At 37.9% G+C, this 69,512-nt stretch overlaps 5 protein-coding genes across 7 annotated transcripts; 3 read left to right on the top strand and 2 right to left on the bottom strand.

Moving 5' to 3' along the window:
- The first annotated feature begins 8,008 nt into the window (after window positions 1–8,008).
- On the top strand, window positions 8,009–9,572 carry LOC104232905 (LOB domain-containing protein 12). The gene is made up of 2 exons (XM_009786189.2): window positions 8,009–8,264; window positions 8,982–9,572. The coding sequence occupies exons 1-2, from the start codon at window positions 8,106–8,108 to the stop codon at window positions 9,288–9,290; spliced, it is 468 nt and encodes a 155-aa protein (XP_009784491.1). The 5' UTR covers window positions 8,009–8,105; the 3' UTR covers window positions 9,291–9,572.
- A 17,740-nt stretch (window positions 9,573–27,312) lies between these two features.
- On the top strand, window positions 27,313–36,080 carry LOC104232906 (transcription initiation factor TFIID subunit 15b-like). Of its 3 annotated transcripts, XR_011405586.1 has the most exons (8): window positions 27,313–27,988; window positions 28,378–28,483; window positions 31,944–32,604; window positions 32,891–33,041; window positions 33,123–33,204; window positions 34,500–34,702; window positions 34,821–35,547; window positions 35,692–36,080. XR_011405586.1 is itself a non-coding variant. In XM_009786190.2 (6 exons), exons 1-6 carry the CDS (start codon window positions 27,493–27,495, stop codon window positions 34,600–34,602), a joined length of 1,599 nt encoding a protein of 532 aa, XP_009784492.1. In that variant the 5' UTR covers window positions 27,313–27,492; the 3' UTR covers window positions 34,603–36,080. The 3 variants fall into 3 exon arrangements, 1 of the variants encoding a protein (XP_009784492.1); XR_712482.2 differs by having other exon boundaries at window positions 34,821–36,080; XM_009786190.2 differs by having other exon boundaries at window positions 34,500–36,080.
- Window positions 36,081–37,485: 1,405 nt separating this feature from the next.
- LOC104232907 (small ribosomal subunit protein eS4-like) lies at window positions 37,486–40,712 on the bottom strand. The gene is made up of 5 exons (XM_009786191.2): window positions 40,625–40,712; window positions 39,163–39,240; window positions 38,891–39,071; window positions 38,339–38,436; window positions 37,486–38,218 (listed from the first exon to the last, which is right to left on the bottom strand). The coding sequence occupies exons 1-5, from the start codon at window positions 40,625–40,627 to the stop codon at window positions 37,784–37,786; spliced, it is 795 nt and encodes a 264-aa protein (XP_009784493.1). The 5' UTR covers window positions 40,628–40,712; the 3' UTR covers window positions 37,486–37,783.
- A 2,156-nt stretch (window positions 40,713–42,868) lies between these two features.
- Window positions 42,869–43,342, top strand: LOC138886218 (uncharacterized). The gene has a single exon (XM_070167272.1). The coding sequence runs from the start codon at window positions 42,869–42,871 to the stop codon at window positions 43,340–43,342; it is 474 nt and encodes a 157-aa protein (XP_070023373.1).
- A 17,288-nt stretch (window positions 43,343–60,630) lies between these two features.
- Window positions 60,631–61,161, bottom strand: LOC138886217 (uncharacterized). Its single transcript, XM_070167271.1, has one exon. It carries the CDS (start codon window positions 61,159–61,161, stop codon window positions 60,631–60,633), a length of 531 nt encoding a protein of 176 aa, XP_070023372.1.
- Window positions 61,162–69,512: the final 8,351 nt, after the last annotated feature.

The raw sequence follows: 69,512 nt of genomic DNA, 5'->3' as shown, positions 1-69,512 counted from the left end.
AAGGGATGACTCTTTGAACAGGGTAGTAATTTCTTTTGTAGGTAAAATTTTCAAAAAATTTTTTTTTTTCTTTTTCTTGTTCTTTTTCAACTAATAATGGAATATGAAGAACTTGAGTGTCTATATTTTTGACATGGTTTATATCGGGGCTTAGAGGTGGAGCATTTGTGCCGAGTACTTTCTTCTTGATTCTTATGACTATATGCCTTGAGAATATATGTGACTTTCTTTTGACACTTAGGCTCGTCTATTGACGTCTGTTATTACTTCCTATAGTATTTAAATTTTATGATGACTGTGCAAGTTGCTTTAACTTGAGAGACGGGTATGAGCCGTCCTGAGTAAGTCATGTGCATTGTGTGAGATGAGATTTTGGTCGTACTCTGTGTCATCCCTTGTTAGTCTAGAACTTGCCCCGTGTGTTAGTCGAAACGAAATGATTAAGTCTTGTGAGTCTAGGAAATGATATAGTCATTTCTTTGATTGACCCTTGAGCCTATTTGCCTACCAGTGATGACATTATCGGTAGTCAGCCCTTTTAAGCCCGTAGACCTTTTTCTTCGGCACCCACATTACGAGCCAACCCCTATTTTATTTTAAATGATATCTTGTTCACCCTTTACCTCCGAAAGCACTTAAGTTACTGAAATAGTAAAGAAAGAGATTGGGTAGCTTTTGAGTGGAACCATAGAAATGCCAAAAAAGTGCACTTGTGTTTAAAAGCCTTACTAGCCGGAAATACCAAATTAAGGAGAGTGTAAAAAAGAGAAAGAAATATAAAAAATAAATGGCACTCTCATATTTTTATTCGGGCTAGTGAGTATCTATATGTTGATGTGCTTAATGAATAAGGGCTTAAATGTGCATGATTTCAAGGCTAACAACGAATTAGTCATGACAATAAGATACTTAAAAATGAAATGTGGTGTATTAAAGTGCTTAGGAGGATTAGTCACTATTTTCTATATATATCATACCCGTCCCTTAGTCTACATTACAACCTATAAAATCTCACTTGATCCTAGATTTTGCAAGCTTAAATTAGTCGAGTCTTACACTACAGGCAAGTCTATGGTACGAACTTGGGTGGCATATGAGTTTCTTTGCGAGAGTGAGTGAATTCTTTCAACATTTGAGCCCTTAGATTATACTTGAACTTATATTTGAGTGTGTGGACTATTTCTATCTGTGGTTTGTAGGTAAGGGCACATGATTTGCGAAGGATTGTTAAAGTCCTTGGTTTTTGAATTGGCACAAGAAGCAAGTCATAGTATGAAATGTATTAGAGTCAATTTTTTAAGCTAGGATGTTAGAAGAGTCACAAATATTTTAAATAGTCTTGGCATTGGTCTAAAAATGAGGAGAGTATGAAGAGTTCGTATGTCGGGTTCTAAGCGTTGATATAAATCATTTTTATTGATATGATACTTGAGTATGTTTTAAAATTGTGTTACTTGACGATATGCTTAATTTTAAGTTGCTCGAGGACAAGCAAGAGTTTAAGTGTGAGGTAGTGATAAATGATGAAAAATGCATATTTTTGAATATGTTTGCATATAATTTCTTATGTGAGTTGCGGGAGATTACATGTTAATAAACATATAATATGCTCATTACCTGTTTATTGTGTGTAGGAATAAATTTGGATGGAAGTTGACAAGAATTGGATGATTCGATGCAAAAAGAGTAGAGATGCAAGACGTGGGAGCGTGCCACGATTGGTGCATTATATGAAAGTAGGCACGAAATGGCCTAGGGAATTAACAAAAAAAATCGTGCAGTATGGAGGTTGGAACTGAACCTGGCACGCGAAAGAACAAAGAAGAAAAAGGAAATAACTGGGAGCGTACTAGAAGTCGTGCATTGCACCAACTCTAGTACGCGACTCAGCGTGTCCTTTTTGAATTAGGAGAGATCAAGGACGCCCATATCAAATCTAATTGATATAAATACATCATAGAACGTCCTTTTGACGGGGGAGACACTACTTTAGGGCTAGACAATACCCAAGGAGGCAAGAATACGATAGGAGCAAGAAAGAAGATTCAACCACGAGTTTTTCCTTTCTTTTCCCCATTTTCATTGTTGGTTATGACTTTTAGTATTGTAGTTTTACATACTATTATGAGTAGCTAATTTATTATCTAGAGTTTTGATGGAACCTCTTGGAGGATGAATTCATGTTATATTTTAATATAATTTAGGCCAAATACATCGACAACCCCTTAAAGTTGTCCTCGCTTTTTACTTACACACTCTATCTTAAGTCTGTTCTATTTGAACACTTCAAACATATCTCATATGTGCCATTTAAACACAAAAAGTTGACATGGCAAGTCAAGTGTTCCTCACCCTTTTGAAATGGTCCAAAAAAACAAACTTCTCACCCTTTTTTTCTTTTTCTTCTTTTTTCTTTCCTTTTCTTACCTCCTTCTTCGACGGAAAATATGGAATAACCAGCAAAATTTTCCGGTAACTGGTTTCTTCAATAATATCGTTTTTCTCTCTGTATCCCTCTATCTCTCTCACACATACAGAAATCACACTCAAAAAATGCAAACAAAACAAATACAAATCTGTAAAGGAAAGAATTGGAAAAATGTCAAACCCAGGTATTCTACCATCACCATCAATAGTCTGCCTTTCACCGCTCTTTTCAAGAATGAATAAACTCAAACCCAATATGTTTTTCTCTTCAAATTGGCCGAATCCATGGCTGAAAAATAGCATAAAAGAGGCTCAAAACTTGATAGAAAATGGCAGAAATAATTTTTTGGGAAATTGACTAGAAATGAGTGCAAATCTAAAAGAAAAAAGAATGGAGTGGTGTGAGGACAAGGAAGATGATACTGTATCTATGACTTTAAAAATGGCAGAGGAAAGGAATGTGGAAGACAATGATGAAGCAGAACAAACATGGTCGAAGAAATGATTCTGTCGTCAATGAGGTACCGTTAGGGATTATAATGATGGGGTGGGGTAGTTTTTCTCATTGTCATATTCGTCACTCTATATGCATGGCAAAGCTTTGACGGACCTAAGTCCTCAAGTCTCAATCTAATACTTTGACAGACCTCCGGCAAACTCCGACAAACTCCGGCAAAACTTTGACAGACCATCGGCAATTTCTAGATGTGCTTTCTCAGATCAGATCTAGGGAAGAAAATGAAGGAGGTGGAGAGTTTTGCGAAGACAAGGTAGGGGGGGTCATCGGGAAGATGACGGAAGGAGGGGGATCATCGTAGAAGATGACGAAGGGGTAGGGGCTGGTTCTTTTTTTATTTTATTTTTAAATTTATTTAAGTTAAATCCACATGTCCTTGTCTTATTCGTCACTTCTGCGTATGAGTTATACGCATCTTTTGTATTTGAATACCTATTAATTTTGTGTCTAAATGGCACATATAAAATATGGTTGAAGTGTTCAAATGGAACGAACTTAAGATAGAGTGTGTAAGTGAAAAGTGAGAACAACTTTAAGGGGTTGCCGATGTATTTGGCCTATAATTTAACCTTTGGATTTATCTACTTGTTCCACTACGTGCTTATTTCAATTGATTGAATGGTCATCGATTGAATGTGCCTATTTAGTATGTGTTGCTTGAGAAAGAATATATATTTAGGTGATTGTTGAACAACGTCACTCCTAAGGTATATGAGATATCAATACGGCGGGTTTAAAAGCAGGATTAGAGATATATAACAAAGCTTTGACGTGATCTTAATGAGCGGTGAAAAAGTGCGAGCTAGCATAGTTCGAGAGAATATGACTAGTACATTATTGTAGTTTCTTGAGAGAGAATTACGATAAGTCGAGTGCTCGTGATCAGTAGATAATACTTAGATGAAATTGTAGGAGATGGAGCAGGAAGGATTCCAACAATTATTGGAAAAATCATAACTCTAGGCCTCTTTAATCTTGTATCTAACCGTTAGTATCTTTAGTTGCTAATTTACTAATTTAATTTATTAGTTAATTGGTTAGATATAAGAATCATAATCTTTATAACTTAGGAATTTATTCAAGTTTGTCTTCTTAGTGATATGAATAGTTATAGCGAAACATTAGTTCTCTGTGGGATTCGATTCTAGACTCTTAGACCGGATTATATTTGCAGCGACTGCTTATCCTTTTTAGGACTAGAGTTAGGCGTGATCATCAACCTTTAAGGTTTTTTCAAAATTATGGGTCCGCAATCTGTTGCAATTTTGATAAATTTTTATACAAAAAATTTATGCTATGCTCGAAAGTTATGAATTCGGTTGAACTCAATACCTGAAGGTTAGATCCGCCTCTGCTCCGTGAAAGAATCTCCACCATCTCATGCAGCGTACCCACACAGTAGTCATTCTTTTAGCAAATTCAGTATAGTATTAATTTTACGTGTTCAATTCAATGCAACAACTTGATTGTTTCTAAGGTATTACTCACTTAATTTTTTGGCTTATTGTTGCTTCCAAATACATACATAAGTATACGTGGTTAACAAATAATATAATGATGAATAAAGTATCAAATATACATAAACTTATTGTTAGCTACCTACTATTTCAATTAGAATTGTTATCAAGTCAATTCAAGCAATTGGTTGAGTTGTTTATTATTAAATAAGACAAACAATTAGAACGAATAACTAACTAACACAACAAAAAATTGGTTGTTGTTTTTATTTTAAAATAGAGATAAATATTCAGGGATTGTGATCGATTTACCAATCCTATATATTGGATCGTAGTTAATTCCCCTTTAATGCAATATGCTTATGGTTGCTAATTTGCTAAATTGAATATGCTCGTAGTACTCTTTTAAATTACTACGCGCCTGCTCAGGATAGATTAACGCCTATATTTCTATAAAATTAATCTACCAAGAACTTATTAAGATCGTGACATTCAACTAAGCATGCTGACGAGATATAATTCTATCCTAACCACAAATCTGCACTCTAACCTTAGAGATAAGATTATGCTCTCTTCAATTCTTCTCTAATCTAAACGTAGCTTTATCAAGCATAATCCAGATAGTTGATAGAACTTGACCGTTGGCCGGACAATCAAACAATTAAGCATAGAATCGAAGAAATAATCATATAATTATATCAAATTGTATTTAAGGAGAAGTTAACGTAAATAACAATACTCATGGCTAATCACAGCCACAAAATTAATGGTCTTAGCCACTCATGATAATACTAATCAAATTCACAAGTATTTGAGTGATTGAAAATACTAATAAGAATGAGAAAAAAAACTGGTTATGTATAAATATTTTTGTGATATCAACAAATATTCGATAAATTCTAAAATTACTAGTCGGAAAAAAAAAAACACGAAGCCTTGGGAACCCAAGAAAAAAACACGAAGCCTCTTCAAACTCCAAGAATAGAAACTTTCTTTGTCAAAGATTAGATTGCTTTGAATCAAAGAAAGACAAAACATCTATTTTCCCAATAATCAAATCTTCCATATAAAACTCCAAGAATAGAAGCTATGTTGTCAAAGATTAGAATGCTTTGAATCTCCACCATTTTGGAATTTAATTTAAATCCAAAAAAGAAAGAGTAAAACAAGACAAAACATCCAATTTCCCAATAATCGAATCTTCCATATCACAAGGCTCATTTAATGTTTGCATTGGAGTTTTGCATGTTTTTTATTTTCTCTATGACCCTGAAGATGTCTGTTTTTTACGCATACTTTAATTTAATTTAATCATCAGTTATTAAATAAAAACACATTAATTATGGAATAAAAAATGTTTTCAAGGTTCTGATCCTGTCGACTACCACCGTCTCTTCCTCCAAGGAGTGTAGGGTTTGAAAAAATTGGTAACTGGAAATCGAAACAGAAAAGTAACCGTTTTATGAGGTAAAATGTCGGATCGAAATAAGTAGGTGTCATGTATACTAATGTAAACTTTGGACGGTTAAATAAAACAATAAAGAGAAATATATTAAAAAAATATAATAATTTATTATAATTTAGTAGAAATATATAAATATCGAGAAAATAACCTCACAAATTCACTATTAAAGAGGTTTGCACTCTCTTAATAAATAAAACTCTCTTAAGGACTATATTGTACATGTGGTGAAGTGCGAAGGAAGAATCCTATTATAGAAGTCCAAATTTTTTTCCTACAGGTTAAATGTTAAAGCAATTTTTTTTTTTCATTTTAGAAAAATTAAAATCCAATTATAGTAAATGTTTTGCCCTTCTTTCAAAAACAAAGAAAATTCAAAATGCTAAGAAAAATTAGGGCAAACATCTAACATACATATAGTTTTTTTACATAATAATCAGAGTAATAGGGAATATAACGACAGTTAATTGTTTATAACTGGTTAAAATACACTAATAAAAATTCAGAGATGGATTCAAAAATATTTGAACTTTATGGATTCAATTTTTAAATTCTATCATATCACATCAAATATTTGAACTATATTTTTTAGTACGAGTTTTTTAACACATATAGAATAAAGTCAAAGTTATTGAGCTTGACTAGATCCATTGCTTTTTCACTAGATCTGCATGCCCTGATAATATATAGAAAAAATTACTTTATCAATGTATAAAAATTAAATTCTTGTAAAAATAGAGGTACGTTAAATTCTTATTTATCTAAGAAGGAACAGCTAAAACAGAAATTGCAAATATAATATATAGTTAGAGTCTACAAGGGAAAGAGAGTTTCTTTCCTCGGAATAGAAGATTACAAGTTTGGAATCATGTGGAAATCATTTAATGCACAAGAGTGAGAATCAAACTTAGGGCTCCGCAAATTAATAATTTTAATTAAGGAGTATCATTTCAGAAACCTCGTGATACATATACATTTACAATAAGGTGAAGATTAATTTTAAATTTTTCTCTTGAATCCATATACTGCAAGAAACTTTTAATTTTTATGCCAACTTAACGTTATATATTGAAGATATAATTAAATAAATAAATATTGATGATTCGTATTTATAATGACTTAAACTTTGAGATAAGGTAGTCACATTGTTTAATATAAAATAAGTACCGACAATTAATGTTTACGTTCAGAAAATTTCACCATCATTATCAAAAAGAATTTTTACGTATTTTGTCCATTAAAGAACTGCGTTGTCTTATGTGAGAGGTTTAGAAATGGAACCTTTAGATCATACCACAACAACTTTTACTGCCGCGTCAAATGCTCTCATTCACTATATTAGTTGAATGGTAATTTTTTTTGTTGCTTAGATTTTTCATCCAAGTGTTATGACCGTTGATCAAATCAATGATGAGAAAAACATAGTCATTAACCAAGTTTTTGTGTTTAATTCCATGTGAATGTCCGCCAACAAACATTCACGTCGAGTCTATCTTTCTCTCACTTGGGACTAGGGTTTTTGCATCGTGTTAGTCATCATTTTGCTAAACCCTAACCCTAGTTGTTCTCCCATGCATTTATTTCCCTTTGTCTTATTTAGTCTTTAAACAGATCTTCTTGTGGCCTTTAAATAATGGAGTAGATACTTATAATATATAGTGCAAAAAAAGAGTACATTAATAATATAAATTTAGCATGTTGCACTTCTATTTTTCGGATTAATTATCAATTTTCCTTATTATGAACGATTACTTGTCTTTTCTTTTAGTTAACTTGATAGTGTAATTACGCTATATAACCGTGTCTATATATCAATTAAAGTCATAAATCATCAAGTTTAACTTTTATATATATATAAAAGCTTTTACACATCATCCAAAAGGTCTACACGTAACCCTCCATCAAAAGTGAAATTTGTAATCTTGAAAATAAAATAAGTCACTTGCTATATATATATTAAAAAATTAAAAAGCAAAAAAATGGATTAATGTTCTTTCTGGTGTGAAAAGTGTTACTGTAAAACACATTTAGCTACGGTAAAAAATGTACATTATCAATTGTACACACTACTAATAACTCCTTGCAAAAACATTATAAATAGGTGTTCATTCTATTCCAAACTACACACTTTGTCCTAGCTAGCCATAATTGCATAATTACTATATCTCCTCTCTCTTCCTTCTCATTAAAGAGAAGTTTCTCTTTGTTCAAGAGTAATTGCCTATTTTTAGCACAAATTAAAATGGGAGGAGGAACTTCTCCTTGTGCTTCCTGCAAATTATTAAGGCGTCGTTGTGCCAAAGACTGCATATTTGCTCCTTACTTCCCTCCAGATGACCCTCACAAGTTTGCCATTGTTCATAAGGTTTTTGGTGCTAGCAATATTAGCAAGATGATACAGGTTTCATTTTTTTTTTTTCTTAATCTGATTCAAAACTTTGTTTCTAAATATTTTATATTTCAATAGTTTTTTTTTCACGAGAGCGGGTTAATATTCATTTTTACCAGAGTATCAATTAATAATTATCGTAGAGATTATCTATTATTGTACGTTTTATAAGCAGAGGAAGATTCAAAATATAAACTCTATGGGTTCAATAAGTATGGATTTTTAGCGTGAAAATTATATTAAAATTATGGGTTCAGAATTATTTATTATAATCTTAGTAAAATTTATGCTACATGTTGAAAGTACTGACTTTAGATGGACCCGGTTATAAAAGGTTGGGCGTGCCTTTATTTATAAGTAAAATAGATGACCTGATTATGTAAGTATATATTTTCTTGCTGTGAAAATGAATATAACTTAAACTCTAGGCTAAAAGTGGAGTGCCATTAGTTGTTTGTTCATATTATGCAACACCTGTATGATTTAGCTATTTATTTGTCTAGGTTAATGTTATTGGGATCTTTACACATATTTGGTCGGATTTCCTATTTATTTTTTCTAGTCAGTATACATAAATTATACACTGATTATATACATATTATACATACATATATATTGTACATCCATCGGCTAATTTTTAATTCTATAAATCTCATATATAGTTTGTTCATGTTATGCAAATTGACATATGTATATATGATTCATTTTCTTGGTTAATGTTATATTCAGGAACTTCCAGTACAGCAAAGAGCAGATGCAGTAAACAGTTTAGTGTATGAAGCAAATGCAAGAATGAGAGATCCTGTTTATGGTTGTGTTGGTGCCATCTCTTATTTACAAAATCAGGTTTCACAGTTAGAAATGCAACTGGCTATGGCCCAAACAGAGATATTATGCATCCAAATGCAGCAAGAATCTGCTCCTAATTTGCCTGCAATTCAAATGGAACAATATGATGGTTCAACTCCTCAAGCACTGAGTTTTGGCAGCCCTAATTACTTAGTGGCGGAACAAGAATTTAGACGTTGTGGGTTCTGAGTTGAGAAAATAGGTTCTGAAATGTTTATGACTGGATCTTTTGTTTTTGGCACGTATATATATGGTTCAACCTCTCAACTACTGAGTTTTGTCGAACCTGCGAATCCATATTATTGGATCTACCACTTGCCTTACTTGTTCATCTTGTTATAACTAGCACAGCGTTTTGGACTTCTAACTAATTAATGAAGTGTTGTAACACTTTGATTACTTAGCTGAGGAATTTTATAATTTGTCTGGTTTTTTTATAGTGTGGGATAATACTGGATATATTGTTGCTGTTGTCGATCTTTTTTACAAGTTCCGATTTGGATGGTGGTGGTCAAGGCACATGCATCCACTATTTGCTTGTTATAAATCTAGGAAAATAGTTGAATTCAGAATTTAAATCTTGCGAGTTAAAGATTTAGAGTCCATTAGTAATCCAACTACTTTTTTAAAATCATGATGAGTTCATAACGTAAGTATTTAATTTTCATTGGTTTTCATGTATAAATTTATGATTTGACCATTAAAAAAGCTAAAAGACGACATATCTCGAAAAGGAAAAGGAATTAAACAAAAGAAAGAAAATCATAGAAAAAGAGCGACAAATACAGCCTAATTAATGCGGTTATACACAGTCAAACCGTAGCCTATGACATATGTAGAGTAAAAATTAAGTAGGGTTAACATTTACATTTAAATCATGAATATCACTAAATCTTTTGTATCACCACACACGGGGGCGAAACTACATTATCCGAAGGGTGGTCAACCGACCACTCTTCGTCGAAAATTATTATATATATAGATAAAATATTAGGTTTTAGAGGTATATAATATATACTGAACACTCTTTTTGGAGAATTTTTTTTTACTTCTTTCAAGTTTAAACACCCCTGCGAAAATTTCTGACTTTACCACTGACTCCACAATACTATTTCTGGTTTCTAATACGAGTCGCATTAGCAAATTATCTTGATTTCAAAATATTTGAAGTTAGAAAAATAAGAAGTCATTTTGTTACTGTTTCAGTTAGTGAAATGTTAATTATGTGATTGATAGTTTTGTCTATATAACGGGTAGTGGTCCATGAAGATGGAGGAAGAAAATGGATGTTGGGTAGTGTGGAGAGTCAAACTTCTTCCCATTGACCATGAATTTCTACACAGATTTTATATAATGCATATATAAACTACATAAAAAAAAATACTACAAATCAAAATAATTAACAATTCAAAATATTTAAAAAGTACATAAAAAAATCGCGATCAAAGAACAATTTGTATGATCTCAAAATCTGAAAAATATCATTTCTTTTGGGACAAGGGGAGTGTATAGGTCGAAATATATCCCAGTACTTAGTGCAAAATAACATAACGGAAAGAATCAGCCGATGTCGATTAAGAGATAGCGAGGCTCGTGGTCAGGATGCAAACGATGGTCGATATCGAGCACTGCAAAAAGAGTTGTAACGGCTAGTTTATTAGAATAAGATATTGAAGAGAATATTTCATTGGATATTCTCTGCATATGCACTATTAGGATTTATTGGGGGTATGTCTCATATAAATAGAAAAAAGGTCAATGAATGAGGGAGGAGTGTACATGGACCGGGTTAGTTCGGTTTTTATCAAAACCAAGCCAAACCAATTATATCGGTTTGGATTGGTTCGGTTTTGTCGGGTTTTTTTGTTACATACATATTATTTCAATCTTACTTTATTAAAATTATAGATAAAGCTTTGATGAGTGAAAATATGTTTAGTAAATGTGGTAAAAATTGACAAACATATGATCTATTAAAAAATTCTAATGGGAAATTTTTTTTAGTAACACATGATAGTTATTTTCTTAGTCGTCTAACAATAATTTTTCGTTAATTTACACTTTCAAGGTTAATACATGAGAGGATCCCAAATATTTCTACATTTTCTAAAGAAAAATCACTATAAAGTCTTAAAAATATAAATAAAATTTTTATATTTATATGTCGGTTTGGTTCGGTTTTTTTACTCAATACCAAACCAAGTCAAACCAAACCTAATCGGGGTTTTTAATCAGTTTGGTTTGGTTTGGTTTTTCGGTTTGGTGCGGTTTTCCGGCTCGGTTTGAACACCCCTACATGTAATATTCACCGGAGAATAACACTTTTCAAAAGAAGATTCTCTCTCTAGAAAAGATACAAACTTTACTTTTCATCAATATTCTCACTCACATTATTTCATACTTTTTCATCAGCTCCAATAATAGTCTAAACGTTCTAGGATTTATCTATTACTCTTCATTGTGAGGAGGAACAATCATCTAGTTCATTCATTATTGGGTGAATCACTCCTCCTATTTACTTAAATGTCATTTATTATTATTTATTGCTAGTTACTCCTTCATTGCTGCTCATATCCTTTGGAATATTAAATGTATAGTATTATCAATTTTCCACTAACTCGATCCAATGTTATCCGTGCTTTCAAGATCTATATCTAAAGATATTATCATTAACTAGGTCTAACCCTTCATTGCTTAGAATATAATAGTTTAACCGAAGGTTAATATTTTTGGTCAAATAATTTGGCGCCGCATGTGGGAATTTCTTAGTTAAATTTTTAGTTTCCTCTAGATCTACAACTAACACAGACAACAGGATCCCCTTTCTTCATATGCACAGATCTAATATGGTAGGTAACAGAGAAGAAAGAACGAGGATAACGGGCGACCTCACAACCAACCTCTTGAACACCATCATTGAGATTTCTAAAGTAGAGGACGAGGATACAACACTCCATGCCTCCCCCAGGCGAGGCAGATCTTCCTTCCTCACTGTAGCATCACAAAATCTCTCGGTAAAGGAGCTTCTACGTCCGTGGGGGAAGAGATACCACCAGCAGTAAAAAAGCTCCTCGAGGCTATGCTAACAACACGCTAACCAGCATCTTCCATAAGCCCGCTCATGATACGGTTGCAGAAAATGCAAGGACTTGCGTTATACCACCAGCGGACGAGCAGCATGACCCGTTTCCTCCTCCAACGACGGGTTACTCACAACGCCGTTAATAGTGCAGGTAATGACACCCTCGCAACCATTTTGAAAAAGATGGAGGAAATTGGAGAACGAGAACAAAGCGCTTCGGGACCAAATGAGGGAACACCAATAAAGGGTCGATAAGATACCGGGTTCCCCAAAGCTCTTGCCAAAGAGAGATGATGGTCGGTTTGTCGAGCAGCCATACAGCGATGGTGCCGCCCCGCATGCCATACCAAAGACCTTTAAAATGTTGCCCTACCTGAAAATATATGATGGTACGACCGATCCCGAAGACCATGTAACTCACTACGTCACCGTCATAAAAGGCAATAATCTCGCCAAGGAACAAGTATCCTCTATTTTGCTGAAGAAATTCGGCGAAACTCTCACCGGAGGTGCGTTAACATAGTATTCACAACTGCCTGCGGGTTCCATTAAGATCTTCAAAGAAATGGCCGACAAGTTCGTAACGGCCCTTGCTGGGGCCAAAAAGGCCGAAGCGAGAGTAATTGACATATTTGTTATTAAACAGTCTCCGAGAGAGGGATTGAGGGACTTCTTCGCCCGTTTCAATTGAGTAAGGATGACCTTGCCGAACATATCGGAAGGGATGGCGGTTGCAACTTTCCAGAACGGGCTAAGCATAAATGGTTCAAGGGCAACGAGAAAATTCTTAAGTCAGCTTATGAAGTGCCCCCAACTACTTGGGATGAAATATACAATGCATATTGTGCCGAGGTCCAAGCAGACGAGGACTACCTCAATGGGCCAACTTATTGATTGACCTTGGTACAAGCCGAATCCAGGAAAGATAGAAGAAATGATATCAGAAGGGACCTCGTAGCTCCACGACCCAATCAGGAACGGCATCTACCATATGTCAGAAGTGCCATTGCGCCCTTCTCCTACCACGAAGAGGGCCCACCCAGATCAAGGACAGGGATTCATCAGAACGAAAAAGGTATGCGCCATTTGTTATCTGCTCACAATTTTTGTATGTCTCCTACAGAAATAGCTTGTGCCTTGGAGAAGCTCGGAACAAAGGTGAAGTGGCCACAAAAGATGAGGTCAGATCCGAATACCAGAAAGTCGGATGCCCTTTGCAAGTTCCACCAAGAACGAGGGCACAAATTCGCATATTGCATCGCCCTAAGATAGGAGGTCGTAAACATGCTTCGATAAGGACACCTAAAAGAATTGCTGAGCCACCAGGGAAGGACCAACTTTGCCAAAGGATGTGAACAGCATCAGGGACCGCCAAAATTGCCCTTGCCAACTCGCACTGTCCACATGATCATCGGTGGCGGCGATGGTGTTTCTATCAACAACATGAAGTTCACCACAACCCACAAGCTCAAACAATCGATTACCCACGAACGGTATGACGAGCTCGAAGAGAGTATCATCTTCGATAAGTCAAATACCGACGATTTATTTTTCCCTCACTATGACACCATTGTTATCCCTTTACAAATTCTAGATACCGATGTGAGATACATTACGGTAGACGATGGGAGCGGCCCGTGTATTATCCACCCTCGAGTATTTACACAAATGAAACTCGAGGATAAGATAGTGTCGCGTTGTATCATACTAACAGGTTTTAACAATATAGTTGAGCGAATATTTGGAGAAATTACACTCCCCGTCCTAGATGGTGGATTCACTCTGGAAACCACCTTTCACATCATGGACCAAGACACAGCGTACAACGTAATATTAGGCCGACCATGGATACACACCTTGATAGCTATCCCTTCCAGCTTATATCAAGTCATCAAATTCCCAACACCACGGGGAATCTTCAACATACAAGGGGAGCAACGCACATCTCGGGAATGTTACCGCATCGCATTGGATTGCACGGTCATTCAAATAACGAAGGACAAAGAAAAAGAGGAATAACAATCAACAGGGTTAAGGTCGAAAGGTGATGATAGCGAGGACATCATCAAAGACCCCGATACGGTCGAAGCCGCCGGTTCGACCATAGAAGACCTTGACCCCGTCCAATTAGATAGCAACGATCACAGCAAGAAAGCTTATGTCGGCTGCAAACTTCAGGAACCAAGTAAGTTTCATCAATTCTTAACTACTAACGCGGGCTTGTTTGCTTTTAGCCATGCAGATATGACAGACATTCCATAGGAAATTGCCATACACAAATTGAAGTTGATCCATTGAGATAGGTCCAACGTAAGTTCAACTCCGCAATTAATGACGTAGTACGTGAAGTGGCTGAAAATTTATTAGAGAATGGATCCGTTAAGGAGTCAAAATACCCTCAATAGGTTGCTAATGTGGTCATGGTGAAAAAGAAAAATAGGAAGTGGAAAAAGTGTGTAGACTTTACAGATTTGAATAAAGCATGCCCCAAGGATTCATTTCCATTACCTCATATCGACCAACTCATCGGCGCAATGATCAGGCATGAACTACTGAGTTTTTTGGATGCCTACTCAGGCTATAATCATATCCTCATGGAAGAGGAGGATCAGGATAAAACCACTTTCATAACCCATCAGGGGACGTACTACTACAAAGTCATGCCCTTCGGACTAAAAAATGCAGGTTTAACGTACCAAAGGTTAGTAACAAAGATGTTCAAAGACCAACTTTGTAAAACGATGGAGGTCTACATAAACGACATGTTGGTCAAGTCCAAAAGTAAAGAAGATCTCATCGACCACTTGAGAGAAACCTTTGACATACTCATACAGTATGGAATGAAAGTGAACCCCGAAAAGTATGCATTCAGTGTGGCCTCATGAATATTCTTAGGTTTCTTAGCGTCACATCGAGGTATCGAGGTCAACCCTGATCAGATCAAATCCATCAAAGGGATACCAGAGCACTTGACCACCAAAAAATAGGTTCAGAGGTTGACTGGCCGTGTCGCCGCCCTTTAAAGATTCATCTCGCGATCATCGGATAGGTGTCACAAATTCTTCAGCAAGCTTAAGAAACATAACGGCCTCCAACGGACTACAAAGTGCATTCAAGCCCTGAAGGAACTAAAAATATACTTGTTATCACCACTACTGCTTTCAAAACCAGAGTCGGGGGAACGTCTCCTTGTCTACCTCGCTGTATCCGAAGTGGCTGTGAGCACAGTCCTAGTCCAAGAAAGCAAAGGTACGCAGTCTCCCATCTATTACATTAGCAAAACATTAGTCGACACCGAGATGAGATACCCTCACCTCAAGAAACTGGCTCTGGCCTTGGTCATAGCTTCACGAAAGCTTAGACCATATTTCCAATGTCGTACCATCTTGGTCGTCACTAATTTCCCCTTAAGAAGCATTTTGCATGAACCTGAGCTATCAAGCAGGTTGGCCAAATGGGCTATCGAATTGAGCGAGCATGATATCACATATTAGCCGCAAACAGCGATAAAGTCGCAAGTACTTGTAGACTTCGTCGCCGATTTCAGTGCAAAAATAATGCCTGAAGTTGAAAGAGAAGTCGTTCATGCCTCTCCCCAAACACAAGACCTCTGGGTCATGTACACCGACGGTGCATCCAATGCGTCGGGAACCGGATTGGGACCCGTACTCAAAGTCTACACAGGCGAAGTGATTCGCCAATCCATAAGATGCCCGGATATGACTAACAACAAGGCTGAGTATTAGGCCGTAATTGCAGGGTTAAGGCTGGCGCTTAAAAACGGGGCAAAACGGTTGAAACTATGCTGCGATTCTCAACTAGTGGTCAATTAAGTCATAGGGACTTTTCAAATCAAGGAACACAGGTTACAAAAATACCAAACCGAAATCTGCAAGTTGCTACCCGAGTTCGACGAATGTCAACTCGACCAGATCTCTCGAGTACAGAATGCTGAGGCGGACGGCCTCGCCAAATTAGCTGTAGCCACCAAAAACATTGCAACTGGAGACAGAAGTGTAGTCTACCTTCTCAACTCATCGATATATCTAATCGAGGTAAGAATCATAAACTTGACTTGGGACTGGTGCAACCGTCTTGTTACATACTTGAAGCACGACGTACTTTCAGTTGATAAAAAAAGGCCAAGAAATTACGGATGCAAATAGCCAGGTACAACATTATACACAACGACCTGTACAAGAGAACATATGGCGACCCTTTAGCGAAATGCCTGGGCCCAAATCAAACATGGTGTATCCTTGAAGAGGTCCACGAAGGCTGAGCTCATTCCGAAAACCGGGCTTCGGTCAGATGCCTCATACGGGCAGGGTATTATTGGCCCACCATGAAAAAAGAGGCCGTAGATTTCATGAAAAAATATGAGCAGTGCCAAAAGTACACCTCAATGATCCACCAAGCAGGCGAACACCTCCACTCAGTCACTTTCCCTTGGTCGTTCATCAAATGGGGAATGGACATCGTGGGCCCCCTCCTAGTGAGGCGAGGTAACGTACAATTTCTTATGGTTTTAACTGACTATTTCTCTAAATAGGTAGAAGCGGGAATATTTGCTCAAATACGCGAACAGGAAGTGATCGCCTTCATATGGAAAAACATTGTATGCCATTTTCGCCTCCCCAAAGAGATCAGTTGCGACAACGGACCCTAATTTACAGGAAAAAAGTTCATCGATTTTTTTGAAAAATAGCATATCAAAACAATACTCTCAACACCGTATCACCCCGTAGATAACGGACAAACAGAGTCCTTCAACAAATCGATACTGAACATCATAAAGAAAAAACTCAAAGACGCCAAGAGGCTATAGCCGGAATTACTACCCGAAGTACTATGGGCTTACCAAACAACTCCAAACATGAGCACATAAGAGACGTCTTACTCACTAGTCTATGGGACTGATGTTGTAATGTCGGTCGAAGTCGGAGAGCCCAGTCTGAGATAATCCCACGAGAATGGGCCGAGGAATGACGAAAGCAGAAGGCAAGAGCTCAACGAAGTCGAAGAACGAAGGGATATGGCCTACATAAGGATGATCGCCCAAAAACAATAGGCGGAATGCTATTATAACAAAAAGGAAAAGGTCAGACCACTCAAAGTCGGGGACTACGTGCTCAAAGCTAAAACACAAGCAAGCAAAGAACCACGGGAAGGTAAACTAGGAACAAATTGGGACGGCCCATACAAAATCACGGCAATAGCAAACAAAGGGTCATTCCAACTAGAAACAATGGAAGGAAAACTACTATCAAACAACTGGAATATCACCCACCTCAAGTACTTCAAATTTTAAGAAAAAACGTCCTCCAAGTCGTACATTTTTTCCCTCATTTGAGTTTTTGTCCCAATTGGGTTTTCTCAAGGAGGTCTTTAACGAGGCGACGAAGGGGACACTTCAAGTTGAAGTGCAAACAGACGGAGGCACGGGATGGCTAGTTCATTGATCGAGCTCTCAAGAATTCTCCATCTTAACCAATGAAGGGACTAAATAGACCCGGGTTGGGACTGGAATGCTAGCCAACGCCCGAAAAAATATGTAAATTTCTCCAAGTGTATGAATAAAGCACAAATACATGAAGTTTATTTCTATTGCTCCAAATGTACAGCCAAGGCAATGTCGCCTAAAAGTTCACAACACCGACAAATGCCGCACAAAGAAGCATACCTAACTGGCCCTAGGCCATAACTAGTTATAGGATATTTCGACCTCGTTTGAATCAACACCTAATCAGCCCTCGACAATAACTATATATAGGTTATATTCGACCTCGCTCGAATCAACACCTAATCGACCCTCGACCATAAATAATTATAGGTTACATTCGACCTCGTTCGAATCAATACCTAATTGGCCCTCGGCCATAACTAATTATAGGTTATATTCGACCTCGTTTGAATCAACACCTAATCGGCCCTCGTCCATAACTAAATATAGGTTATATTCGACCTCACTCGAATTAACACTTAATCGGTCGTCGGCCATAACTAAATATAGGTTATATTCGACCTCGTTCGAATTAACACCTAATCGGCCCTTGGCCATAACTAAATATACATTATATTCGACCTCACTCGAATCAACACCTAATCATCCCTCAACCATAACTAATTATAGGTTATATTTGACCTCGTTCGAATCAATACCTAATCGGCCCTCAACTATAACTAAATATAGGTTATATTCGACCTCGCTCAAATCAACACCTAACCGGCCCTCGGCCACAACTAAACATAGGTTATATTCGACCTTACTCGAATCAATGCCTAACCGACCCCCGGCCATAACTAAGTATAGATTATATTCGACTTTCTTTGAATTAACACATAACCGACCCTTGACCATAAATAAACATACGGTATATTCGACCTCAGTTTTAAATTAACAAACTTGGGTTTTGTTTCGACTTCGTTCGAACTAACGCCAGCTGACCCGCAGTCGTAATCAAACTAAGGATGTGTTCAACCCTATTCAAGCCAAGTGATTACGACTAAGAAAATCAAGACAACCACACAACGAAATCAAAGAGCATACAAGCACGAACCGAAGAAAAAAAACCAGGTGCAAATAACAAAACTGTTATTTCATGCAAATATGATAGGCACAAGTGTGCGGCAAAACAAAAACAAGGAAACGAAAAACTACTGATCGCCACCAGGCCCGACAACGCCATCTGCGCCTTCACCATCACCACCACCCTCAGGATACTCGTTCTCATATCAGGCCTCTTCTTCGATCCGATCAATGCATATATCTCCCTCATTGTCATCGGCCACCAGTATAGCAATATCATAGCCACAAGTTACCCGAGCTCCGTGTACCTTAACACAAGCATCCTCAAAGATGGTTTCCTAAACAATTCCCGCCCTCATTAGGTCTTTAAATATATCCAGTTGGGCCTCAGCATAAATCCACTCCTCGTACAAATCTCCGAGAATATCAGGAAACCAGAAGTACGGGAAGAGGATGGTCGAGCTAGTAATTGGGCATTCTTGACTACAAGAACGACGACTCAATCACAAAGGCCAAAAGCCTTTCTCTCTCCAATTCTCTAATCCATTCATCAAGGCGCTCCTCATTGAGCCTCTCCATCTCCAAGGCACTTTATCGCTTGGAACGAAGAACATGGATCACGATCTCCAAAGCCTCTGCCTTCCTTAAAGCCCCAGACTGAGCTAACTCTGCCTTCTCAAGATCCTCTACCTTCTCAGTGACCTCACCGCACAAAACATCTGCCTTGAATTGACATTCTTTGATCTCGGCATTCAGTGAGACCGCCTGGCTTGGAGATCGTCGCATTGGGCTTCAACCCCCTTGCTGACCTCGAGCTCGTCTTATTTGGTTCTTAACATTCCCTCAAGAATGCTGCATTTTGCGATGACCCTAATCAGCTCGTCATAATTCTCCTTCAGTTCGTTCCAAAGAGCCTAAAAATGCCGCTCGCACCAAACCGTCTACAAATCTTGGGGTGCTTGCCACGATACTCATGGTATTTTTGCTCCATCTTCAGAAAAATAGCCTTACGCCTCTCCTTTCTTCGGGCACTCTCAATTTCCAAAACCACATTCTTAAAAAAAAGAGAACAAAAAGTAAGAACGAAGCACAAAACATTGAACTTGAGAAATAAAAGTCAAAAAGCTTACCCTGAGAGCGATGTCAGCTATGCTCCTTGATAGGGTAGCATCATCCAATTTTTCAAGGGTTTTTCCCTCCACGTAGGAATATAGGGGACCTAGGGAAGGAACCACATCTCTGTATTCAGCAGTAAATCTCGATCTATGGGGATCACAATAGTCCATATGGACCCATCCAGTTTCATTTCGAGCCGGGTAAACCCTTCCCCGTCATCTTCATCTCATCGGTGTCAAGATCAGAACCCATCTCATAGCCATCCTCGGCAATGCCTTTGCCTCTCCCATCGACCGACGAAGAAGGACCATCAGCCGGTCGTGAGGTCGATGGCTCATCTTGCCGTAAAGTATTAAAAACCCTCGCAGACGGTCCCTCAAATTCCATCGTGGCATTAGGAAATGAAACACCCTCTGTGGCCTTAATCGATGGAGGAATCTCAGACAATAACTCGTCATCATTCTCAAATACTATGGTTGATATTTCGCGTATGACGTAATCGTCCACTGTCGAATCTATGGCCCGGGTAACCCCATCACCGACGTCAACCGACCTTCTTTTACGGGGAACCAAATTCTCACTGCTCGGCGATGACTCCCCTTCCTCATCCACAAGACGATAAGTATCTGCATGTGGAGAAGAAACTGATGCAGATGCAGCAGTATATGGGGTCGATGAACGAGCGAACCTGGCCGTGATTGAGGTAGGAACAAAAGCAGATGATCGAGCTAGCCTAGCTACGGTCACAAGGGGAATAGACACCGAAGAAAAGGTGGCCTTCCTCTTATGAAATGTATAAGGAAGAGCCTTCAGCCTCCTCGAAGATCCTCGAACAGAAAAAAAAGATTGAAGGTTATCACCTGTCACGCCCCAAACCTGAAGAGTTGTGGCCGGCACCAGGTGCCATACTCGGCCCTAGCATACCACTCTGTAACTGTGAACTCTGGAAGGGTAACCCTCAACTTAGGCCGATGAGGCCATATTTTGAATCATCTGAAAATAACGTCTACAACCAGCAATACCAACTAAACATCTACATAAGGCTAGTAAAGTCACAATACTAATATATAAAATATACAGGACTCGTCTACAAGCCTCTAGGGATAACTGAACTGTGTCATGGTCGGGACAGGGCCTCGACCTACCCATCAATCCTGTATATATAAAATAGACTCAAAGGTATAGACCTGGTAACTCCAGGGAAGTGGAGCTTACTAACCAAGCTAATATTTTGCTCTATCTATTGGGAAGGTCTATCCAGCTATCTATAAGGACTTGCAGGCGTGAAAAGCATCATCCCTGGCTAAAAGGACGTTAGTACGAAATAATGTACCGAGTATGTAAGGCAACGGAATAAGTAAAAACTAAAACTGAACTAATAATATAATAACTGAAAGTAACTGGGAGTCAAAGATAATCTAAAGATGTGCTTACCTGTTGATATTGACTCAACTCTCTCAATATAGTAAGTAAAATAGTTGTTCGACCCTATAAGGCTCGGTATGTGTATAACTGCTCTGCCGTAGTAGGCTCGTTCATAGGCGCTCGGACATACTAGCTCTGTATCTCGGCCATTCTAGGCTCTCTCATAGGTGCTCGGCCACAATAGGCTCGATATATAACTTACCATCTGATTAGAGGTTGCCCAATAGGGGTCTGCCCACCGATTCTAGGCTCTCTCATGTGTATATATATATATATATATATATATCAACTTTTGAAAAGTCAAAGAGGTGCTAGCTTGGCACCCTAGCATTGGCCCTTCTTCCGATGTTTATATCTTTTTATCCATATGTCGTATGGATGAACGGTTAATAGATTTAGAAATGATATTCCAAGACCTTCAATTCGGTATATAATATGTCCTAAAGAGACCTCATATAACAAACGAAATATATTGCTAAAAAACCTTTAGTGACACACCTACTTGTCGCCTATGCAATCTGCGTAGTCTTGCGAAATTGAAAGCATCTCTCTACTCTAATGTTTTATCAATGAACGGTTTAATCCGTTGGAAAATAGACTCATATATCTTCAATTTTGTAGGTAGATCATTCCATAATTCCAAGTGCATTGGGATAAATGCTCAGCTATATTTGACCTAATTTTCAGCATATTTATGAATGTAACTTGTGATGATCTTTGCCAACTTTTGTTCCACAACTCGCTTAACTTCAAAACATAACACACGACTATCACAATACTAAAATACCTCATAACATAATATCCTTATCATTTTGTGCACCCTAGTCTCACCCCAAAAGTACATGTTATAACATTCCCAACTTGTCAACTTTTGACAAAACTTATTTTCTTCCATTCGTTTAGCTTCCAAGCCTTCCAACCCTCTTGGTACTTGCAGTTCATGATCTTAAATATTTGTAACCTCTAAGTTAATATGATTAAATTACTTTATGTACTTTCAAAGATGATCTCATTTCTAATCTTACATCAATTGACTTACGACGTACTCTCATGTATGAAAATAAGGGTTGTAACATCATTCTCCCTTTGGAACATTCGTCCTCGAATGTTGATTGATATGCTTATCAATATCATTACCTATAGCTATTACGAATAATTTAGTATTGTCCTTGACATCTAGGCAACTTTTCTTTGAATAAATTCAAAGGCCGGGTCATTCCCCCCTTTAGGCCTCTTTCTCGCACCATGACCTGTGGTCGAAATCCTTCCAATATCGTTACTATTGCTCCCTTTTGTCGTGCAGCTTGTACGACTCTATCCCTGTATGTGTGCCTATGAGACTCTTCTCTCATTCTTCCTCCATATTTTAGCCAATATCTAGGCCTCATTTTGGGAACATATACAGAACTATGACAAGTTGTTCCTGCTGGTATATATATGTGTACTGAAGTTGTTCGCTCGGTACTTTATTGAACTTATGACTGTTGTTATACCGTGTTTCATAGACTTATATATATATTCTTATAGCTTTACTACATCTAGGTAGGTTATACTATACCATACCACTTACTTCGGTTTATTATTATCGGGGTTTGCTACCCAACTAGAGGTTACTCTCTCGCTACTTATCATATATGTATAAATCTAAGTACTTTAGTTCTTCCTCATTACTATTTATCTTATGAATGACGGCCTAATCTTATCTCATACTTTGGAACTTTTATTCGCCTATTGTTGATTCACCTTAATGTTGATCTATAATCTACCACTGATAACTTGAAACCTCTTAAGTAATACATTGTCACTAGGGCTCACGTTACATAGGGGAACATCTGAAGTTATTTGGATGATCCACCTAGGGACGATACTATACTTCAATAACCATATTTCGTCGCATCCCAATGTGATTTATCTTATGAGAGTATTCAATCTCATGTAATTCATGAAATTCCTTCTCTTTGAATAATTACTCAATCGAAAGCCTAAATGTCATCCTCTTAACATTTATCACAATTACAACCTTATTCTATTACTAGGGCAGCATTCCTTCTTTTCTATATGCTCCTAGTCTTAAACTCCTCCGAGTTCATTCAAGGTGTACTGAGTTTTTTTATAACTTACGGGAACCATCAACTCTATTGTTTTGATGTGTTTAATCCCGAGGGCTTACCTATTGTCGTCACCTTCTCACTTACCTTTTCTTATCCTTACTCCCGTCTACCTAAAACCTTGTTGCTCTACCATACTTTAGCTTGCGACCTACACATATCTATTTATACTACTCGCAACCTTCCTTTAACATGATAGCACCATAGATTTCCTTATGTTATTCTGGAACCTCAAGCGAGACATCACGTTGTCTCTAACTCTTCTTTACTCTCTTAACTAGACCTGTCGGTACCTAGAAACCATAGGCTAGAAGATATGCCACTTATGACACAACTATCATTTGTTGATACTGAATCACAGTGCTTCTAACCCCTTATTTGAAGTCTGGACTATTCACAACCTTCTGCACTTGAGTATCTCGTACCCTCTTCACCTTTAACTTACTTATCTTTAAATATAACATCATATTTTCTGTATCTTTCATAACTACCCTTCAACATAGGTGGAATTCACATCCACAATTTGAAGCTCTACTATAATACTTACATCTATGGTGCATAAACAATCCAGCGGAGCTTCATACTTACTCCTTATGAGGCTGGTACTTTTTTAACTGGCTTTATCACAGAGTCGTTATAGAATATGATTGTTGTACTATCTCTCTTGTACCTCTGATATTAAAGGTAATTTTGTAGTGTTTTGAATTACGATTTGTATATTTAGCTGGATCTAATAATAAGACTCGTAATTCACTTAGTTGATGTAACTCTTTAGTTTCATCTTCTCTCCCAACCTTTAACTAGGCTTAAACTATCTTCCGATCTGCGGCTAAGGGTATTAGTTATTACTTTTGCCTTTGGTGGACGCTATGGAACATCCATAATATAATCTTCTAATAATTCAAGTCTTTGTCTGTGAGGTGGACTCAATTCTTTCTTTTAACTTATACCGGAGTTTCCTATAGCTGTAGGAATGTCAACATATATGATGCATGGATAATACTCTGAAATCTTAAGTGCATTTATAATGTAATTAACTCTGGGTCATTGATCGAATAATTCCTTGCGTGCATTCTCAGCTTTCTTTAAAAAGTAAGCAATTATTTTTCCTGGCCGTTCTGCCACTTGTTACATGAGTACTTGGCGTATCTTAGTGCCCACACCTATTGGAATTTCGTGCAACTCATATGATCTCGAATATTAATTTTTTTCCCCATTCGTTAGCCACGATAGGTGCCACTTTCTTATGGAGTGATACAATGTTGTAGTGAGACTGTTGTTATAAGATCATTTCCTCTTTAGGTCACTATGCTTAGCTTGAAGCCTTCTTCCTTATTTTTTCAGCTAGTCTTTCGTTGCGGTGCTTAGGGAAGACCATCTGACTCCTGTAAAGCTGCGAGCTTATTACATTGTATACCCCACGGAATTTATGATGTTCTTACTCGCCTATCATTAAGAATAAACTGCAGTGAGAAAGCGACTATGAGATCAAAACAACAAATATATGTATTTAGGAACACACCGGCCAAGGAAGAAGCATGCCCGAATCTCTTGAGAAAGCTCGGCCACTCGTGAATCCCTACAGTGTGAGGCAGACTGGCCAACCCAATCGTGAATGTCACCGACCAAAGGAGGGGGCGTGATCTTGGTTGTACGAAGAAGAGACAAAATTTCAGCCTACGACTAAAACAGGCAAATCAAATGCTTTTGACAAAAAATAGATACTTACGGGCGTAATTCCAAGTCTCAGGGGCATTGGTCACCACGCCTTCGATTTTGATGAAAAAGTAGTTGAGCCAGAACTGGCGATTTGCTTTGTCATCCATCTTCACCAACAGGCATTTACCTCCCCAGTGGTGAAGGTGCAACATTATCCCCCTATAGAAACTAGGGGCGAAGAGATGCATCAAATGGCGGAGAGATGCATCGATCCCGGCCAACTCCGCAAATTTTGTAAATATCTTGATGAGCTTGTAGATGTATGGAGAGAGTTGGGTCGGGGAAACGCCACAGTAGCGGCAAAATTCCTCCACCAATGGGAGAAGAGGAAGGGTATAACCGACGTAGAAGGGATATGCATAGAACGCGCAATACCTGAGGCGGTGTGTTTGTACCACATCACGCCCTGCTGGGACCAAATCGATGTGGGCAGGAATGTTGAATTTTCCCCAAAGCTCAGCGAGATCGACCTCTTTCATCGCTGACTCCGATACCTCAAACTCGCCTTCAGGCACCTTCAAAAAGTCGGACCTAACTTTTTCACTACGAGGGATTATTTCCTCCACCATAGGAAAATTCTCATCTTCAATGGTGATAGAGACACAATCAGCATGAGGGGGCATATGCACCGCTAAAAGGATAGGGTCAGTTGCCATACTAGAACTAGAGGATACATTAACCATATTTTTGAGAGATGATATTTTAAGTACAGAAGGGTTGGAAGCAATTGGAATCACCAGAACCAGGGGAATAGACACACAATAATGAAGCAAAGAGAAGAAGACACAAGGATTTGATATGACGAATAGAGAAGAAGACACATGGATTCAATATGAAGAATATGCAAAACATGAACGAATGGCCTCATGTCCCTATTTATAAGAGTTCAAGCGTCAAAACCAAGAAATCAGGCAATCGTTACCCAACACAGGTATCGAAACGGTAGAGGCACGTGAAACGATGTAAAACATTGGGAAAATGCGCCATAATGATGCATGATGTCATGACGTCATCCTGAAGCAGAAACGATGTGACCCCGAAAGTTGCAGCTCACAAAAGGTTATGTCTTCATCTCGTCTAAAGCATCGTTGCTCGACTTACTCGTCCAATTTTGCCGACCACGATAAACAGAATCCGCTCATCAAGGTCGTATGAGGTCGGCCTTAATAAGCGGAGGGACTAACTGTATAGGTCGAAATCTGTCTCAGTACTTAGTGCAAAGTAACATCCCGGGAAGAATCAGCCGAGGTCGATCAAGAGATAGCGACGCTCGTGGTCAAGATGCAAACGATGGTCGATGTCGAGCACCGGAAAAAGAGCTATAACGGCTAGTTTATTAGAATAGGATATTGAAGAGAATATTCCATTGGATATTCTCTGTATATGTACTATTAGGGTTTATCGGGGGTATGTCTCATATAAATAGAAAAAAGGTCAATGAATGTGGGAATGTAATATTCAATTGAGAAGAACACTTTTCAAAAGAAGATTCTCTCTGGCAAAGATACAAACTTTACATTTTCATCAATATTCTCACTCACATTATTTCATACTTTTCCATCAGATCCAAGAATAGTCCAAATATTCTAGGATTTATCTGTCGCTCATCATTGTGAAGAGGAACAATCATCTAATTCATTTATTATTGGGTGAATCACTCCTCCTATTTATTTAAATTTCATTTATTATTATTTATTGCTAGTTAATCCTTCATTACTGTTCATACCCTTTGGAATATTAAATGTATATTACTGTCAATTTCCCACTAACTCGATCGCACGTTATCCGTGCTTTCAAGATCTATATCTAGAGATATTATCATTAACTAGGTTTAAACCTTCATTACTTAAAATAAAATAGTTTAACCGAAAGTTAATACTTTTCGGTCAAACAGGGAGTATTAAGTATGATCAACCGTTAAGAATAGAGATGAATCTTTCATATAACGTATGAATTCACGTGAAATCAGTAACTTTTACTTACACTCTATATCTATTTTAATAAATACACTAATTATCTAATAATATTTTACTATAAATTTAGTTATTACGTTATATATTAATTTGAGATCTTCCTCGCCATCCATATACTTTAAATCTTGAATTCGCATCAGCATACATGATTTTGTACAAATTAACCTTATAAAAAAAATGGTTTTGTACAAATTAATGTGTCTAATTGAGAGCTTGTGAAGTGAAAGGGTCAGAAATACAGAGAGATATCAAGTGTTTCTGAGTCAAAAAGAAAAGAAACTAAAAGACCACGCCTCCAGGTGGTTCTACTACCCACGGGAAAAAATCTCCTCTTTCACTATACCAAACTCAGCAATATATAACTCGAGCTCGACCCGGCATTTCACGTGATCTCTCGTTTCTATCATTCAGATACTTGTCGTAAGAAAAGCTGCGGACGATGGCTGGTAATTACGGGTACGACGGCGGCGTATCTGACCCGCCGCCTACTGACGGAGGATACGGCGGCTCTGGCGGTGATGGATACAGTGGATCGGGCGGAAATGGATACGACGGCTCAGGCACTGGTGGATACGGTGGCTCGGGAGGCACTGGTGGATACGGTGGTTCAGGAGGCAGTGGTGGATATGATAGTTCCAGCGGCGGAGGATATGGTGGCTCCGGTGTCGGTGGACATGGTGATTTTGAAGGCAGTGGATACGGTGGTCCTGGAGGAGGTGGATATGCATCGGGCAACAGAGGGGGATATGGTGGATCGGGCAACGGAGGGGGATATGGTGGATCGAGCAGCAGAGGGGGATATGGTGGATCAGGTGGTGGAAAATATGGTGCGGGAGGGGGTAGTTACGGAGGCAGCACTGGAGGATATGGTAACAGTGATAGAGGCAGTGGAAGAGGAAGTGGAGGATATGGTGGCGGTGGTTCCCATAATCAAGGTACTAGACTATCCTTGTTCCAAATTTTGTAGAATAAATTATCATAAGATATAAATTATGAGTTTAATAAGTTATCATGAGATATATACATGCAAAGGCGTATCTAGGATTTAAGATTGATGGATTCAACCTTCATGGTTTCTAGCATTGAACTCACTATATTTTAAAAATTATGGGTTCAAATCTAAAATTTGTTGCAGTTTAATGAGATTTTACGCTCCGTGTCGGATCCCAGTGCCGAAAGGCTATTTTGTACATTTATGAGATTACTAATTAATGTTTATCAAGAGATTTACCCGTAATATCTTATAGTATACCCGTAGAACTTAAACTCATAAACTGGTCTATATTGAGAATGGTTTCTTATCCATATATGTCGAAATTGACAGGTGGTGGTGGATATCAAGGAGGAGATCGTGGTGGTAGCGGTGGAAGAGGTGGTGGTCGCAGTGGAGGAAGTGGGAGGGATGGTGATTGGCGTTGCCCTAATCCAAGGTAAGGTTTTCAGTATCCTTCTTGATTCTTTTGGAGTTTCTGCTTATTATCATCAACTAGTATTAGAATCAACTAGTATTAGAACCCATGCATCGCATGCAGACAATATCAAAGAATATTAATGATATCAAATATGTTATTTAGCTTCCTTAAGAACAACAACAACAAAAATGGGGTCTGGGGAGAGCAGTGTGTACGCAGACCTTACCCCTACCTTATAGAGATAGAGAGGTTGTTTCCACTAGACCCTCGGCTCAAGGAACAGTGGAAATAAAGCAACAAGTAGCAAGCAATAGTAACAACAATGTATTATGGTAACCACGCGAATGACGTAGCAAATAATAGTAAAGAACTATGAATAAAATAATACAAAAATAGTTCTAGTTCTACCGGTAAGCCTAGGAGGAACACACTACTATCTATCAACCTACAACCCTAATTCTCGACCTCCGCACCTTTCTATCATGGGTCATATCCTCGGTAAGCTGGAGCAATAACACGTCTAGCCTAATTACCTCTCTCCAATACTTCTTAGGTCTACTCATTCCCTTCCTCAAACATGCCATGGACAACCTCTCACACCTCTTGACCGGAGCATCTGTGTCTCTTCTCTTCATGTCCGAACTATCTCATTCTTGATTCCTGTAACTTGTCCTCCGCAGGTGACACTCGTACCTTATCCCTAATAACTTCATTCCTAATATTGTCCTTCCTGGTATGTTCACATCTCCATCTCCACATCCTCATTTCGACTACTTTCAACTTCTGGACATGAGACTTCTTGACGGGCCATCGCTCAGCCCCATACGACAGAGTCAGTCTAACCACTGCTCTGTAAAACTTGCCTTTAAGTTCAGGTGGCACATTCTTATCACACAAAACCTCCTAGGCGAGCCTCCATCTCATCCACCCCGCTCCAATACGATGAGTAACATCCTCGTCAATCTCCCCGTTGCCTTGAATAATAGATCCAAGATACTTGAAAGTATCTCTTTTGGGGACGACTTGAGTACCAATATTCACTTCCACTCCTTCTTCATGCTTCCCATCACTGAACTTGCACTCCAAGCACACAGTTTTTGACCTACTCAACTTGAAACACTTAGACTCCAGCGTCTGTCTCCAAACTTCCAGCCTAGCGTTAACTCCGTCTCGCGTCTCGTCAATCAGGACTATGTCATCATATTGCTTCCTTAAGAATATTAAATCATATTGCTTTAACAAAATTTCAATTGTTGCATTTTTTTCTCAATAAAATGTACCTAATAAGAAAATCTCTATAAATTAAAGGAGGCGCATCATATAGTCATAGAGTAACTTTGAATTATAATTTGTTCCTTTTCTTTTTGTTACTTCCATTATCAAATTATCGATCATATTTTTCAAAAATTTCCAAATGCTCCTATTAATTAAAAACAGGCTAAAAATGTAACCTGCAAGCATTACCCAATAGCAGAATGTACCTCACATTTAGAGAAAGTGAGTCTGCGTTCAATTAACCCCAAATTCATTTTCAAACCTTGCGTTTATCATTGTTTCCCATCTTTTAAAAAACGAAATGAAAACCATTTTTAACCCATTGCTTGTGCATGCTCAAGTTTATTTTTGCCTTTTGCTTAGTGTGTATTGAATTGAAGGCGAGTGACTTAGGTTAGGGGATTCCACGAGTTAAGCTTAAAGCAGAGTTCATTTGCTCAGTTACTTTCAAAGCAGAAGAAAGGAACATGAACCCCATCATAAAACTTGAACCCAAAAAATAGAAAGGAAAGGAGACTCTACATATTTTTAGGTTTAGCTATTCAACAAAAAATTGGATTGGATGGTTGAGCAATCTTTAGTCCCAATTCCTAACTGATCTTATTTTTAGAAGAAAAAAAAACTCTGGAAAAGGGTAAAATTAATTTCTGAGAAAAGTTAACGTTGTAAAATCATTGACTTCAAAGATTGTGCAACTTTGACTTTTATTCTTGTTGCATGAATCTTCAGCATAATCAATTCAAAGAACCCTCAAAGAAGCATTTTACGGTTAATGCTGACAATTCCCAATACTCAACATGAATGATAACCTTGAAATTGAAAATCTATTCTGTGCAACACTGATACACCTAAACAGCCTAGAAAATCACATTAAATATCTGCATGTTTCCTTGTACGTTCTTCAATTGTTGTATTGTAAATCATCAAATACAACCAGAGCAAAGCAAAGAAAAGAAGTTATAGATCTTAGCGGTAATTAACTTGATTGGTCATAGAAGTATTTCAAAACATGCTATTACATGGAGATTCCTTTATACATGTATATTATAAATAGTTGCAAGATGAAAACAGGATCTAACTAAAAGACTTCTATTATTAAAGTCATTCCTACATAAATAAATTATATAGCTCATCGAATAATCTTAAAGAAACAATCTACAAATTAAAAGCTACCAAGGATATCTGATGGTGGTGAGTTTGTTTTTCCTGCTGCCAAAAATAAGTATCATGGAGCTAAAGCATACTGGACATAGTTTCAAATTAAATTTAAAAAAATTAGAGCTGAAAATAATAGAAGTATAATGAAGATTAATTAAGAGAATCATTTAGAGCAAGTTAATCAATTATGAACAATAAATCTTAAGAAGCTAAAAGAGAATTTAGTTTTAGAAGGTTTGAATTCAATACGTGTCTTGAGAAGTTTGTTTTCATGGTCTTCCTCTCGCCATCGCCAATATGTTCTAGATAGTGCCATGCATATTCATGTAAATCTCAACATTGTATGCTTGAAATACACAAGAGAAATTTAAGATAGAAATTGGCAAGAAAATTGCAATTCTTATCGCTGCATAATGAGTGGAAGTTGCGGAACATTGATTTTATCTGTCAATATAGGAGTGTGTATAAGAGGTTATAAAGTTGGTACTTCATTTTAATTCAAATTCCAAAGTCATATCAGTTCGTTACGAACAATTCTTTTTAGTTGAAAACAAGGGTAAAGGGTCAAATTTGCCTATGAACTATGCGAAATGGAACAAATTTGCCGATTTTTGAGGGCTGCGGTTGGTCCTTTAGGGTTAACCCCAGATGGGTTCTAGGTCATGAAGAAATGATTAACAAAGGGATTCTTGAACATAGGGTGTGATTGGTTTTATATCCACAATCCACATTATATCTGCCTAAAGACAACAAGTGGCTATGCTTTTCAAAGTTCAGTGCAACTTTATTTTGATTGCCTTTGTCTTCATTACAAGCTCTAATTATGTCCATATCATTCTATGAAAAACAGCATTTTGTGAATTGATGATCGAAATTGAATCCAGCTTGATGTGTTCTCAATTTCTATGGAGTTTTGTGAAGTATTAGTATGAAAGTTATATTCTCTTGGGTTTAATTAGCTATTCAGTATCTCATTTGAACTATGAAATAATAGCTGTTTTAATTTCCTGTCTGAAATTACTAATTATGGCATATTTGAATGTAGTTGTGGGAACTTGAACTTTGCTAGAAGAGTTGAGTGCAATAAATGTGGTGCACCTTCGCCGGGGGGTAATGATGATCGTGGTAGCAGAGGTGGTAGCGGTTATGGTAGAGGTGGAAGTGGTGGGGGATATGGAAATAATCGAGGGGGAAGGGGTGATAATTATGATAGAGGGAGTGGAGGAAGCAATAGGAATGGCCCGTATGCTGGTAATCAGGGAAGAGCTGATGGTGGTTATGGTCAGGGTCCTCCAGCTGCTCGTCCATCTTATGGAGGCCCTGATAGCAGCTATCCACCACCGTCCAATACTTACGGTGGCAACTCAGACTATGCCCCTGATGCAGTTCCTCCGCCAGCAAGTTACAGTGGTGCACCTCCATCATATCCCCCTTCACATGCTAGTGCTGTTGGCTATGGTCAGAATATACAATCTGACGCACGTGGTGATGGTCGGGGTGGCCCACAAGGAGGATATGATGGGGGATATGGTGGTGGTCCTCGAAAAGAAGTAGGTAGTCATGTCAGTGCTGAGGCTCCAGCGAAGGTCAAGCAGTGTGATGAGCATTGTGGAGATTCTTGTGACAACTCAAGAATATACATCTCAAATTTGCCCCCTGATGTCACCATTGAAGAACTCCAAGAGCTTTTTGGAAGCATTGGACAAGTAATATGAAATTTCTTTTGGTTATGATTTCCGTTTCAGATTTATTTTTTACTGTTAGCAGTACATTATTTTTCTTTATTTCACAACTCCATGTTGTTCATTGTGGTATTGGTTCTTGGAGCATGAAGATAACATATCTGGATACTTAGTATTCTGATGTTTTGTCTTTTACTGATCGTAGAAATATTGCCTTGGCTTTATCATCAGAAGAAGTGATAGATTTTTGTGACTAGCTGGTAGTCTATGCCTTAGAATGATGCTTAATTCCTTTCTCATTAATCTGTAGGTGGCAAGAATCAAGCAAAAACGAGGTTACAAAGACCAGTGGCCTTGGAGCATAAAGATATATACAGATGAAAAAGGAAATAACAAAGGAGATGCAGTATTGTCATATGAAGATCCTTCTGCAGCGCACTCAGCTGGAGGCTTTTTTAATAGTAAAAAACTAGAACGGTTATTGTTTTTTTTGACCTTATGCAGTAAATACCTTACCTGCTAACCATGAATATGTTTACCAGATTATGACGTCAGAGGTTATAAGATCAGTGTTGCAATGGCTGAGAAGTCTGCACCAAAGGATCCTTCAGCGTATGGTTCTGGGTAAGTCACATGATGTTATCCTTTGATCAATCTTCTTTTGAATTAATTACTTTCATTTAACGTGACTTCCAGCTTTTGCTGTTGTTCCTCATTTATGTTAAGAGTGCACATATATCTTTGAATGCCTTGGCATGTATGCAGAGTTAACACGTCTTTAATGAGATTATGGGATTGTCTATGTGCTAGTTGGTACAGTTTGATCGTTTTGTAATTGTCTCTACTTGGTGGAAACCGCCAGTCGTTTGGTTTTTTGTACCATCTTTTTTGCTCTTATCTAAGTACTTTGCTAGTGGTTGGGGTTTTGGACCATTGCTGTAGTATACTTACGTGTGGTGAGGACCATAATAATTTCCAGCTGGTTGAACCAGTATGCCTTGTAAACCATAATTCTTTCATATTAGCCTTGACAAAGCCTAAGCGGCATAACTTTTTAAACAATCATGTTTTTATATTTTTTGAAGAATTTGCAAGATTGAGCAATCATGGATGTCTTTATTACTGGTAATGATTGTCTTTTGTATTACTTGCAGTTATGTTTACATCTAAATAGTTTTTTTCTAATTAATGTTACAAGTATTATTTACAAATTTTCACTTTAGTTACTAGTGATCTTATAACGGCTGGTGACCGGTCCGGGATGAATGCGCCAACCTACATGGGAATTCCTTTTTTTTTTTTTTTGGAGATTCTATAGTGGAGTTCAATTTATTTTTCAAACAGTCAAGTCTAATTTTAAGTCCTAGCTGCTATAAAAATGATGTTTGTAACATTATGCTTAGGTGCAGGTCACACCGAACTGGTTTTAACCCCCTTAGTCTCGCAGAATATGTTCATCACCATGGATTAAACTGGAAGTATCAAGTTGAGGGTGTGTCGTCTTATGTATTATACTTCCTTTACCGAGTGTTTTCAAACGTTTTATCCATTTAACCCTCAGTCTGCCTGCACCTACAAACACTCCTTATTGGTGATCCTGAAGCTTTCGACAGCATCCTAACGTGTTGCTATCAGCTTTAACCGCTCGCCTGGTCCTTCTCTAGCCTCTTGTAATCAATCCCCAACGAAATATCACTTTGTGCTCTTGTTATTAATTTCTTAATTTTTAGCTTAAAGTGGGCGAATTGTCTAATCTATTGGTCTGGTGGTTTCATTATGTTTATGGGTTAGATAATGTGAGGGAGTTAAGTGTTTATTGTGAACTCTGAGGGTGTATATTTGTGTCCGCCTAGAGTAAAATATCTCTAAGAAGATGGTAACGTGGATCCTTTATGCTGACTTTTTTTATTGATTGATAGGGGCCGTGGTCGAGGCGGATATGGTGGTGACCGGCGCAGAGATAACTATGGTTCTGGTCCAGACAGAAACTTTCGTGGTGGAAACCGTTCACGTCCCTACTGAAAATCAGCCAGACAATCTATGTACTAAAAATATGTGGTGGGAGGGTTTTTTAATTAGTTCCATTCCATGATATACTACTCCCTTAGCTGGAGACAAAGAGGTAGGTTGTTCACTCACTCTGAGCAATACCCTTTTTCTCCTTGCTGTCTGCTACTTCAAGGGGTTTCCCCAGATTGAAGCTTTGATTAATGTGAACTATTATGTGAATGTTTTTATAGAGGCGAGTGGATGTTCTGCAAAATGCTGCTAAGGTAGGTTGAAATGTTCAGGTGAGTGCTGCTTCTTTGAAAAATCTAAAATGCTCCATTAATTCAAGCTGATTGATAATGTTTCTGAATGTGTGTGCCTGTACATGCTGGCGTCTTCACATGATGCCAAATTTGATGTTTTGGGTGCATCTAGATTGTGTAGCACTTGCATTTTTCGAGCTATAATTCTCATTTCTATGGTTATTGCTAGTGTCCAGGTCCGAAATGATCATCTAGTTTAGAATCTGTCTTTTTTAGCCAGTACAAAGAATCTCGTATATCTTTTGAGATTGCTGAGCTGGGTTCTCAATCTGTGGCATTCTTGGTAGAGAAAAGAATCAGACTGTGGTTAGTCTTGCATTTTTTACAAGTTCAGAATGGAGTGGAGGAGTTTGAGATTCAGGATTGTCTCTTCCTCTCTATCCACTTCTCTTTTATGGTTTTACATTTCGTAAAATTGTGGTATTGGTAGACTGTTGTTTGTTGACCTAGCTTCCCGTAGTCACAATGGTAGTGACTTGGAAACTTATGGTGAGAACGGAGAAGTAGGATGCTATAGCTGGTGTTTTTAATGAGGACGACTTAGCTCGATCAGGTGTCCAGGAGCTAATTTGATGTTCCTAGGGGTGGCATCTACACAACATTTTTAACGATTTTATCGACCTGAGAAGCCTTTGAAGAAGCATGGACCATGGAGGTGCTGAGTCCCCTCCTGTTGAGCTTTGCTACTGCCTACTAAATGCCCCGGCTATAGGAGTCTATCCGGAGTGGGCAGTATTATTAGTGTCTTAGTGGTCGATCTGTTCTTAATGGTGTACTTGGTTTGGTTCTTTGCTTCCAGAATAAAATGGATCCGATTATCACGAAAGTAGAGATTGGTCGATGAAGTAGGAGGAGGATCATTCTTTTCCTTTCCCTAGCAAAACCAAGCCCAGAGCTGCAGTGATGCGATATTCTTTTTGAAAAGATGCTCGAAATGCCCGACAGTTGAGCCAACGTTTTGCTATTGAGCTTTTTCTTATAGTCGGGGGGGGCGGATTTAGGGGGGGCGAAAGGGGTTCCTTCGCCGAAATATTACACTTTATATAAGGCAAAATCTATTTTGTACCTCTATATATTATGTTTTGAATCCCCTTTGTCACAGCCCAAAAGTATAGTTTAGTGGTTAAGGGGTTTCAAAACCTTTGTAAGGTTATTGGTTCAATTTTCACTAGCTATAATTTTTTCCGACTTTTTTCTTTTTTGAATTCCCTTAGCAAAAATCATGTCTCCGCCACTGCGTGTAGTATGTTAGTAATGGAGATTTTGACAAACGTGTACTAAATACTAACAATGGCTACCCTCTTGTATTTCAAATTCTGAATCCGTTCTCATTTTATTCTATCCATAAATGGTGAAGTTTTATCTAGATAATTTTGCAAATGCAAACTTAGAGGTTTATACGTTTCAGCCATGCATTATTTTACCTGTTCATCTTTTATAATCAAACCGATAATTATAAAAGTATTCAGGGTTCAAATTAAAGTTGAGTTATTATGAAAATGAAAAAGGGCCAAATTTACCGTTGTACTACTTAAAATTGAGCAATTATGTCCTCCGTTAAATTTGGGTGTAATAATATTTCATCGTTAACAAGAACTTTCCTTTTTATCCTTAATTTTAATGGAATAACTTAAAATTTTATTGTCAAAATGAAGGATAAATTTGATACTTTTTTAACAAAATTGAATACGTCGAGTTTAGCCATTTTATGTTAGAGCTTCATGCAACTGCAAATACAAGTTACAAGATGATGTACTAACAGTAAAGCATAGAATGGAACAAAAGTATAAAGGAGGATGAAATTGAGCAATTTTGAATATAATATGGACAAATTTGGACCTTTTGTAAACCCAAAGACATGCCCTGAAATTTGGGCAAACTTGATTGTATGCTCAATGTTATGACAAACTATGAGATCACCGTGAAGGAAGAGCGGGTAAATAAGATACAAAGGGATCAGTAAAATCTAATCACCCTCTATAAGGTGAAAAGAATACCATAATACATCATCGAGACCATAATACATCATCGAGATCAGACAAAATAAAAACAACAATTACAACCTTATTGCGAAGTGAGGTAATTTCATGTTTAAAGTTAACTCCCTTCCCAAAAACATTACAAACTAGCAAATTATCTACCATCTCAAGTATCTAAGTAAAAACTGAGAAAAGCTTGGGCAAGCACACATTATATCAAGTTTGTTAATGAAACTAAAGCAAAACATATGTAACAAACTAATTACTAAAGGTAACCTGTTCCGTATCCTTGAGATTCAACTGCATTTTTACAGGCTTTACCTGTTATTACGTTTATTCTGAGATTGTGTACATGAATTACTAATGTGAGGAAAGCGAGCTATATGGAATCAGGGGTGGCATAATGAAATGAAACTAAACAAGAAGGTAAAAAGTTGTAAACCAACTCTGATTCAACCATTTTTAACACAGCTCATAGCAGAAATCAGCAGACAAAAGAGTAATTTGATGCACTCGTTATGGCCTAGCGGCCTAAACCTTGATGGACAAAGTTACCCATCTATCCAATACCTTTGGATATAAGAAGGTAGCAAGTACTCATAAATGAGAATAGGTAAAACCAAACTGGCATGAATCCTTATTAAAACCAAACCTGGTCACAGCAAAGCACATTTAGAACCAAAAGAATAAGATTTGATCCATAAAGGAGTCTTAATCATTTTCTCTCATCAAAATGCTAGCCATACAAGTATCAACTACCAAGTAAACAAATATTCAGAGGGCAAGTCGCAGAATAAAATATGTATCGCTAAACAAACCGAAACATTTAAACTCAAACTGCAAAACTTAACTCCGTCTATGCTCCAACAGCGTGAAATTGACTTGAACGGTGGATGAAACAACCAAGAAGTTTTAAGCAGTGGTTGCTGATTGAGCGGCCAGCCTTTTCCGTGCCTCCTCGATGATGGACAACTTAATACCTTTACCTTTAGGTAGTGAAACCCATGGCTTAGTACCCTTTCCAAGAGTGAAAACATTACCCAAACGGGTGGCAAATTCATGCCCCAATGCGTCCTGAATGTGGACAGTCTCGAAGCTACCCTTATGCTTCTCCCTGTTCTTGATAACACCGACACGTCCCCTGTTTCTACCTCCGGTAACCATCACAACATTCCCAACATCGAACTTGATGAAATCAACAATCTTATTGGATTCCAGGTCCAGCTTTATGGTATCATTGGCTTTGATGAGAGGATCAGGATAGCGGATTGTTCTTCCGTCGTAAGTGTTCAGGTATGGAATTCCCTTCTGGCCAAACTGAATAGAGCGGACCTTGCAAAGCTTAAACTGCCAAAAGAAAAAAAAATCAAATAAGAGCAGTTTAACACTAATAAACACTTAAGAGGACAGAAAAGAACCTAACACATAAATTCATCACAAAAGCAAAAAGTTAGAATATTAAGCTACCTTGGCTTCCTCGTCCCTGACTGAGTGAAGACGGAATCGGCCCTTGGTGTCATAAAGGAGGCGGAAGTTTTCATTAGTCTTCGGAATTGAAACCACATCTGTGTACAGAAAATAGCATTATTCACTGTCAATGAGCTCAACCGGGCATAATACAAAGGAAAGAAATACAACAAACACCATCTGGTTCTTGAATCATAGACTTCTTTTGACAAATTGACCACCCCTGATTTGAAGATTCACATATCCATCAGATTCCCTCAACTCTAATTTATACAACACTCTGTCCTTTTTGAGAAACAATTCTCTTTTCTACACAACTTTAAGAATTTAAATTCATTTAGATATATAAAGAAATTAAACTTTAGTGTGATGTTTTCACTAGAAAACTAACTTTTCAACCATTGTATCAATATTTTTTTTCAGTGTCTCAATATAATACATAAATCAGATGTTCAAACACTGTAAAAAGCAAAAGACTTTAGTATAAGATGGAATGAAAGGAATATAAGAAAAGATACCAAACCAACAGAAGATGCAGATAAGTGTATTTACCCATGAAACCAGCTGGATAAGTCTTATCAGTCCTAACTTTGGAGTCAACCATAACTTGACGTTGCATCAAAATTGAGATCACCTCTCTGTATGTGAGAGCATATTTCAACCTGTTTCGCAAGATAATGATCAACGGCAAGCATTCCCTTGATTTGTGTGGACCAGAGGATGGCTTGGGAGCCTATAGAAGAAAAACAGAAAAATGTTCAGCTAATACAGCCCCAAATCATCTGATACTACATAGAAAAGACTGACCAAGAGGGTTAACTTACAAATGCTCCACCAAGCTTATCAAGCATCCAATGTTTCGGGGCATTGAGCCTCTTCAGATGTTTCTTCAACCCTCTAGCCTGTACATAAATGTAAACCCAAGTTCAGTAAATAAATCAAGCAATACATTTCCACAATGTAAAGCATCGCAGGGCATGCAATAGTGTGATGTATATAACAGAGCCAGGCAGCCATTTTATGGTCTAAGAAGATAACTAGACACGAACCACAGCAAATTATCTCAAGAAAGAATACTCTTTCATGTACACAAGGTTTGCAGAATTCACGAGCCATAACGAAGGGACAGAATTATAGTGCCCGAACCATTGAATGGGTAAACCCATTTTAAAACTATAAATTAAGTTATGTAAATCATGTACAGGAGTACAGGACAGGTCTCAACCCCATATAAACACTCATCTCTTTGATCTTCCCGAAAAAGATCAGGAAAAGGGCAATGGAACTGAGTACAATACCAAGACAATTAAACGTAAAAATACCGATCAGGACCCTATTACCTTCAAATCACATCTCTATCACAAAACTACATGCAGGTAGATTTAATATCACATAAAGTTTCACAAGCAAAAGATTACAAATACTAATACTATGCCTCAATTAGTTGGCTATATGAATCCTCATTGTCCATGTCGCTCCATTTAAACCCATCTCCGTCCAATACTATAGAAATTACTTTTTTCTAGAACCATCAGTTCCCTACAGTACATCTACAAAAAATTAAACAAGAAATTTTTTGCCTAAACCCATACCTTAAAAAAATGAAGATTAGGCCTATAGAGAAAAAACACAAATGAAACCTTATACAGATGCTTAAATCAAAAAACAATTCACATAATCTATTTCTTGATAACATGAATAACCACAGCAAAATTGAAACAAACCCAATAAGCCCTTCACAAAGAGTTCTATTTTTTCTGCAAACCCATTAATTAAAAAACTGTAATACACACATTTAGGTCTAAGAGAAAATTACCGTGTAACTCTATCTTATAAACATGAAAAAAATGACCTAACAAAAAATAAAATAAAAAAATAAATAAACTGCCTGTTGGTGAGTTTCAGATTTTTCTACAAACCAATTAATTAAAAAACTGTGATATACACATTATAGGTCTAGAAAAAATCCCATGTAACTTAATCCTATAAAACATGAAAAAGAAAATGTACAAACAACAAAACTAAATAAATAGAGGAAAAATAATGCCTGAACTTCATTGCTAAATTACAGATTTTTCTACAAACCCATTAATTAAAAAACTGCAATACAGACATTTTAGGTTAAGAAGAAAAATCCCATGTAACTCTATCCTGCAACACATAAAAAAAAAAAAAAAAAAAGTATAACAAATACTAAGCAAGGCCTAAAAGATCAACAAATAGATATATTTATTATGTATACCAAAAACTAATTAAGTGAAGAAATGGAGTATAGGAAAAACGAACCATTTTGGTGGTGTATGAATTTTCTGTCTTTTTTTCCTGCTTTTCAGTGAAGAAGACGAGAGAGCCACTTAAACCCTAGTTTTTTTGTTTAAGTACTTAACCTTTCTAGCCCTTTATCGCTTAGTTGGGCTGGGCTTTTATTGGGTTATTAATTTGGGCCTCCAACGAAATGATGATTCTCATAAAAGACGTTTTAGAGTAAAATTCACAAATAGCCACTTTTCAGCTCCAGTAAATGAAAAATAGTCCCTTTAATGGAATTCCTAACTTTCAAATTTGTAAAATTTAATGTGTTGTAGAAAATTAAAGACTCATTGTGTATTTGTGGTAACATTATTGTTGGATTTTGTTGAACTTGATTGTTAAAAAGGGCAAAGTAGGTCTATTGATTTTTGAAAATTTTAGATTGAATCCAACTATTAGAAATTGTTAGAATACGTATCAAAATGTTGGTTACCAATTTGAAGTCATTTTGGATTATTTTATACAAATTTGGATGAATGTTAAAGTAAAACCATTTATGTGAAACTTTTAAGGAACTTCTGATTATCCGCAAGGAATTGTAAACAATTTGTTCCAAGGTTATAACACAACTTGTACTTAAGTTGTGACAATCCACGAGAACTCCCATTTAAAGAACAGGACCCTTCTACTATTAGAAATTGTTTAATATTACCCTCCGTTATACTATTGGATCAGAAAAACTCTTACCGTCTTACTATTCAAACACATATACCCTTTCTTTGACGGATTGGACACGTGGGATGCATCCAAGGCTCTTGATCTATTTGGAGCCCGTTTGGCTTAGCTGATTTAGAGTAGCTGATAAGCATTAGGTGCTGAAAAGTACTTTTAAGTGCTGAAACTGATTTAAAAATAAGCAGTTACGTGTTTGGATAAAAGTGCTGAAATTAATAATAAGCAACTAAAGAACTAGGTATACGAAGAGTTTTGTTTTAAAAATAAATATTTTAGGGATAATATTTTGGTCAAACCTAAAGTGCTTATAAGCTGAAATTTGATAAGTTAGGGGAGACCAACTTATGACTTTTGGTTTATAAGCACTTAACTTATAAGCACTTTTAATTTTACCAAACGCGTAAATAAGCCAAAAAGTGATTGTAAGCCAGTTTGACCAGCTTATAAGCTTAGACACACACTCTCTTAGTCTTAAATTAGACTCGACCCGCAACCCGACCCCATTACCCAAGACCCATGACCTAACCCTCTTCTTCTTCCACCTTATCCCCTCCATTTCCTTCATCTTCCACCACCACCTCCCCTTTCACCCGCCACCGCCGCCAAATAAGATTGGAAGTATAGTGGAGATCTGAGACATCCCACATGGTACTACTCAGTCGGATCTTGAAATATCGAAGGATAGGTTGCTACAATTCTAAGGCAATTTTATTGCCAATTTCGCAAATAGAACATCTAAAATTTAGGAATAAACTTACATCGGATGGGAATTTATGTATTCAGTTACAATATTTTATTAGGACCTAGATAGAATTTAGGATTAATGGCCGAATGTCACTGCTTTGTTAAATTATTTTGCTTGCGGAGACCAAAAATTAGCAACATTTATCATCATCTTCAATATGCTGATGAAAATAATTTTTGGTGATTCAAGGAATTAAGACAAAATTTGTGTACAAGAAATAGAAGTGTAAAAAAAACTCCATCAAAAGTTGCCGTGTACAATTTCAGATTACAAATGGCATATATACGTCTATGCTCCCCCGTAGATTCTTAGATAGGGGGCGTACATGTTGGAGTCGATGAAGATGAGGCAGACCATTCGGTTTTGGACGTGAGGGTTTGAGGTGATAATTTGGGCCTAATTGTTGTGCTAACAATGCTACACAATTGGGCCTGGTCACCCGGCCCACTTATGGGTCTGCCCTGTCCAGAATATAGTGTATAGCACATGCTACACTATATTTTAGTTATTTTTCCCATACCTTTGTATTTAATTATTTTGCTCCATCCTTGTATTTCTTTTATGTACAACTTTATCCTAGCTAATAGGACATTGCCACTTGGCAATATAGGATGTTGCCCTAAAAAATTCCTTCTGTATATAAGTTGGGATTGTACACTTAATAAGACACGATTCTTCATTGAATATACAAAGCAGAAATCTACAATTCTTTCATGGTATCAGAGCAGGTTTAATTCTGCTATTTTTTCTGCTTTCTCAGTCATAAATCAGTTTTTCTTCTTCTCTTAATCTTATCTGCTATGAGTATTTCACCAGAGTCGGCTGATACTCTAGCTTCTACTTCTGCTGCCACCACTAATATTCCTGCACCTACAGTTACCATTGCTTCAGGAGTGATTGACTCTACTCACCCTTACTACCTTCATCCTTCTGACTATCCAGGGATGAACCTTGTGTCCTCAGCTTTTGATGGCAAAGGATATGGAGGTTGGAGAAGGGCAGTTATCATTGCCTTGTTTGCAAAGAACAAGCTGGGATTTATCGATGGTACTCTTATTATCCCTAAGGCTGATTCTGCAATCCAGCAGGCCTGGGGTAGATGTAATGATATAGTACTTTCATGGCTTCTCAACTCCTTGTCCAAAGAGATAGCTGAAAGTGTGCTCTATTCACAGAGTGCAAAAGATTTGTGGAGTGACCTGGAAGACAGATTTGGACAGGCAAATGGAGCAAAGTTGTTCCAATTACAAAAGGAATTAAGTTTAGTAGTGTAAGGTAATTCAAGTGTATCAACTTACTTCACCAAAATGAAAAGCCTATGGGATGAACTAGATGCACTTAATACATTTTCTGCTTGTGAGTGTGAGTGTGAGTGTGGTGCAAAAGTCAAAAGCTTGAAAGCACACCAAGATGAGAGACTATTGCAGTTCCTAATGGGACTAAATGATATATTTATTGGGGTAAGGAGTAACATTTTATTGTCATCACCTTTACCTTCCATTGGACAGGCATACTCTCTCGTGATTCAAGATGAGAAACAGAGGGAGATACATGCTACCCCTGCATACTCAGGGGAATCTGCCTCATTCATTGCTACAAACCAACCAGGAAATTTCAGAAAATTTAATGAGAACAGGATGCAGAAAACAAGTTTTGAATCTAAGAAATATTTAGGAATTTGTTCCTATTGCAAAAAACCTGGACATAGCATACATAAGTGTTATAGAATTCATGGGTTTCCAGCTGATTTCAAGTTCACAAGGGAGAAAAGATTTCAAGGAGGTGCCCAGGCAAACAAAGCTTCTTTTTCGAATGAAGAAAATGAACAGAGAAGTGCATCAGGAGTTCAGAATCTCACCAAGGAAAATGTGGCTGAGCTGCTGCAGCTTCTTCAGCAAGTGAAAGTGGGACAAAACAGTACAGAAACCTCTGATGTTGCAGCAAATGTGAGCTATGCTGGTATGACCAATTTATTTGAAGATTTAGCCTGTTTAATTCAAATCAATGATGAATCTTGGATATTGGATAGTGGAGCAACAGAACATATGTCTTTCAACAAAGATTTTTTTTTACAGATTTAAAAAACTTGGCTAAACCTCTCATGGTAAAACTCCCAAACTCTTACAGAGTTCAGGTCACTCATTCAGGAACTATTTCTCTTTTGCCTAATCTGATTCTTCGAAATGTTCTTTACATTCCATCCTTCAAATATAATATGTTGTCTGTGCACAAGTTGTGTAGACAACTCAAGCAATATATTTTATTCACACCTTTTTCATGTTTTCTACTACAAGGCCCTTCAGTGAAGAGCCCACTGGAGATTGGTAGAGAGGAAGGGGGCCTCTACATTCTCAGATCCAGACATACAACACCAGTGTCTAAGAGTTCACCTAAGTTTAGAAGTGTTTTTATTCCAAGAAGGAATTCTGTTTCCAATCATAGTTTGCATTCATGTTTTAGTTTTTCTGATTCAATTGTAAAAGAGAAGCTATGGCACTACAGATTAGGCCATATGCCCTTTAGCAATATGAAAAATGTTTCATCAGTTTCTATATCCAAGTGTTCTAAATTCTCCACTCCATGTGTTATTTGTCCTATGGCAAGGCAGTCCAAACTTCCTTTTCCCTCTAGTTCTATTTCTACTAAGAAAGTGTTTGAATTAATTCATGTGGATACCTGGGGATCATACAATAGTGCTACATATGATGGCTTTAAATATTTTCTTACAATTTTTGATGACTTCAGTAGAGGCACATGGACCTACCTACTAACCAACAAATCCAATGCATTCACTATTCTAAAAGGTTTTATAACTATGGTAGAAAGACAGTTTAACAGCAAGGTGAAAATTATAAGGTCAGATAATGCTTTTGAATTGGGAAGTGGTAAAATTCAATCAGAATTTTTTGAGTCACTAGGTATTATTCATCAAACCACTTGTGTGTCCACACCACAACAAAATGGAGTGGTGGAGAGAAAGCATAGGCATCTTTTAGAGACATCTAGAGCCTTGTTATACCAATCACACCTGCCTACATCATACTGGGGTGACTGCCTTCTTATAGCAACCTATTTGATCAACAGATTTCCTTCAAGTGTCTTAAAGCTTAAGACTCGTTATGAAGTTCTTTTTTCAAGCAAGCCAAAGTACTCTAACCTTAGATGTTTTGGGTGTTTATGTTTTGCTTCTACTGTCTCAAATCAAAGAACTAAGTTTGAACCAAGGGCTATACCTTGTGTGTTCTTAGGTTATCCTCATGGAAAGAAGGGTTACAAAGTGTTGAACCTCAAGAATTTGAAGCCTTTCATTTCTAGAGATGTTGTATTTCATGAAGAATTCTTTCCATTTGCGTCTATTAAGTCTAATTCTTCTTCTGAGATTTCTTTACCCACTGCTCCAGTTTCTGCAAGTCATCAGACTCCTGAACCTTTACCTTTTGCTATCAGACCTCACACTAAAACTTCCAAAGAGGCTACTGAATCATCACGTGACTTTTGTTCTTCCCCCATTTCTTCAAATCATCCTAGTTCACCTATTCCCTCTGTCTCTCCTTCTAGTTTCTCTCCAGATTCTCCAGTAACATCTAATCAACCACATACATCTGCACCAGTTTTTCCTTCTTTGGATTCTGATTCTACGATCGATGTTCTTATTAGGAAGTCTACCCGACCACACACAACTCCATCTTATCTCAAGGATTTTATCTGTAATGCACTCCAACTCACAGATGTTAGCAACTCTTACTTTCTCACACCAGTTAAACCTACTTATATATCTTTCAGTGGAATATCTTCTACCAATCAACATATGCTAAACACATTGTCCAATATACAAGAACCTACGGACTATTTACAGGCAACACATCACCCAGGGTGGAAAGAAGCAATGAATAAAGAGATTGAGGCACTTGAACTTAATAAGACTTGGGAAGTGGTTGAATTACCACCCGGGAAGAAATCTTTACCATGCAAATGGGTGTATAAGGTTAAACACCATTCAGATGGGAGTGTGGAAAGACTAAAGGCAAGATTGGTCATTAGAGGAGACATACAAAAAGAGGGAATAGACTTCAATGAAACTTTTTCACCTGTGGTGAAGATGACCACAATCAGATGCATACTGGCCACTGCCGTAAAGAAAGGATGGGGTTTATACCAGCTAGATGTGAATAACGCTTTCCTACATGGAGATCTAAATGAAGAAGTGTACATGAAATTTCCACCCGGGGTTGTACCTACTTCACCTACTCATGCATGCAAGCTAAAGAAATCAATTTATGGGCTACGATAAGCATCTCATCAATGGTATGCTAAACTTACAACTGCTTTGAATTTTAAGGGATTCACTCACTCATTCAACGACTATTCTTTGTTCTTTAAAAGGTCAGATTCTTCCATTTCTATAGTGGCTATCTACGTGGATGATATACTCTTGACAAGAAATGACACTACAGAACTACATGCTTTGAAAGAATTTCTCAATCAAGAGTTCAAAATTAAAGATCTCGGGGACTTACATTTTTTTCTAGGCATGGAAGTTGTCCGAGAAACAGATGGACTCCTCCTTTCTCAACGCAAATTCACTTTAGACCTTCTCCAAGAATTTGACTCTCTGCACTTGTCACATGTTTCTTCTCCACTCGATTCATCTACTCGGTTGTCTACTCACACAGGGGAACCAGTGAAGGATCCCACCTTGTATCGTCATCTCCTTGGAAAACTTAACTACCTCACTCACACTCGCCCAGACTTATCCTTCACTGTCCAGCACCTCAGCCAGTATATGCAGAACCCTCGACAACCACACCTAGATGCAGCAATCCGTGTGCTTCGCTATCTGCTCAAAGATCCTGGGCTTGGGCTTTTTATGTCTGTTTCCTCCTCCTTCAAGCTCCTCGCTTTTTGTGACTCCGATTGGGCCACCTGCCCGGACTCGAGGAAGTTAGTCAGTGGTTTTTACATTTCCCTTGGTACCTCTCCGATCTCTTGGAAGTCCAAGAAGCAAACTTCCATCTTGCTTAGTTCCACCGAAGCAGAATACAGATCTATACGGCGAGTGGTTGCAGAGCTCTCATGGTTGGTCCGTATTTTTGAGGATTTGTCAATTCCTATCTCTCTTCCAGTCCCTTTTCACTCTGATAGCCAAGCAGCAATTCACATAGCAAAAAACCCTATTTTTCACGAACGGACGAAGCACGTTGAAATCGATTGTCATTTTGTACGCGACCAATACCTAGCTGGGCTGATTTCGTTAACCTTTGTTCGATCTTCTGCCTAGTTGGCAGATCTCTTCACCAAACCACTCACCGAACCTCTTCATCGTGATCATTTGGGCAAGTTGGGTGTGTTTTCTACCCCCTCCAACTTGAAGGGGGGTGTTGGAGTCGATGAAGATGAGGCAGACCATTCGGTTTTGGATGTGAGGGTTTGAGGTGATAATTTGGGCCTAATTGTTGGGCTAACAATGCTACACAATTGGGCCTGGTCACCCGGCCCACTTATGGGTCTGCCCTGTCCAGAATATAGTGTATAACACATGCTAAACTATATTTTAGTTATTTTTCCCATACCTTTGTATTTAATTATTTTGCTCCATCCTTGTATTTCTTTTATGTACAACTTTATCCTAGCTAATAGGACATTGCCACTTGGCAATATAGGATGTTGCCCTAAAACATTCCTTCTGTATATAAGTTGGGATTGTACACTTAATAAGACACGATTCTTCATTGAATATACAAAGCAGAAATCTACAATTCTTTCAGTACATAGGTCGGTTTCGTTCGGATTTTATAATTACCAAACCAAACCAATTGTGTCGGGTTATTGAATATAAAAATCAAACCAAACCAATAAAAGTCGGGTTTTTCACTCTCGGATTTTCGGGTTATTCGGAGTTTTTTTTCCGGTAAAATCTTCGTAGAACAAAACATATAAATTGTGCTCAAAATATTTCTTTATTCCTAGTAAGATGCAACTATATAAAGTATTTTCCAAGAAAATAATACAAAATGTGAGATATGTCATGGCATTATCCTAAAATATTCAACAATAAAGACAATAAAATTATGTACTATAAATATTGCTAATTAAAAAGCCATAATAAAAATAAACATAATCTAAAAGTATTAAGTCATGCTAAAATAAGTAGACTAATAAGAAAATATTAATTACATGATTAAACGCTAAAGAAAAAATAAAAATAGGTTATGCATTTTTATCTGAATTATTGCAAAACAAAAAATAGATATTCAATACATTCTCGTTCGTAGTATTGAATCGAATGTCTTTTATTAGCATTAGTATTGATTGTTTTGGTTTAGGCTTTTGTTAGCACTATTTAATTTACTAAAGTTAATGGCTATAAAACTTATTGAAACATTCAAAAGTTCTAAGTCCAACCTTGAAATAATACCTCAAAAGATAAAATTATGAAATCTTTTAAGAAATATTTATAAATTACGTCATAATAATTATATTTATATATTAAATATATCTAAAATTTCTATATATGTAATGTCGGGTTGGTTTGGTTTCGGTTTGACTTTCTTTAGTTAAAACCAAGCCAAACCAATTATGGTCGGGTTTTTTTTTCCAATACCAAACCAAATCAAACCAAACCATAATCGCGTTTTTTTTCTCGATTTGACTCGAATTATCGGGTTGGTGCGGTTTGTCGGTTTCCTTTGTACACCCCTATTCTTAGAAATTCAGATTATTAAAAGAAAATACATTAGCAATTTTGACTGATAAATTAACAAGTTAGTACCTCAAACATTATAAGCCACAGAATGGGCCCCATTCCAAGTGAAGTGGCGGTGGAAGATAAGGGGATAAGGTGGAAGAAAAAGAGGATTAGGTTATGGGTTTTGGGTCTTGGTTAGTTGGTCGGGCCGGGTCTAATGTAAGACCAGACAGATCAAGAGCCTTGGATGTATGCCACGTGTCCAGTCCGTTAAAGAAAAGGTATATGTATTTGAATAGTAAGACTGTAAGAGTTCTTTTAATCCAATAGTATAACGGAGGATAATTTTAAATATTTTTTGATAGTATAGAAATATTTCAGGACCTTTTCCGTTTAAAGAAACTGTTATTCACCACATCTAAAGAAAGCTTCTAATGCTATTCTTATTCCCTAGTAACTATGAATGAGGAACATCAACTTCATTCTTATTGACTTTTGAGGACCGGAAGAAATTGTTAAAACTTTATAAGAAAAAGTCTCTGGGGTCGAGAGTTATGCCACTTTCGGCACTTACACCTCACATGTTAGTTGTATGAAATCAACATTTTAAAATAGGTGTATTTAATTTTTAAGAATAATTGTCGAATTTAAAAAAATCAAATATAGAAACTTACAAAAATTCACTCATTCTGCCACATTTATGTGACATTATAATTATATAGGAACTAAATAATTTTTCTTTAGCTTTTTAAAAAATATTTTGAATTATTAATATCTTGACAATTATTAATACTCACATAGTTTAAAAAAGCTTGAAGAATTTATATTCAAATTCATATAAAAAATATGTGTTGTGACTCTTGTTCTTTTATGGACCAAATCTCTTTTACACACTTTCTGTGGACAATAACAATATTACACACGTAACTTTTTTAAAGTGTATCTAGTACACTGGGTCCAATAAAAAGTTTATCCGTGTAATTCACGCGTTTGACTTTAGCCATTTGGCAATTATTAAAATTGATCTACTATTTTTAACCCTTTATATTTATGACCCAACTAGACACGACCCATCCGATAAAAAAGGTTAAAACTAATTTACCCCAAAATGGTTCTCATTTTGCGATTTATCTCCAAATAACTATGTTGAAGGCAATTTCGACGACTATCTCAAGCGAAGCTTTCATCTTGTATGAGAGGTGGATTTATGCAATTTTAGGTTAGTAATTTTTATTACCTTGCATTACCCGTTTGTGTTAGCAGTGGATGGGTTGAACCTAGGATTTTTTGAAATTTCTTCTATTTGCTTTAAGGTTTTCGGACTTTTTAAAAGAGGAATCTTTTGTCATTGTCGATATTACTGTGAAGTTGTCGTATTGTTGCATTTATAGAGAGTTTTTTTTATAAAGAGATTTACTTTATGTCTGTAAACTGTATGTAAAGTTAGGGATTATGTGATTATTGTAATATCCTTGTTTTAAACAATGTGATGCGCTCTTGTCTTTGTCTCTACTTTTGTATTTCTGTATTTCTTTATTTTCAGTTGTTGCATGTGGCAATGGATTTATTTGTCCCCTTTTTTTTTACAGAAAATAATCTTTTAAATTGATTACACTCAAACGATACCATAATGGGGTCTTAGTTCCTTTTAACTTTGCTCGTTATGTAGGAGTAGTCAAACATTGATCTTAGACATAGATGTGGATATACTGTCTTTTATTGAACTGATGAACTACACCAAGTTAATGGAATTTAAAAATATGGCCGAGCTATATATTTGTCAAATGGATATGAGATACAAATTGGTAAATATTCTCACAAGCAAGGATATATTAAACATTTATAATAAATTGGAAGATAAGAATACCTTAAGGGGTCGTTTGGTATGAGGTATAAGAAGGTATAAGGGTGGTATAAAAATATAATACCACCTTAATACTCTGTTTGGTTAGCAAACCAGGTATAAGTTATCCCGATGTTAATTTTAACACTGGAATAACTTATACCTTATAGAAGGCGGAGTAATTAGCACCGGTATAACTTATACCTTCTTCTTAGAAATTATGCAATGTCATTCTTAATACAACATACCAAACAATGAATAAACAACAATCCCAACATAACTAATCCCAGCATAACTTATCTCAATATAACTTATACCGGCATAACTTATACCGGTATAAATCGTATTCCAACCAAACGACCCCTAAATATTTATGTGACTCATGATATCCTTTTAAATGTTGTTGACATAAATAAGGCTAGTAAATGGGTTGATGAGAGTAATAGTGGAGCTTTTAAGACATAGTGGTCTTAGAAGAAGAAGAAGACAGTGAACCTTCACATGCTCCTGCTCTTGCACCTTCAAGAGAACAAAAGAGTGAAGTAGAAAGTGAATAAGATGATGATTATAATGACTCAGACTTTGATAATCTTGATAGTGATAAGAGTGATGGAGTAGACTTACAATTTCTCGATGATAATGATTATGATATGATGTTCATGAAGAATTTACAGAGTGTATGGATGAACTGAGAAAACATAGGAGAGAAAGGAGTGAAAGGCCAAATGATAACGGTGATATTAACCTAGGTGATGCAGTAATTGATATTGGCTTTGATGAATTAAGGACTGGTAGTAAGCAAAATAGGTACACAAGCTTAGTAGGGACATATGAGCCTTATTTTTTATCTTCTGATGTTGAAAGCTTTCGTTCAGATGTTGAAGATGAATTTGATGAAGAACATAAGCAGATAATGACTGCCAAGAGGAGAAAAAAGCTCCGATATTTGATCAATTGTCAAGAAAATAACCTAAGAGTTGGGGCTGAATTTTTAGAGTGTTGATGATTTTAGGTTGATTGTTACTAAATATGCAATTCAGAAAGGAGTTCAAACCGAGAAGTATATTAATGAACCTGGTAGGGTGAAGGTAAAATGCATGCACCCAAGATGTCTATGGTTGTTGGCTGCTAGCAAAGATGGCAGATCCAACAATTTTAAGATAAAAAAAATATTGTGTTGTCCACAAGTGTTATAGGACAAACAAAAATAATCTTTGCAACTCCGGATACCTTACAAAGCATTACATGAATAAGATTGTGTCTCAACCAAATATGAAAGTTTAGGAGCTAAAGAAACTCATTAAGGATGACCTAGACATGTATGTGGGTAGGTTAACTGTCTATAGAACTAGAGCAAAAATTCTAAAAGAGATAATAGGTGATATGAATGTTTAGTTCAAGAGATTGTATGATTATAGAGCTATTTTTTTTACAAAAAAATTCATTTACAATTTGTGTTTTGAAGGTAGAGATCAAGATGAAGGCAAGCTTGTCTTCTAGTCATTTTATGTGTGCTTCTATGTTATAAAAAAAAGGATGGACTAAAGGTTGCAGAAGGATAATTGGCCTTGATTGATGCTTTTAAAAGGCATTTGTAGGAGTCAGTTGCTTGTAGCAGTATCAAAGGGTGACAACAATCAGATGTTACCAATTGCTTGGGCCATTATAGAGTGTGAGAACAATTTCATTTGGACATGGTTTCTGAAATGTGTGACTAATGACTTAGGGCTTCAAGATTGAAGGGATCACACTATTATGCCTGATATACAAAAGGTGATTTTCATTGCTGCCACTATTTAATTTTTCTTATTTCTATTTCTGTTAGCAACTAATATATTTGTATTATGTTACAGGGATTGCTTAATGCTATTTTTAGAAGTGTTGCCTAAAAGTGAACATAGGTGGTGTGCCAGACATATATAAGCAAACTGGTCCTAAGACTGAAGAGGATTAGAGATGAGAAACAACTTTTGGAGGTGTGCAAGAGCATCATGTGTGATAGAATTGAATTTTCACCTTGGACAACTTGAATATGCTTTGGGAATGAGATATATGAGAGCCTCCTGAGGTATAACAAGGAAACCTGGTGCAAAGCATACTTTAATTATGACAGAAAATGTGATATAATTTACAATAATATGTGTGAGATCTTTAATGCTTGGATACTTGCTGCTAGACACAAGATAATCATCACAATGTTGGAAGAAATAAGAGTGAAAATTATGAAGAGAATAAGAAAGTCAAGGGAGTTTGCAGATACATGGATATGTGATATATTCCCAATTACTATGAAAGTATACCAGGATAATATGGCTCAGTCTACGAGGTGTACAATCAAACGGAATGGTGAATTTGGCTATGAGGTTGAGGATACCTCATTAAGATTGTTGTTCAAGCATAGTGTGAATATGCAAACTCAGATATGCACCTTCAGGTTATGGATGTCGAAGGGTATCCCTTGTGCTCATGCAATTTTTGCTATGCACTTCAAGAACATTGAGCCTATTAACTATATACCTCAATGGTACGACAAATTCACTTATCTGAAGGCATATTCAACATTTATCCAGCTTGTGTCAAATATACATCTATGGCCAACATCTACCAATCCACCAGTTGAACCCCTACCAATTAAAAAGATGTCTGATAGACCAAAGAAGAAGGGAAGAAGAGAAGAAACTGAACATCCTAAATCTAGAAAGCTATCAAAAAGGGGTATGGAGATGACATGTTCAAATTATGGTGGCTATAGACACAACAAAAGGAGTTGCCCCAATAAAGCAAGGCATGCAGATTCTACTCCTACAAATGCTTCTTATAGAGAAAGCAAGGGAGGAAGAGGAAGAGGGATAACTGCTTCAACTACTACTGCCCCTGTTTGGCAGTGGAAGAGGAACCGATAGAGGAAGTAATACACCTGCTCTTCAACTACTTCTGCCCCTGATGCTACTATAGAGGAATATGAAGTATTAGATGTAGAGGAAAAATGCACCTGCTCTAACACCTTTAACTTCAAATACTTTTGCCCCTGGAAGAGAAAGAAGATCTGGGATTGGACTGTTTCAACTAAGCAATAGGTTCATAAGTTTTTCTGTAAGTACTTTAAACTTAAGTTTATGTCTTGTTAAACTACTTTACTAAATACTTTTAATTTTCTACAGTCTGGTGGAGGTAAACCAAGAGTGGTTTCTCTTGCTGGTGAAAAGAGGTCATCAGTAGATATTCATGAATATGCCTATAAGCCAACGAAGTGGAGTAAAATGGAATAGTAGACTAGCCATTACTAGAAGATAACTTGAAAGAACTGTTGCATCTCATTCCAGAACTACTGCATCCCATTCCAACCTCAGTTAAGCAAGTTCATCATCTCAGCCATCCAAGAACAACTATATATAGTTTTGTATTGAATGTTGTACTGTAAAGTTATTTTGGAACACTTGAATTTGGACCCAAACTGTTAGGGTTGTTATTAACTAGTTGTATGTGATGTTTAATGTTGTTTAAGACAAGACGTACTTTTTGTTAAGTGTGGTTGCTATTACTATGTGACTATAATGAACACCTTTATTCTTAGAATAACAAAAGTTTAGCTACGAGAATCAATAGATTCGCACGACAAGAATTCAAGAATGTGAAGTTTTTCCTAAAGGTTCTGCAGCCTCTCGAAGATAGTGCAGACGTCTCTGTACCGATCCGCAAGACTCTACTAAACCCACTCATGACCCGTAAGACCTATATAACCTAGGCTCTGATACCAACTTGTCACGACCCAAAACTACCCTGTCGTGATGGCACCTATCGTGAAACTAGGCAAGCCGACTCTTTACAAAAAACAACGCAATATTTCATTTTCAAAGATAAATTCAAGCTATTTAATAATAAAACTTCACAAAGAATATCTGAATAACAAAAGTGCGAAAAGAAAATCCCAACATCGAGGTGTCACTAGTCATGAGCATCTACTACAGTCTGTCCAAAAAAAAATTGAGACTAATACAGTCTGGAAATATAACTACAACAGCTATAGGAAGGTAGGAGGGAGAAGAGCAGGGTTGCGATTGCCAGCAGCTACCTTGCCAATTCTGGGAAGATCTACGGCTGGAATAGTCAACAGCCGCTACCGGGTCCTGATACTCCTGAATCTGCACACAAGGTATAGAGAGTAATGTGAATATGCCAACTCAGTAAGTAACCAAAGTAAATAAAGACTGAGAAGCAGTGACGAGCAATAAAACATAGTAAGTTCATATCAGGAAAACTCAGTAAAAATATAGCAGGCTTTTAAAAGTAGAGTTTGAATCAAATCATTTCGTTTAAACTCAGTTTCAGTAAAATCATTTGAAGATATTTTTCAACAGTTCTCAAACAGAGGCTCAGTGCAACAGTGAGCAAAATGATGAAATCGTAAACGTCCCCTCGGGCAAACATCACTAATAAGCACTCCCTCGGGCAAAACATCACTCATATATAGCCCCTCGGGCAAACCTCACAGTCACTCGTATACAGCCCCTCGGGCATATCTCATATCACTCACTCAGGGTACCCGCGCTCACTAGGGGTGTGTAGACTCCGGAGGGGCTCCTTCAGCCCAAATGCTATAACAAGCCACCTCGTGGCATAAATCAATCAGGCCATCGGCCTCACTCAATCATGAATCAGTAACAACATGTTGCGGCGTATAGCCCGATCCTATAGATATCCTCACAAATCAGGCCATTGGCCTCACTCAGTCATAAACCTCTCAAGCCACTCGGGCTATTAGTAAAAATAGGGTACTCGGCCCAAAACAACATTTTTATAAGTATCAAAACAGAGTAATAAAGACTGACTTATGAAATCAATGAGTATAACGTGACTGAGTATAGATTTTCAGCCAAAAACAGTGAGAGGATAATAAGAAAAAGGCCCCTAAAGGTCCAAACAGCTCTGGCACAAGGCCCAAATATGGCATTCAGCCCAATCTACAGAAATTCTTTCTAAAACACATAAGTATCATATAGTTTCAACCAGATACACAACTTATAGTTGTTACGGGACGAACCAAGTCACAATCCCCAATGGTGCACGTCCACATGCCCGTCACCTAGCCTGCGCGTCACCTCAAAATAGTAAAATGATAATAAATCTAGGGTTTCATACCCACGGGACTAGATTTACAATCATTACTTACTTTAAACCGGTCAAATCCCTATTCCGCAATGCCCTTGCCTCTCTAACCGGCCTCCAAATGCCTCGAATCTAGCCACAAATAATTTGATACAATCAACACGAGCTAAAGGAATCAATCCCATAAAAAATGCTAAGCTTTAGGTCAAAAGTCACAAAGTCAACTCAAAAGTCAGGGCCGGGCCCACGTCTCGAAATCCGACAAAATGTCGCAAAATCCGACAACACATTTGATTATAAGACTAACCATACTAGTTTCACTCAAATCTGACCTCGAATCGGCTTCCAAATCCCAAAAGTTCATTTTATGAAACTCCGCCAATTTTCCCCAATTTCATCTCAAATCACTAATTGAATGACGAATTCAATGATATATTCATGAATATTAGCCAAAATCGAGTTAGAATTACTTACCCAAATGATTTCCTTGAAAAGCTCCCAAAAGGTCGCCTCAAACCGAGCTCCCAAAGTCCAAGATGTGAAATAAAACCCTAAACCTCGCTTATATAGTGCTCTCTGAACCTCCTCACCGCGATCCGCATAATTCTGCCGTGGACCCTGAGCCATACCTTCCGCAGTTCACATAAAATCAACCAAGGCTGCATTCCCTCTTCCGCGGCCAGCATAATTTCCATCGCGTCCGCATAATACCTCTGTGGCCGCACTTCCTACACCATAGACCAGAGATATGCCAACTTCCAAAGCCAACTAATGATCTGATAACCACCTGAAACTCACCCGAGGCCCTCGGGACCTCAACCAAACATACTAACATATCCCACAATATCAATAAAACTTAGTCGAACCTTCAAATCACTCAAAACAACACCAAAACACCAAATTACCTTTAGATTTCAAGCCTAAGAACTTATAAGCTTCCAAATTTCGCAACCGACGCCGAAACTAATCAAATCATGCCCGAATGACCCCAAATTTTGCACACAAGTCAAATATGACACCACAAACCTATTCCAACTTCCAGAATTCCATTCCGACTCTGACATCAATTTTTCCATTGCCACCCGAAATAGCCAAATTTCTAACTTTCGCCAATTCAAGCCAAATTCTACCACGGACCCCTAAACCACATTCCGGATGCGATCCTAAGTCCAAAATCACCTAACAGAGCTAGCGGAACCATCCAAATTCACATCCGAAATCGTTTACATACAAGTCAACAACCGGTTGACTTTTCCAACTTAAGCTTCTAAATAGGAGGCTAAGTGCCTCGCTCCATTTCAAATCCACTCCGGACCCAAACCAACCAACTCGCTACGATAAAATACAGTTGAATAGCACAAAAGGTAGCAGAAATGGGGGAAATGGGGCTATAACTTATGAAACGATCGGCCGGGTCGTTACATCTCCTCTCTATGTTAGTGTTGTGGCCGATACCACAACATTTGGTATTAGAGCCCTGCGACCTCAGACCACCACGACAATGACCAAAGCTACTGGTAAAGCTCAAAGCTCCGACGAGCAATCCGAAAAATTGAAGCTCAGCTTCAAGTGTTTATGGCGGACACCAACAAAAAGTTTGAGAAACTTGAGCTCGAACAAAATTAGGTTAAGACTGCTTTAATCGAGACTAAAGCAAGTTGTCGGAGCATTGAGAAAAATGGGAAAAGAATGGAGTAGTTCTTCATTCAGTGGGAAGCACAACAGAGGTCAGAACCACCAACTTCACAACAATCTTACCTAGCTGCAGCTACCAGCGCGCAAATCGGCTCCTCTAAAGGTACCGGGTCATTTTCTGGCCAAATTCCCTTCTCAATTTCACCTCTCCCCACACCCCCACCGACTCTTGTACCTAACCCAACACATTTAAAGGGTATAGTGCTATCGCCAATTCCCGTTCAACTTCAGGGATCGAGTGTTGTGAACCCTACTCTAATAGTATCCTAACCTTTAGACACATTACTGAATATTCCTTAAAACCCTAATATTAACCCCTTTGTATCAAGTGCAGTACAAACCCCAATCCCAAACAATTCGAGCTCAAACCTTAACCCTCCCCTGCTTCTTCCCCCAATAGAAAATCCTTTATCTCAGATTAACCATATTGTACCTCTAAACAAACCCAAAGCTAAGCTTCTCTTTCCGAAATTTGATGCCACAAATCCTAAAGGCTGGTTGAGAAGGTGTAATAAATTTTTTCGTGTTTACCAAGTTCCAGATTATCAGAGGATTGACTACATATATTTTAATGCAAAAAGGCAGATGGACTTGTGGTTCGAAAACTTATTGCTAGACAATGATTTTCACCTTGGACAACTTGAATATGTTGGGTGCTTCCGGAGTTTGGACCACAATCTGGTTTCTGTCGATGAGCTCTTGGATGGCATTTTTCAAGTGCCAGCACTTTTTCGTATCATGCCCCGAAGTACCAGAACAATATGCACAACTTAGGGAGTAATCAAGATTCTTTGGAGAAGGGTTTGGCAATTTCGACTCAATTAGCCTCAACACATCCAACTGCCTCAATCTCTGGAATAAACTGGTATAAGACTCCCCCAGCGGGGTAAAAGTTTTCTTCTGCTGCAACCTCTTGTTTCTAAACACGGGTTACCGACAGGGCTTCGGTAGGCTCGTGGGGGTGGGTAAGCATTTTGTAGAGCTAGGTAGGTATTTTGTGGGGCTGGAGCATGCCATTGTGAGTAGGAAGGAGGTTGAGTATATGACTGGGCGTGGTTGACAGAAATTTGAGGGCTTGGTGATGGGAAGCAATGTTGGGGTGGATTATATGGGGTTTGGGTGTAGGTTCGGTGATGGGGTCGAGGCTGGGTATAATGGTGTGACGAGCCCCTCGGTCCAACCCACGATCCTGAATCAACTGTTGCCACATCTTCTTTCTTCTTCTTTCTGATCACTCCCTTGGTACCATTCTGAATGGCTTGGGGTAGTTGCTTTGATGACTGAGTAGCTCATGATTTTGCTTGATTTAAGCCCTTCTTCCACCATGCCACCCATCTTTACTACCTCGTTGAAAGACTTGCCTATGGCTGATATGAGATGGCCAAAGTAAGTAGGCTCCAGAGCTTGTAGAAAGTACTCCACCATTTTGTTTTCCTCCATCGGAGGGTTGACTCTTGCCGCTTGTTCTCTTCAGCGAAAACCGTATTCCCTGAAACTTTCACTAGGCTTCTTCTCAATCTTAGTCAAAGACAAACGATCTGGAACAATCTCGATGTTGTATTAGAAATGATGAGCGTATGCTTGGGCCAAATCATCCCAGGTATACCATCTACTGTGATCCTGACGAATGTACCCCTCCAACGTCGTGCCACTCAGACTCTGGCTAAAGTATTCCATCAACAACTCAACTTTCCCACCGACTCCTCTCATTTTACTGTAGAATCCCCTCAAGTGGGCCACCGGGTCTCCATGCCCATCATATAGGTCGAATTTAGACATCTTAAATCACACAGGCAACTGAACATCGGTAAATAGACACAAATCTTTTTAGGCTACGCTCACCTGGCCTCCCAATCCCTACATGTTTCTGAACGATTGTTCCAGACTTCTTACCTTCCTGGACATCTCCTCTTGTTCTGGGTTTTTAGGTGGTTTCTTAGTCTTAATAGGGAGGTCGAAACGAGGATTGTAGGAGTAATGATATGGAGCATTGAAAGTAGGCTCTGGGGGATAGTATTGATTATCTTGGGTCTGGAATAATGGCTCACTAGAAGATCGATGGAGTGTAGCTGGCGGGGGTGCTACGAAAACAGGGGTGGATGGTGGAGGGGGGTATGGGATTGGTTTGGCTAGTGGTGCTTGTGTGGTTTGGGAAGTAGTGCCCTGATAGTGGTGGTAGTGGGTGAAGCCTGGTGCCTGTTGCGGAGATGAATCAACAGTGGGAGGTTCTTGGGATTGAGCTAGTGGCGGAATGAAAGCAGGGCTGGCAGGGTATGATGGTGGTGGATGCCCTTTTACCCATGCTTGGTACATTTCATCCATCTGATGTTTCAACTTATGTGACTCCTCTTTCAGATTAACCTCAGACTCTTCTCCCTCTCTCAATGGATCAATAACACTTGCATCCAGCTCTTGGCCAGCCATGATCAACTTTTTTTTAGACCTGGTGTTGTACGGGTGGGTTGCCGGAATGCCTAACAAACTAACCACTTGCCTGTACTTGATGACAACAAGCAAACTTGTTAGCGATTAAGAGCTTAACAGATAGGCAACCACACATTGGGGATGCAATACACCTAAGCAGTCAACCATTTCTATTATGCATTTGAATGACTGCTTGCGTCATCCCGGCTTTCACTAATTTTCATTTTGCAATTTTCTTTCTCTCTTTCTTTTTCATTCCTGCTTTTCTTTGCTTGATTCTTGTCTTTATTTTTCCTCTCTTGTTTTGCCATTATTTCTTTCCCCGCAATTTTTCTTGTTTTCTCTCCTCTTTTTCCTTTTCATTTCATGGTTATGATCGAATCCTATGGGGATTGCCTACGTATCATGACGCCGCATGAATCAGACCAAGCGTAGTTCTGGGGATAAAAAAATACATTTTTGATTTTTTTTAATTTTTTTATAAAACAAAACATTCTGGGTTTTTCCTATTACAACGACTCCACGCTACAGACTTAAACATTTTCTAAAACTTAAAACAAGACTCGAAATGGACTAATAGACTCTAAAAGAAATTACAATACAAACTCGAAAGATAAAGTCAATAATACATAAATGCTTCCACTGTTGCTCCAGTTGGCCTTGCTGCGGGCCTATGCGCCATATCTTCTTGGAGACGAAACATGTCATCCATGATTTGTCGGACAAAAATCATCACTGAAGCGAAGAACATGGACCGGTTCATGTCTTCGCACTCGTTGCACTTCATCACAATGTAGTCTGCAATCCTCCTAAGTCCTAACCCTGTCCCTGATGATACCCTTCTCTTGTAGCAACCATCCAATCTGCTGAGATTTGGCATGCAAAACTTGTTCGGCTGTCTGATTTTGCTTTTGAAGCTGCTGCAGGTCTTTTTCTAGCTGTGACATCAGGGCATAACAATGCTCCCTTTCTGCTTTGAAGTCTCTTGCTTGCTTGGTCATTTCGTTCTCAAGAGCATTGACCTTTTTCTTTAGACCCAACATTCCTTTGTCGTACTTCTCCTTTAGTTGTCGAACGAAACTGGCTCGTTCCTCCACATTCTTAGCTAACTTGGCTCGGGCATTGGCTAGTTCAGCTCCAGTCTTTTGCAAATCATCCTCATAGTCACGTACTTTTTGCATAAGGCTGTAGATGAGCTTTTCATCTTTTCTGCTTCTGCCCGGGTTCTCAGCTGCTATTCTCATTTTTCGAACTTGGGCTTGGAGAGCTTCATTTTCTTGGGCCAATCTTCTTCTTTCACTTTCAGCTTCTTGTGCTTGGAGATCATTATTGAATTCCATGTTTCTCAGCTTCTCTTCCAAGGTGTGAATCGCGACTTGATATTTTTTCTCCTTTTCTCCCCAGGCCAACCTTTATTGGATTTTATCGTCAAAAGCTTGAACATGAGGTCTCTTGGCAGGCCTCTCGGGCTCGTTTTTGGGCTCAGGCTCTGGCTTGTTATTTGCACAAAACCTTTTCTTAAACCATGCAGCATAATCTAGATCCACTTTCCCCTGTGCAACATCTAGTACCTGGGTGCCATTTTTCAGATAACAACAACCATTCCAATCCTACTGAACTAAGGTTTCGGACAATGCAGCTTCTGGATGTAGCTCAATGACCTGGGCGGTTAGATCTTCATCTTCGGGCACCACCTGATATCTTCCTAACTGCCTTAAGACCCTCTACGATGCATATGGCTGGACACCCCTCAAACCCATCAACATTAGGTAACCCTTGGTAGCCGTCATGTATATGGCTTCTGTCATCGGGAGCCATCTTATAGTCAACTCAACCTGACTTGCTTTGAGAGCTTTCAAGTGGGAGACCCAGGCTTCAAACCCATCTGGAGCATTGTAGTCTTTTACCCTTTTCTCATAGCTCTTGATGAAGTTATCCGTTCTCGAACCATAACTCATGAATTTGGGGTGATGGCGGAGATGCTCGATCAACCACATTTGTAGAAGAATATTGAAATCTTCAAAGAATTGAGCCCCGACTTTGCATAATGTCAATGCTCGATAAATGTCTGCCATCACTAACTGAGCAAGTGTATGATCTTTATTAGTAGTGAGGATTTGTGCAATTCTGGCCATATGGATATCCACTGTCCCTTCCGCATTTGGAAAGACCATGATCCCCAAAAACGCCACGATAAAAGCAAATCGACGATGAATTTGCCAGAGGCCCTTATTTTGTTTGTTGTTCAAACCCTTTTCATACGTTTCGAACCCAGCTGAGTGCCCAAACCTGAAGTACAAGAAGTAGAAAGAACAACACCCTTTGTTTACATGGGCCTTCTTCATCTGTTTACTGATATTCAGGAGGTCAAAGAACTTATGCACAGAAGGAGCTCTTGGGAATATAAGTTGTTGTTTCCTCAAGTCCCGGCCAAACTCAATATACCCGGCCATCTCCTCTAGAGTAGGGGTGATCTCAAAATCCGAGAAGCGAAAAACATTGTGGACGGGGTCCCAAAAAGTTACCAAAGCCTTGATTAGATCTTCCCGTGATTTGATTTCCAGAATGTTTATAAGGGCGCCCAACTGCTCTTTCACCCAATCCCGACCATCTTCATCTAGATCATTCCACTACATACGCAGTTGCAACTGAGCCTATTCTATGACCAACTCTGATGGATTCTGGACAGTGTTCATTTGTACCTGTGGAAGGTTAAGGTCAAGTTTGACTCTCGTGGACCTTTTTGCAAAACAGGTTTTCAATTTCTAAAAGAAAAATCAATGGACGATGACTCCCTCCCCTATATGCTAATTTAGCAAAAGTGGTAGTTTTTGCAAACGTGGCCCCTCCGCAATTCCAGATAAATTTTGAGGCCAGGGAGAATTATTTTCTGGAAAAATGACACCTTACCGACAGACTGACTTAACCGTTCTTCACGAAAATAGCCCTTCGACAACTGAAGATACTCTAAGGCTATCCCGGCAAGAACGACATAACCGAAGCTGGATTGGCTTATTCTTTTGACCAAAAACCCTAAACTACATTTATTTGACCATTTACTCTTTTTTCTCCCTTTTTTCGAAATATAAGGCCGAACCTTATGTAGGTTGCCTACGTATCCCACATCCGGTGAGAATCATACCTGCGTAGTTCGGTCAATTTTGACACATTTGAAAAGGACATAGTATTGACTTATTTTGAAATAACTCTTTTTCTTTTCCTCTTTTTTTTGAAAATTTTCGATAGAGTTTCAGGACATTTCCAAATACCGAGGATTTTTTAGAACCGGGCTTTATTTCCTTCCCTACATCACTCTTGGTTTTTCTTTTGATTTATTTTTTCCTAGCCGGTCAACATGCATGCCGAAACAAATAAATGTTCACATAGCACATAGGATGCATCATGATGGTCTGTTATTTTGGGTACATCTGTCCTAGACGGACCCAACCCCTGTGTTGAGTCCCCAAAGTCAAATGCATATGATTCAAACAAACGTTCCTACTAGGGATCCGACATGAGGCTCTGTTTTTCTAGGTTTTAAAACCTGTGGTTGTGTTCTTGACCCGGCTTACCCGAGCGGACAACTTGAGCCGAAGAGGGGGCAACGTACCGGGAGCACTAAAGTCTACCCGACCTTGTTTCTGGCCCAGCCTCGTCCTATTTGGTATAACTTCTACAAAAAAAGTGGGCCACGCGAATGTGTGCACCAATTTTAGAAGACTCAGAGGGGTGGCATAAGAAGACAATTATATACAATTCAAATAATATCAAAGCAGTAAATAGACAACAATTAGCACAAAAGATTCACAAAATACAATAATATTAACAATAAATAAAGCCAAATAAAATCATATTAAAAAGCTCGAATTCTTGAACCCTGAACCAGAGATTCTGGGTTCTTGTCCCTAGCAGAGTCGCCAGAGCTGTCACACCTCCTTTTTACTACCCCCCGGAAGGGTATAAGAGAGTTTTTCCAATTAAAATGACAATCGAAACAGGATTATTTATATTAAATTAGAGTTGCCACTTGGGATAATTTATGGTGTCCCAAGTCACCGGTTTAGAATCCTGAATCGAGGAGATTTGACTCTGTATTAATGTTTGCGAAACACATAAATCCGGGTATGGAATTCTGTTAACCCTAGAGAAGGTATTAGTCACTCCTGAGTTCCGTGGTTCTAGCACGACCGCTTTGATCATACTTGGCTTAAAAAATTGTTTGATTACTGATTTTAGAACCTATGTGCATTTGCCTCTTTTAATTAAGAAATTATCTTGAAACAGGTCACGCATACGTGTACCCATTTAGTCGAAGTTGCGTGAACGCATACTCCAATTTTGCTTTTAAGATCGTAATTAAGTCACGCGAACGTGTACACAACCACGATGGTATATTGAACTCTCCTAAAGCAAGCTACGAGTATCATTATTATTAATATCCAAGTTATAATACCACTAGGAGGGCCATAGGCTATTTAAATATGGATGGCACACCTCGGTCTATTTTTAAAGAACTATATTTAATTAGAGCGGACTATATTAATAACAATTTTATCATTACGAGGAAGTTTGGTCGAGGTTGCGCGAACGCATACTCCGATTTGGTTTCTAGAATCATGATTATGTCACACGAACGTGTACACAATCACAATTGTAGTTTAAACGCGCCTAAAGGCTTTTCTACGAATATTCATTTTTGTAGATGAGTCACAATAATTATGATGGCACACCTTACTCTATTTTTAGAAACAATACTTAGTTTTAGGCCTAAAGATATTTTTTATTTACAAATGACTTGGATTATAAAGCAGACCTATAATAATATGGACAAAGAGCTGGGCCAATAGCTGGCCCAACATATTATCAAATAAGCGTACAAAACAAAAGGGGAGGTGTTGGGGCTGCAGGGACTCGAAATCAAACCCAGCAGACATGAACCTCGTAAACCCTGTCAGGCCTAAAGGGGTCAGGGCTGTTTTGTTTGGGCTGACGCCCAGGCCCAAATACCCACAAAAATACACCTCCGATATTAATTAAAGGCAGGGTCTGATTGGCAGCAACAAATCCAAGTTGAACCTTGTTGGGCTTGATATTGAGCCCAAAGCGGAAGAGGACTAGATCTGGTCTCTCTAGACTCATAATAGATGGGCCAGCTTATAGAGCTAAAATTGAGCCTAACACATTAACGAGAGGGCCTCTAATAGAACAAGGCCATGGCTGAAAACCCACACCTATGCATTTTGTGCAAACCAAATGAGGCTAGCTGCCCCTGTTCTAGAGCCTTCCAAATACAAGAATTCTATGAAATCCCTATTTCATTTCCCCAACTTAAACCCCTAAGTTTTCAATTGTTCAATTACCCCCCCCCAAAGTTCTAACGATTACGAACTAATGCAAACAAAATAAAAATCTGAATCAAAACAAAGAAGATCAAATGAGGTAAAGTTCAAATTCAATTGAACTTTTAATTAAACCTAGATTCCTTTATCATTGCACTGAAATCTGAAATGAGGCAAAAACATAAACATTTGAATCCTAACACTAACACGAGCGTAGAATTAATCAATAGTGAACCACAAAAATTATACTAACCCAAAAAGAAATAAACATGCCAACATGCTAGGCTAAGGAATCACAAAAATTAAACTAACTAGACCAACGAACATACTGATTGAACCCAGAATCATGCAACAAAAGGAAATAAACATGCTGATTTCACAATTAAACTAAATAGACACATACTAAACCAAATTAACAGGCCCTAACAAAACTACTAACTAATTATGCATAATCAAGAAAGGAGAAAAAAAATGAAAACCTGGCAAAGCAGGATCATGGCTAACTAAACCTCCTCATTTTTCCGGTCAAAGAAAAAGAAAACAAAAGGTAGAAGAAAACAGAGTGATGCCGCAAAGAAGAAGCTAAAGAAGAAAAGAAGGATGAGGAAATAGACAGAGGAAAGAGGGATGTATATACCTACTGCATGAACAAACAGTGGCTCCGGTAGAACCCGTCCTTTTCTGATTTAAATAAAAAAATAGGTGTCAAATAACTGTTCCCATTGAAAACAAGCGAGTAACACCCATTTCTGGCTCAAATCGTCTTGGAAGCTCATATTTAGGGTTTGCATGTCCCCAGATTTGAAATTGGTGAAATTTGAGAGGGATTCGAGGGGATTGATTTGGGGATCTGGAAAGAAGAGGGGGTGAGGAGTGTTTGATGTGATTTTGGAGTGATTTGGAGACCGGTTGTCGCCATGAAATGATCTCCGGTGGGTGGCGGCTAGGGTTCAGGCTGTTTGGTTTGAGAGGAGCTTACAGTGGCTAGGGTTAGGAGGTTAGAGACGGGAAGGTGAAGAGTGAAGGGGGTTTCTAGGGTATGAGAGTGTTAGGACAGTTATATAGGAAATAGGAGGGGAGTTCCGGTCTGTTAGATCATCAAGGATGAAAGGACATGATTAAACGACGCTAAACAACGTCGTTTTGGTTATAAGGGGCGTTGGACCGGGTTAACAGGGTTGGGCTGGGGCAGATCTGGGCAAAAAATTGTTTGGGCTTCAGCTTAATTGGCTCAAATTGGATTTAAAACCAAGCTTTTCAATTCCCTTTCTTTTTGTTTTTTTTTTGTTTTTTTTCTTTAATTAATTAAAACCTAAATTAAATTCCTAAATTAATCTAAGTTGTAAAATTAAACTAATTATCAAATTATAAAATTTATAAAAACTAATTGATCCTAAATCAAAAGCGAAGAACTACTGATCTAGAATTAAAACTAAAAAAATGTAAAAGTGAGCCATTTTTTTGTGATTTTCATTTTAGTAGATCAGTTAATTAACTAATTAATCCTAAAAACATAGAAACAAACTCTAAATGCAATGCATGACATTTTTGGCATTTTCATGATTTTTAATGGAATTAAAAGTGCACAAATGCAAACAATTAATAAAAATCCTATAAAATGACAAATAATTGGAAAAACCTTTTTTCTTGAATTTTATAGGAGTAAGTCGTATAGGGCAAAAATCACGTGCTCACAGATGTTATCGATGAATTTAGCAGCCTTAAGCAAACAGGGAGTGTGGATGCTTATCAAGCTAGATTTGAAGAATTGAGGACTCATATGAGGATTGTAAATCCATCCTTGAATGAGATGCATTTTATTTCTAACTTCGTGAAAGGTCTTAAACCAGAAATTAAACCATTGGTGAGAGTAGCAAATGCTTCTTCTCTGATGGATGCTTATGAAATTTTCAAGCTCCATGAAGAGTCTTTTAATGCCCAGAACAAACAACCTCGAACCACTTTCTCTTATCCAAAACATGTCCAACCCAAACCTCCATTTAACTGTACTAAAAATACCCAAACCAACCTCTCAAACAAAACAACCAAAAGAACCCTTCCTATGAGTTGCTAAAAGAAAAGAACCTATGCTTCCGATGCCATGAACCATATTTCCCAGGCCATCAATGTAAACCCAATTATAAACATCTTAACATGTTGGACACCATAAATGAAAATAAGATTGCAAATGGAGAGAAATTCCATGATGTTGCAGCTGAGGAATTCCAAGATGTGGAAGAACAATTGGAAGTAGAAAATGGGGAAGTGTCTCTTACTGTGATGTATGGTGGTGTTAAATCCCCCAGTACTACTAAAATACTGGGGACAGTGAAGAAGATTTGGCTCACTATCCTCATTGATAGTGGCTCTACACATAGCTTCATTAATCCTTAAATTGTAAAAATGTTGAGGCTATCTGTGATGTCTTGCAAGAGACCTATGCTTGTGTCTATAGCTGATGGAACCACTATGAGATGTGAACAACTTTGCCCTGACTTTTAGTGGTGCATGCAGAAGGAGGAATTTTGTTGTGATATGAGGTTACTGAAGGTTAGTGGTTGAGACTTGGTTTTGGGAATGGATTGTGTATTGGGAAAAAACTGAGTTTGAATATTGAAGATGACGTGTCATGACACGTGGACTGATCAAAAGGTCAAAATGCAATAAATAGCCAAGAGGCACGGGCGACAACAGATAGGGGGAAAAGAAAGCAACATAGGTGTGGACCGTTACTAAAATAGGTACGAGTCTCGTACCTATTCGAGTCGTTTAAAGATCAAAGATCAGAAGAAGTTGAAGACACGAATCTGATGACGTAAAAGAGTCTAAATACAACATTAAATGTCAAATACGTTAGAGAATCTGAATTAAATAGAAACGATTGTGTAACATTTCTTTTAAATATCATTTATTGCTCATAATTGCCTCATTAAGACAAATGCATTTTATCTTCTCCTAGAATCAACTATAAAAGGGGAAAGACTCAACATCTGTAAGGATACGAAATACTATTGAGATCTTACTGAAATACAAAATTATTTACTGCTTTACCATCATTCTCAAAAATATTTTATTTTCGTCTCCTGATTATCAGTAACCCGAATTTCTTTCTAGCTTTGACCAAAGACTCAGATTTTTGGTTAAACAAATTGGTTCCGTTACCGGAAATCTGATAATCTTTTCTTTTAAGCTACATCTTGTCCATTGTTATCACCATGTCAAACAACAACACCAACAATAACAATGAAAACACTTTGGGAAACCCTGAAAATCAAATCCATCAAAATCAAGGAGATTTACATAACATTGAAGTGGTTCCCTCCCCTCAAAATTCACCACGTCAATCTCGTGAAGGCACTCCTGAATCTCGTGCTGATCAACATGAACAATCTGAACACTTTGAAGGTGGTACAAATGAAGCTTTACAAAAGCTAATTGATGCACATGTCGGCAAAGCTCTTCAGGCTCTAGTTAGTCGATTGCCTGTTGCACCACCCACACCAACTCCTAATAATAATACATTGGAGAATCCCCGTTCTGGTCTTGTTAATTCTAGAAATGGAGGAACCACCAGTGAACCACAGGAAGGGGAACCAGGTAATTCAAATAATTCCTATTTGCAAAATTTAGTACTAACCTTGCAGAAACAGATTAAGGAACAAAATGAACGTATTGAGCAAATCCCTGGAGTTCCGCCTGTAATAAAAGGAGTTGACATGAACAAATACTCACAACAACCTTGGAAGCCAAGTGCTGCTCCCCTTCCAATTCCGAAAAAGTTCAAAATGCCTGACATCCCGAAATATGATGGTACTACAGACCTACGTGATCACGTGACTGCATTTACAACAGGCGTAAAAGGCAACGACTTGACCAAACAAGAAATTGAATCAGTACTGGTCAAGAAATTTGGAGAAACACTCACCAAGGGTGCATTTAACCTAGTATTCTCTTTTATCTAAAAATTCTATAAATTCTTTTGCTGAGCTTGCAGATTATTTTATTAAAGCACATTCGGGAGCACAAAAGGTTAAGAAAAGAATGGAAGATATTTTCAAAATCAAACAAGGAGATTCAGAGTTGCTCAGAGACTTTGTTGATAGATTCCAGCGTGAAAGAATGACTCTACCCCGTGTACCTGGCAACTGGGCTGCAATAGCTTTTGCAAGTAATTTAAATGACAAAAGTTCTGAAGCCACGAGAAGACTCAAAGAAAGCCTTTGAGAATTCCCTGCAACCACGTGGAATGATGTTTACAACAGGTATAGTACGAAGTTGCGAATTAAAGAAGATACCGTACCTAAGTTTCATCATGAAGAAAGGGGTGGTTCCAGAAGATCAAAAATCGAAAA

This window comes from Nicotiana sylvestris, chromosome 2 (genome assembly GCF_000393655.2).
Source record: "Nicotiana sylvestris chromosome 2, ASM39365v2, whole genome shotgun sequence".
Classification (NCBI taxonomy): Eukaryota; Viridiplantae; Streptophyta; class Magnoliopsida; order Solanales; family Solanaceae; genus Nicotiana; species Nicotiana sylvestris.
Note: the sequence above shows the minus strand (reverse complement) of the source record. Positions and strands in the feature narration are given on the sequence as shown.

Bases quoted from the DNA above. Each gene is read 5' to 3' on its own strand.
- LOC104232905 (XM_009786189.2), top strand. From the start codon at position 8,106: ATGGGAGGAGGAACTTCTCCTTGTGCTTCCTGCAAATTATTAAGGCGT. The intron at 8,265-8,981 runs GTTTCATTTTTT...TGTTATATTCAG, and splicing joins ATATTAGCAAGATGATACAG to GAACTTCCAGTACAGCAAAG.
- LOC104232906 (XM_009786190.2), top strand. From the start codon at position 27,493: ATGGCTGGTAATTACGGGTACGACGGCGGCGTATCTGACCCGCCGCCT. The intron at 28,484-31,943 runs GTAAGGTTTTCA...ATTTGAATGTAG, and splicing joins TGGCGTTGCCCTAATCCAAG to TTGTGGGAACTTGAACTTTG. The intron at 33,205-34,499 runs GTAAGTCACATG...ATTGATTGATAG, and splicing joins CCTTCAGCGTATGGTTCTGG to GGGCCGTGGTCGAGGCGGAT.
- LOC104232907 (XM_009786191.2), bottom strand. The intron at 38,437-38,890 runs GTAAATACACTT...TTCTGTACACAG, and splicing joins TTATCCAGCTGGTTTCATGG to ATGTGGTTTCAATTCCGAAG. The intron at 38,219-38,338 runs GTAGCTTAATAT...TTCTTTTGGCAG, and splicing joins TCAGGGACGAGGAAGCCAAG to TTTAAGCTTTGCAAGGTCCG.
- LOC138886218 (XM_070167272.1), top strand. From the start codon at position 42,869: ATGAGTATTTCACCAGAGTCGGCTGATACTCTAGCTTCTACTTCTGCT.
- LOC138886217 (XM_070167271.1), bottom strand. From the start codon at position 61,161: ATGGAATTCAATAATGATCTCCAAGCACAAGAAGCTGAAAGTGAAAGA.